The 71,547-nt window shown below is 36.2% G+C and overlaps 10 protein-coding genes across 16 annotated transcripts in view; 4 read left to right on the plus strand and 6 right to left on the minus strand.

Annotated features, from left to right (window-relative positions):
- Positions 1 to 2,130: 2,130 nt before the first annotated feature.
- On the minus strand, positions 2,131 to 17,049 carry LOC100371189 (uncharacterized). 6 transcript variants are annotated; one of them, XR_013418966.2, is made up of 10 exons: positions 16,915 to 17,049; positions 14,692 to 14,958; positions 12,994 to 13,011; positions 10,784 to 10,994; positions 10,396 to 10,596; positions 9,597 to 9,866; positions 8,528 to 8,668; positions 8,293 to 8,410; positions 3,377 to 3,464; positions 2,131 to 2,280 (listed from the first exon to the last, which is right to left on the minus strand). XR_013418966.2 is itself a non-coding variant. In XM_006825296.2 (9 exons), exons 1-8 carry the CDS (start codon positions 16,921 to 16,923, stop codon positions 8,313 to 8,315), a joined length of 1,215 nt encoding a protein of 404 aa, XP_006825359.1. In that variant the 5' UTR covers positions 16,924 to 17,049; the 3' UTR covers positions 6,958 to 7,520; positions 8,293 to 8,312. The 6 variants fall into 6 exon arrangements, 2 of the variants coding, with proteins under 2 accessions (XP_006825359.1, XP_006825357.1); XR_013418964.2 differs by having other exon boundaries at positions 9,567 to 9,866; XR_013418967.2 differs by lacking the exon at positions 12,994 to 13,011.
- Positions 17,050 to 18,342: 1,293 nt separating this feature from the next.
- On the minus strand, positions 18,343 to 18,790 carry LOC100370333 (histone H2B). The gene has a single exon (XM_078006011.2). The coding sequence runs from the start codon at positions 18,764 to 18,766 to the stop codon at positions 18,392 to 18,394; it is 375 nt and encodes a 124-aa protein (XP_077862137.2). The 5' UTR covers positions 18,767 to 18,790; the 3' UTR covers positions 18,343 to 18,391.
- A 285-nt stretch (positions 18,791 to 19,075) lies between these two features.
- LOC102802259 (histone H2A-like) lies at positions 19,076 to 19,781 on the plus strand. Its single transcript, XM_006825293.2, has one exon. The coding sequence runs from the start codon at positions 19,105 to 19,107 to the stop codon at positions 19,480 to 19,482; it is 378 nt and encodes a 125-aa protein (XP_006825356.1). The 5' UTR covers positions 19,076 to 19,104; the 3' UTR covers positions 19,483 to 19,781.
- Positions 19,782 to 20,225: 444 nt separating this feature from the next.
- LOC102802139 (histone H4) lies at positions 20,226 to 20,537 on the minus strand. Its single transcript, XM_006825292.3, has one exon. The coding sequence runs from the start codon at positions 20,535 to 20,537 to the stop codon at positions 20,226 to 20,228; it is 312 nt and encodes a 103-aa protein (XP_006825355.1).
- Positions 20,538 to 26,652: 6,115 nt separating this feature from the next.
- Positions 26,653 to 27,380, minus strand: LOC102802007 (histone H2A-like). The gene has a single exon (XM_006825291.2). It carries the CDS (start codon positions 27,349 to 27,351, stop codon positions 26,974 to 26,976), a length of 378 nt encoding a protein of 125 aa, XP_006825354.1. The 5' UTR covers positions 27,352 to 27,380; the 3' UTR covers positions 26,653 to 26,973.
- A 277-nt stretch (positions 27,381 to 27,657) lies between these two features.
- On the plus strand, positions 27,658 to 28,568 carry LOC100370484 (histone H2B.3-like). The gene has a single exon (XM_006825289.2). The coding sequence runs from the start codon at positions 27,694 to 27,696 to the stop codon at positions 28,066 to 28,068; it is 375 nt and encodes a 124-aa protein (XP_006825352.1). The 5' UTR covers positions 27,658 to 27,693; the 3' UTR covers positions 28,069 to 28,568.
- Positions 28,569 to 30,803: 2,235 nt separating this feature from the next.
- Positions 30,804 to 31,115, minus strand: LOC100370633 (histone H4). Its single transcript, XM_006825290.3, has one exon. The coding sequence runs from the start codon at positions 31,113 to 31,115 to the stop codon at positions 30,804 to 30,806; it is 312 nt and encodes a 103-aa protein (XP_006825353.1).
- A 1,349-nt stretch (positions 31,116 to 32,464) lies between these two features.
- LOC100370184 (histone H3) lies at positions 32,465 to 33,132 on the plus strand. Its single transcript, XM_002741780.4, has one exon. It carries the CDS (start codon positions 32,496 to 32,498, stop codon positions 32,904 to 32,906), a length of 411 nt encoding a protein of 136 aa, XP_002741826.1. The 5' UTR covers positions 32,465 to 32,495; the 3' UTR covers positions 32,907 to 33,132.
- Positions 33,133 to 39,050: 5,918 nt separating this feature from the next.
- Positions 39,051 to 54,627, minus strand: LOC100371039 (cyclin-dependent kinase 6-like). 2 transcript variants are annotated; one of them, XM_085494666.1, is made up of 10 exons: positions 54,566 to 54,627; positions 54,217 to 54,298; positions 51,841 to 52,153; positions 51,204 to 51,339; positions 49,146 to 49,313; positions 47,905 to 48,014; positions 42,695 to 42,745; positions 42,312 to 42,447; positions 40,600 to 40,695; positions 39,051 to 39,076 (listed from the first exon to the last, which is right to left on the minus strand). In XM_085494666.1, exons 3-9 carry the CDS (start codon positions 52,071 to 52,073, stop codon positions 40,600 to 40,602), a joined length of 930 nt encoding a protein of 309 aa, XP_085350792.1. In that variant the 5' UTR covers positions 52,074 to 52,153; positions 54,217 to 54,298; positions 54,566 to 54,627; the 3' UTR covers positions 39,051 to 39,076. The 2 variants fall into 2 exon arrangements, with proteins under 2 accessions (XP_085350792.1, XP_002741831.1); XM_002741785.3 differs by lacking the exon at positions 39,051 to 39,076 and having other exon boundaries at positions 40,398 to 40,695.
- A 6,516-nt stretch (positions 54,628 to 61,143) lies between these two features.
- Positions 61,144 to 71,547, plus strand: part of LOC102803439 (uncharacterized) — a 25,085-nt gene continuing 14,681 nt past the window's right edge. The window contains exons 1-5 of the mRNA XM_085494432.1: positions 61,144 to 61,168; positions 62,457 to 62,585; positions 65,836 to 65,896; positions 67,129 to 67,253; positions 70,666 to 70,833. Of these exons, the coding sequence (XP_085350558.1) occupies positions 61,144 to 61,168; positions 62,457 to 62,585; positions 65,836 to 65,896; positions 67,129 to 67,253; positions 70,666 to 70,833 (508 nt within the window). The remainder of the gene's footprint in view (positions 61,169 to 62,456; positions 62,586 to 65,835; positions 65,897 to 67,128; positions 67,254 to 70,665; positions 70,834 to 71,547) is intronic.

Here is a 71,547-nt window from a genome sequence, read left to right on the forward strand (position 1 = left end):
GTGCCAGGATGTGCAACCTTTAGGGGCTTCCTCAAGTGCCAGAATGTGCGACCTTAAGGGGCTTCCTCAAGTGCCAAGATGTGCGACCTTAAGAGGCTTCCTCAAGTGCCAAGATGTGCGACCTTAAGGGGCTTCCTCAAGTGCCAAGATGTGCGACCTTAAGGGGCTTCCTCAAGTGCCAGGATGTGTGACCTTAAGGGGCTTCCTCAAATGCCAGGATGTGCGACCTTAAGGGGCTTCCTCAAGTGCCAGGATGTGCGACCTTAAGGGGCTTCCTCAAGTGCCAAGATGTGTAACCTTAAGGGGCTTCCTCAAGTGCCAAGATGTGTAACCTTAAGGGGCTTCCTCAAATGCTAGGATGTGCGACCTTAAGGGGCTTCCTCAAGTGCCAAGATGTGCAACCTTAAGGGGCTTCAAGTGCCAGGATGTGCGACCTTAAGGGGCTTCCTCAAGTGCCAGGATGTGCGACCTTAAGGGGCTTCCTCAAGTGCCAGGATGTGTGACCTTTATTTACTTCATATACAAGGGCTTTACACATGATTATCAGACGCCAGAGAAACCCTGAATATTATTTTTCAATCAATAGTAATCCAGTCACTCAAATCGCTAAAGTCGGGGAGGGTTCTCAATAGCCTGGGTACAGTATTGCGGAAAGTAGTCTGTTACCTTCCTTTCATTTTGTGGGTTTTCATTCATCTTCCATCTCCATGATGGTCTGCACATATCTAGATCCCAATTACAGTCGGTAGATGACTGATTAGGATTGGCTGGTAAATATAGTGTCATAACAATCTGAATACTGTGAAATACTTTATTTTCGCTGAAAAGGCTTTTTGGTTGTTTTGTATGGATTTTATTTTCACTGATTTTTGAAATATAGGAAAAAAGTATATTCGCTGAATTTTATTTTCACGGAATCATTCTTTCAGCGAAAATAAATTCCGAGCGAAAATAAAGTATACTACAGTATGCTAATTTTTTAATCAAAGGACGACAGTTGTGTTCCTTGCACTTGCTCCATTAGCCAACAGTTGCACAGCTCAAACACCCAATTCTTAGTGATGTTGGAATACTGTGGAATACTATATTTTCGCTGAAAAGGCATTTTGTATGTTATTTGTTTTCACTGATTTTTGATGAGTATAACGTGAAATATAGGAAAAACGTATATTCGCTGGATTTTATTTTCACGGAATTATTATTCAGCAAAAATAAATTACAAGCGAAAATAAAGTATTCCACAGTAAATAAAATTTAGACTTCGTGGAGGGGGAGTTGAAAGACTCATAAGAGGAAGGTAACCAGGCTACTTTTCACAACACTTAATTGAATCAACACCTGTCATCTGTTTATAGTTTTTGAACTTCACTGATGGAAACGCGTCTTTCTTGATGTTGCAAGTTTATTGATGCATGGTTGAAGGCAAAAAAGTAGAAATTCCAGTCCAGCGTCGAATACACCACAAAAACTCCAAAATTCCGGCCGCCTCCAAGTGTTTTTTTGGTGGGAGGGGGGGAACAGTCTGGTTTTTTTAATACAAAATGTAAAAATTCAATATATATACAAGTTGCACCGCAATGACAAACAAAATTATACACACTTTCCAGCGTCAAAATAGAAATCCACATACATGACTTAAATTTTGGAAGTAAAAATAAGGAAGCAAACTCCGACAAGGTCAAAATTTTGGAGGTCAACAAAATTACTAAAATCAGCCAAGTAATTAGGTGGTTGAATTTAAGAGTTTCTACGGTGGGTACCAGTAACAACTTCAACATCGTGGAGAAAATTGTCCTGATAATTTCCATATTACAATCCTACTGTAAAAGAATTTTTTTTCACTGACATTTAATTTCAATCTATTGAGCATATTCACTGTTTTAATTTCAAGAAAAGATCGAGGAAACGACTAGTTTTCCTGGTTGCTTTACGTGTTTGGTGGTTTTGATTTAGAGGATTTAAATTAGAATTAGTGGAATGAAATACCAGTAAACAATAAATGCATTTACAGTAAGAGCTGTACAGGGAATAATACAAAAAAAAAAAATTCAATTTACATACAACGTATTATCTTTTCATGTCTCTTGACAACTCTTATTCACCCAAACATTCATAATACAAACACAAACATAGGGAAATATATTTTATTAAATTCAAGCAGATAAAAGTTGGCAGTGCTTGTGTCAGTTTCTTACGCACTGGGATGGGAATCTCCATGGTTACAAAAATAGAAATCTTCAGCTTACGTAAAACACTCGTCGTCATGACATTTTGTAGATTCTGAAAAATACAAATTAAGATGCAAGTTAGAGCAAAATATTTCAGAAGAGTCAATAAAATTGAATACTGTAGAATACTTTATTTTCGCTTGGAATTTATTTTCGCTGAAGGGATGATTCCGTGAAAATAAAATTCAGCAAATATACTCTGCTGATCTGCACTGGCTCGGAAGATGAATTCTGATTGGCTAAAAAAAACAAAAAAACTTGTGGCGTTGAATGCACGTTCATTGTCAGTATTGTTATGCAAATTCAAACTAGCTAATCATTTACAACCTTCCGAGCCAGTGCAGATTAGCCCAATATACTTTTTTTCCTATATTTTACATTAAACTCATCAAAAATCAGTGAAAATAAATTCCAGACAAAATGCCCGAAAAGCCTTTTCAGCGAAAATTAATTCCAGCGAAAATAAAGTATTCCACAGTACTTTATTTTAGCCGGAATTCATTTTCACTGAATAGACTTTTTGCGTGATTTTTGAGTTTGAATGTAAAATATAGGCAAAAAGGTATATACGCTGGATTTTATTTCTACTGAATCATTCCTTCAGCAAAAATCAATTCCAAGTGAAAATAAAGTATTTTACAGTACACCAAGTTTCCATTTGCAAACATGTATTTAATTATAGCAGATTTCTAACAAAATTGAATTCAAAAGAATAAATAATGCAATCAAAAAATAAAATACTGTAAAACATGTTGAAAAAGTGACAAACTATTTTAGCGAATTGTGGTTAAATGACGTAATAGAGAAATGTTGATTTAGTGAATCTCTTGTCTTTGTTGATTTCCTGTTTTCACAATACTTGTCTGTCGCCTGCTAAAACTAATGCGCAGTTATCACCTCCATAAAAACAAAGAAAAACTGTCAAGTGTAATAAGGAAGCGCTCCAGATTATTGTTTTCTGTGTTTACAAAGTGTGTGTGGAAAAAAAGATTTTGTATGGCCACCATTTTGAATTTATAATGAAGTCATTAGCGACATCTTAAATTAGCGAATTAGTTCTCTCACTAAATTCGCTAAAGAGACATGCTCACAAAAAAGACATGTTTTAAAGTACTTAACATTGTTCCCTTGCAGAAACTATAACTTACCTCCAAAAACTGGACTGAAGCAACATTGGAATGACATCAGTCATCTTGCGTTAAGATCAGAACTAATAAATATGCAGAATACCCACATCTACAAAAGAAAAAATAACAAATAACACATGGCAAAAACAAAACATGTTTTTCCTGCATGCTTAAAACTCCCCTTACTGCTAATTCTCACGAGTTCCTCTGTTCTAATTTAAACTGATGATAAAGTAACCTTACAAATACAACAAAATAAAGACTAAGTTAATTCATACTCACTATCGTTGCACTATACCTGTGTAATACTACACACAATAGCTGGTCTATTGCATCGCATGGTATATTGTCTATGCTGTCTATCTTGTGGCATACCATTGGTCTACTCTCGTCTACCTGCTATAGTATATACCACAAGTCTATAGTCTACACTGCTGCTGCCGCTATTCTGTCTACATGAGTGTTTTGTTTATGTCTAGACGTCCTCGCAGCTTGTTGTCTACCATGTTAACCGTCCAGGCTTTCTTGGTAGCTATACTGATAATGCCCTCCATCCAGTGCAGTAGCTAGGACTATATTGGCTAATAATGCCCTCCATCTCCTCCAGTAATAAGTCTACACGACTAATTGCTCTTCAGTGCCAGTAGCTAGGACTATATACGTTAATACTGTTCACAAATCCTCTGGGTTTGACTAACTTTCTTTGCAGAGTAACGTAGTTAGGATCATTTGTCTAACGCCTTTTACTTCCGGTACGTCTATACGACTAACTTTGCTGCTTGGTGGATGTAGCTAGCACTATATACATGCTAAAGCTCACGACTTGTCCAGTCTCAACTATAATGATCTTCACTGCAAGTAGCTAGGACTATATTGGCTAAAATGCCCTCCACTTCTTCAGTAATAGGTATATATACACAGGTATATATACAGGTATATAACTAAATTAAAGCTCTTCAGTGCTATTAGCTAGCACTATATAATATGCTACAAGTCCATCACTTCATCCAGTATTGACTATAAATTCTCTTCACTGCAAAGAGCTAGGACTATAATGCATCAATACTGTTCACAACTTGTCTTGTATCAACTATATAACGATCTCTTCACTGCAAGTAGCTGAACTATTGGCTAATAACGCCCTCCCACTGCCTCTCCAGTAATAGGTATATACGATTAAATTAACGCCCTCCACTGCCTCTCCAGTAATAGGTATATACGATTAAATTAACGCCCTTCATTGTAAGGTAACTAGCACTATTACGATATCAGACCACAACTTTATCCAAAACTGTTCATCACAAGTAGTTATGGGCATTTTACATCAAAACTTTTCAACTTGACGAACTGGTACAAAATATCCTCCATCATCAAACGCTCGCTACTTTAATCATGGGCCTTAGATAAGGATGCAAAACTGGCAAATCAAAATGACCCCTATCTAAAATGCATGATATTTTGCATATTGACCATTTTATTGACCTATGTTTTTAACGATCATTAAAACAATTAGGATATAATTAGAATTGATAATTCTAACCCTGTTCGCTCACAAGAAATTTCCTGTTACTGGTACCTTTTATCCCCTTATAGTTTATACACAAAGCTTGAATCGTGCATTTTTTAATCTCTTGTTGATCCATAAATTACATTTTAAGGTAGAGATGCAGTTTACCTGACAGGTATTTTAATTAGTTAATTAGGAAACCGAGATGACCTCCCTTGTCCACAAAACTCTATTTTCGGAAAGCTTATTGTATGAATTTTAAAGTTTTGTTATTTTATTTTTATGGATACTGTAGTTTGAAATGTGCTTTTTTGGTCAAAAGTGATTTTAAAAAAATTAGCTTCTAAAGCATGCTTCTGTTTCCCGTCAAAATTGGTTTATGAGTACATCTGTTTACTATGAAGAAAACGCCGTCTGGAAAACTGTCTACCAGTTGTCAATTTTGTAGGGCAGCAGCTCAAATTTCACTACTTCAAGTTTATGCATAAATTAACACCCAGGCTAGTTGTCTGAATGATTGTTGTAACACTATTCAACAAGAAACAATGCTCCCAGCGTTTTGAAGATAAACACATTGTCAATCATTTGTGAAAATTTCAAAACAAAAGGTTAAAGAGTCTAGGAGCTATTTTTTTTCAAAGTTCTGGAATGTGCACTAAAAAGAAGCCGAGATAATTACTAATTTGCATAACAATTCACTCAGTAAGAAGTTTCCTAATGCTCATAATTAAAATGGTTGTTACAGTTTCAAAGTTAAATGTATTACCGTTTTGTAAAAAGTAAAATACAGTGCGTAATATGGAGATCCCGTCATTTCTTTTTTTCACCATGTTTTTTTTATTATTTTATTATACAGCCTTGCTAAATCTTGCTAAGCATTCAAAAGAGGTAATTTTGCACTTATTATCTATATTTTAAAATCGTTTTTTGAGTATGTTCCATTATTCACAATTCCACAAAATTTCAACAGTCTATAGCTAAGACTTTTTAGATAATAAAAAGCAAAACAAAAAATTGTCACTCCAAAGTGCCCACGAACCTGCATCTCTACCTTAAAATAGTTTTCTAACTAGGATCCCAGAAAAAAGGAGTGTCTAAGATTCTACAAATACTGCACCAATATTTTAGGGGTTATTGCAATGGAGATATATTTTGACCGACAAAGCTCCAAGCAGTTTTTCGAGGAAACTGCCAAATCTAATTTGTATAGTCAGAGATTGAAATAGAATTTTTCCCCTGCATGCACAGTGTGCACGTTGAATTTGAAATTTACCTGCACTAACTTGTTGTGAAATGCATGGCCACCAATTTTAAAGTTTTAATAAAATTTACAGATTCTCGATCATGAAAGAATTTGTATTTTTTGAGTCATCTTACAATATTGGTTGAACTTAATTTAGACTCAGTGAATATAATGAGAAAATGTGTTAATTTCTACATGCACAGCGTGCACATTATATTTTGAGTTTACTTGCACTAGCTAATAATCTGTGCGCATAGTGCAGTGTGCACCAGAGTATTTTGACTCCTGATAGTAAAGCAATGTTTTAATTTATTTGTTCAAAAAATAATCTGAAAGCTTTCAGGGATAAACACTGGTTTCTAGGTAATAACATTTTTTCCAAGCAGTAAATTATCAGGGCCCAGAAATAATGAAAATTTTAGTACAAGAATCACCATTATGCAGCTGTACAAGGTATCCCGCAAGGCTCTAGGGACACAAGGAATCAGCATAGGAATCCCACAATGCATCTGGTCAAGGTAATCTCGCAATGCTGTAGAACGAAATGTATCATCAGCCTGGGAATCCCACAATGCATCTGTGCAAAGTAACCTTGTAATGCTCCACATCAAAATGAATCATCCAGCATAGGAAACTCATGATGCACCTGTGCGATGCACCAAGCAAATTTCCTGCACAGGAGAGCCATGTATAAATGCAGAGGAGTTTCATTTACAAGAGCTACTATTAAATACATACAGGAGAGGGCTATACCTAACAAACTGCATGCTTCTCATACTTATTACACACAATAGGACCAAACGTTAATTGTGCGACGACAATAATAAGCTAGCACAACGCGCAACGAAACAATTTATGATAAAAATTCTGGTTTTTAATAGATATTCTTTGAAATATAAAGACATGTGAATCATAAAGGCGTAATTAATTGCTGGCTTATTAAAGCTAAAAAGACACCTGACCCCTAACTGACTTCGGCATTCGCATTTATTCCTAATAAACTAATATGAAACCTACAAATCCACAGAGTATAAAAACTAAGCTAAGCATGATTATACAAGTAAAACGATACTTTCGATAAATACAACATCTACCAGAAGAAATGTTTTTCTGTGTAGTTGGACAGTAAACCGCCCAAACCCCAAATGAAAATTTATATCATAATTTCCCCTTGAATAAACATTTTTATACAAATAATGCAGCTAATGCCTTCGCCCGACGATGTCACTGAGAAATCTACTGCTAGCCATCTTGGCTAAGTGTCTCATCGGGTCATAGTTCAACATTTCTGTGTTCAGCAATAATGGGCGTTCTTCAAATCTGTGGACTGGTTCCTGTTTATGGCAATACTGACTATAATAGGGGTATCCTCTGCAAATCTGTCTCACTATGTAAGACCCTTTCTATCGACTGTCCTATAATGCGTGCATAATAAGAGAAATCAATGGTTACCAACAGTCACGGACAGACTAATAAAAAAAAAAGTAACTAACATTAACATTTGAAAAGGCAGTAATAGATAATTAAGTAGAAATTAAAGATTAGATCTGACAAATATTGGATTCTTTGATTTAACAAGTCTGCTGTAATAAATTTATGACTTGATTTGAAGTAGCACTAACGGCATTCATTAATTGAAGACTGCTTAATTACCCCCTGCCTTGTTTTTTATTTGTTCATTTCACATATAACTTCAATACTAGGGAATCCTTGAAATTTAACATTAGAATGCAGTATTGTTTTCTTCACAAACTAGTAAAATTAAAATTGCCTACGAAATGAATGCTTTCCAATTTTGACAGTTGAAATGAATAATGAATAGGAGAAATTGTCTCAGTAGCTGTTGTGTTAAAAAATCTAGTAAATATCTCTGCAAAATCTAATCAGCCAAAATTAAACCAAATAAATCTTCCTCTGAAGAAAAAATTGTAAAAAAATGGGATTCTGTTTCGTTTCAAATCCTCCACAAACAATTATCCAGAACTAGAGGGAATCCAGTAAATTTAAGGTCTTTATGCATTTTCTGTTAAAAAAATTAAAATCCTGACAAAACATGTCATTTTCGAGCCATAAAGCTTTTATGGCATTCGCCATTTTGGGAACCGTGTTGATCTGATCTATGGCAACTAACTTTTTTTGGTTTTACTACATCTCCAGGACTATGTCATGCCAAGTCTCAAAGCTTACCTTTTGATATCGTAGGGTATTTAATATCTCCTGTTGCCGCCACCGTAGTTGCCGCCGCCACCGCTACCACTACCACCACCACCACCGCCGCTGCTCTGGTTACCACCACCGTAACCACCTAAATTAGAGACATTTGTTTTATTATTTATTATTCATTTTATTTTACAGTCTCTGATTTTATCATTGTATAAATTAGGCGAGAACACAGCAGTGTTGTTAGTTTGTTATCACTTGCCTCCATATGGGCCGCCACTTTGCCTTCCACCACCATAGTTGCCTCCTTTTTGTGGGCCATAGTTCGACTGTCCGCCACCGTAGTTATTCCCGAAGTCGTTGTATCCACCGCCATTACCAGCATTTCCCCCTCCTCCGTAGCCTAAAAAACAATGTAAATAGTTATTAAAGTGAACAACTTCAGAGAAATTTTAAATTCCAGATTCATGAGAGATGCGATGTTAATTCTTCTTGCGCATGTACAACCTACGTAGCAATGGGAGGGATGGGACAACAATTCTAAAAGGTCAAAAGAACAACCCTGGAAATAGACAGCACCATAATTGAAATACTGATAGTTTTTAAAAGTCAGAGCAGAGCGTTTTAAGTGCAGAATGGGATAGCACTTTATTTCAGGGAGTTTGTTCAAGCTGCTAGAAGGAAACGTCGATTCGCACAGCAACTGCGTGCTTGAAATGTTATTGACTTCAAGTATGAATATGTAACACCATCAATTCAGAAATCAGAAATTCAAAACATATCTCAACTGCACAGACTTTTTTTCCCTTTTAGATGTAATGAACTTTGCCTTCTGACCCTTCCACCACTGTATTTAACATAAATTCTGATTGGCTTCTTTTGGTAACTACATTTAACCTTTTTACCACCAGATTTCTAGCTTAAATTTTTTTGCACTTTTCTTATCTAATATTTTTGGAAATAAATTTCAATTTTGGAGCCAGCAGACAAACGTCAATTTTCAATTTTTACCCCAAAAATTTGGCTATTTTTGTCAGTCTTCAGGAGCAAAGTGCTGACTATAGGCTATTTTGTGATGAAAATAGGGAAATGGTGGAGAAAAGGTTAATCTATCACATTTTTTTAAATGAAATGACTTTCAATTGGAGAAAATAGAAAAATAGAATTGATAGGGTGATCCATACCAGAAACCACCGACTCTTGCATGTTTTAAGTTTTTGTTTTGATATGCAACTTTTTACATTATATGAAAACGTTAATGGTGGAAGGGTGTGGAGTCAGTGCTCTAGTAATCAACTTACTACTACTGCTAGTGCTAGAGGTATTACTACCTTGGTTGTAATTTCCGCTGCTGCCGCCACCGTAGTTATCGTAGCCACCTCCGGACCCACCACCATAACCGCCGCCTCCACCACCTTGGTTGTAGTTGCCATAACCACCGCCGCCGCCTCCACCACCTTGGTTGCCATAGTTATTATATCCACCACCAGTATTACCGCCGCCATAGTTTCCGCCTCCATAGTTATCATTTCCCCAGTTGCCACCACGGTTTCCATAGTTACCACCGCCTCCGCCGCCGCCACCACCGCCTTGGTTGTAGTCTGCAAATGAACAAAATAAAATTAATTTTGAGAACTGCACTAAATAGTACCAATAACTCCCATTTACATTTGTTCATATCGATAGCCTGTTTTGCTAAAAATAATTTATGAAGTGAATTCAAATTTTTGGAATAATTGTGTGTTGTGCTTGGTTCTTGTGAAGTGACAACATTTTCAACACCATGAGGAAGGTTATAAACAAAATATAGAAAATGCCCGTTTAAAAAACTATAAAAACAAAAAAAACAGTTGCTAGTCTACAGTCATTGACTTACTATTTCAATTTTTTTTTTGATTATTCATGGTTATTTTGTAATTTACTGGTAATTTTCAATCAAAACTGAACATGGCTGTCGAAATTTTGCCTGTCAGGTGAAGTTTTGTACAGGTTACAGCTGGATGGTTAAAAGCCTGACTGCGACCCTCAACTGAACAATGTTTCGGTTTTCACTGATGTGATTAACAAGATATGCACATGCAAAGCCATCAAATCAACTTATAAATCGTAAAAAAGCTACATTCAACTTACCATTTCTGTCAAACATTCGGCCACCACGGTAGTTACCACCACCGCTGCCGCCTCCACCGCCACGCATACCACCCCCTCGACCACCACCACCTCCTTGTCGGCCACCATCTCTGTTTTGGAATTGTAACCTCTGTAGTTCTTGTTTTGGGACAGCTTTTTTCACTTCACTTTTGTGGTCGTTGATCGTGTGGTACTTCAAACCTGTTAAGAGAAAATGCACAAATTGAGAAGTAGTACTAAGTTTTTTAATTCAGCAAAATTTAACTTATCAGTGAATAGTGAAATTAAAATGCTTTTACTCTGCCAAAGTTTTTTTAACAGTAGAAAAAATATTTGGTGGCATGTTTTTTTTTTTGTCGTGTTAAAATCACTATAAAAGCTGACCTACCGACTATCTTGTCAACTGGGTCATGGTCATCGAACGTCACAAACGCGAAACCTCTTTTCTTTCCCGTGTCTTTGTCGGAAATAACATCAACTGACTCTATGGAGCCGTATTTACTGAAGTAGTCTCGAAGATGGTCTTCACTCGTATCTTCTTTGATTCCACCGACGAATATCTTTTTTACCAGCATGTGCGCGAGAGGATTACCAGATTCCTAAAATGGAAGCAATTAGTTTTGTTAGATTGACATCATTATTGTATTTGGTCAATTTAAGTAACATGTGATCACATAATACACAAGTCATTTTAGTCATCTCTCGTACAATAAATAAATTCATCAGTTAACATTTTTACCACCAGACTTTCTTGCCCAAATTGTTTTCTCGTATCTTACAATATTTCTGAAAAATGAGCCCTAATTGGAGTCAATTTGTGTTTTTTTTGTCTTAATCTTCTTAATAAACAGGACTATTTTGTTAATTTGATACGATGAAAAAATGGTGGTAAAAAGGATAATGTCAATTGCATATGGCATCCCGCCTTATTACATTTGTTCAATCATCAGATTAATGAGCTAGCTTGATGTGCTTTTACATGGACATTGACCAGACAAGAGTCGAGTGCTATTCTATCAAGATAAGCTAGTACAGCAAATACCATAGAGAAGGCAGTAATTAGCCGATTCATATGTAGTGTAATAACTAGTTTTTAAACATTCATCAGCGTGTTTAGTTGCCTACAGGTTTTAAAACACTAGTTGTCGTCAAATTTCATGTTATACACATGTTGCATATGTCACAATGGGTTCCATATTGAACACATGACAACCAACATTTTAAAATACATGAAATTTGACTGCCTACTTTTTTGCAACCTCTTTCCATAAATATTTTAAAAGAACCTTCCTCTGCATTATAAATTGGCTGATTAACATGCATCCTTATAAAAATAAAAGTACTGTACTATTTATAACTAGTCTTTTGACCAATGTGTTTGAAGAATGGATACCAATGTGTTTGAAGGATAGATACTAATAAGATGGGATAAGCCATGACCACAACTACAGTAAAAGTCGGTGCTCAATGCATAGCTGTGACGCGAATTAACTCCTGAAAACCAATATCTACAAAAGGCGAGTGAAAAGGTGTCTCAATCAGCTACAATATTTGCTCTATCAATAGTGCACGAGTAAATCTAAATTGTGTCTATAGCCAAAAGAATGGTCTAGCATACAATAGTTCACAAGCGTTACTATTGGAGATGCGCTCTTTAGAAAGAGTTACTTTTCTCTAGGGAAAAGTGAATTATTCAAGACAGAAGAAAGCTATTTTATTCAACGCTAAGTGGTGGTACTACAACTGACCGTACCAGAAATCAATTACAATCTAATTTCAATGAAAGTGTATTAAGGTTAATTCTTTCATAACATTCTTGGACTAACAGTATAGACTGGAGCGAGTCTTTAGAATACTCAGCGTCGACATGAAATTACAATTATCGGTCTGTTCCACCCTCTACAGTTATCACGTTTTTAGGATGATGAATATGTTAATTGGTAACATGAACTGTTCATCAACCAATAAGAATAGCAGCTTTCGAGCGGATCTGTTCTACACAACTATAACACACATGGTCGTAAAATCTAACAAAAGTGCGCATCTTCTACTGGGTTTCATGACATTGCATATCATGAATAATTAATAGCAACAGACACGCCTCTAAATAGACCACTTAGGGTATTAGGGTAATTTCATATCAGACAAAGGTTTGAAAAATGACTTGGCCAGTTTAGACATCCAGTTAAAAAAGCTGGTTCCCCTGTGGTTATATTTGTTAGACTTTCTTGGTTTTGCAAACAAAAAATGTTGTACGAAACATTGAATAAAATTGAGCAAAATAAATAAAATATCTTCAGAAAAATGACACTTTGCACCCTTTTCCCACAAAAATTGTATATCATTCAATACATTTTCATGATCTTTGCAATACTTTGAATTTGTCAAAACGGAATTGGTCTGAAACAAGTAATTTTTTAACAAGTCGTAATAGAATAGAACTGAATGTGTCACATTTTTCAATGTGTCAAAATGTAATAAAACCGGGAATATGACGAAACGAGTTACAATTTTGAAATGTAAAACTTGAATAGGACTGAAACATGTCACAATTTTGAACTATAAAATATGGTGGTCTAAGTCACCATTTATACTTGCCCTTGAGTTACCGCTCTTCTTCACGATATGAAAAGTAAAATACCAGTAGTAGTTAGTCTAGGGTTTCCATAGCAACACATGAACTACAATTATTGCTTAAAAAACTTGCATAATTTATAAAATAAGTAACAATAAAATGTAACGAAGTGCCGGGTTAGTATGAAACATGATTTTTTGATTATCATTATAAAAATACGAACTTTGCATGCAATAGTACAGGTATTTTTTATTAGGACAATATTGATTGATCTAATGACCCTGAATCCAATATGAAATTAGGATAGAGTGATGTAGAATGTATGCACAATGTACTAGCAAGGGCACAACAGGCGTACGTAGCTTTGTCGCTAAAAATTTATTTTAGGTCTAGCACTACAAGACTGTTGCTAACTTTCGCTTTGAACTCGTAATACAGCACAGAAAGTACAGAGAAAAAACAGTATACAGTAAATACTATATTGTAACATCGTCTGATGATCCCCCCCCCTCCCATTCACTGTGGAGATTTGCAGCCAGCGATGTGATAATCCGCGGTTAAAGTACTACACTGAGCCACTTGCACTAATTATTACTTGTGGCAACTAAGCTAGCGCGTTTTTTAGCATTGCCATAAATTCAAGATGCTCCAAGGGAAGAAAATTCATCTCTTGGATATGCAAATTTGCCACGACAATTGCATTCTGGTACATAGTTTTCAGCATTGTTAGCAGTTTTGACTACCCACAACTTCTACATCACTCTATTTTCTTTGGTTTTTGTATGAAGGGCAAACTGACTACTAATTAGACTAAAAACTCGTCGGTCTTTTAACATCTTTACGATGTAACTGCTAGCATGGATTACAAATACAGATTGTGTTTTTAAAAATAGCTGCAAGATCACGATAATTGCAGTTCGCTAAACTAAGTCTATCTAAGATGCGATGACTTCGCACCAATAATGTAGTTCATGTCGCTTTCTATACCTAGTAACACTAAGGAAACCCCAGACCAGCTGGTATTCTACACAACAAATAGAAATTATAGATCACATCACATGACTTGTCAGGTGGTCATGTCATGTGATAGTCACTGAATGGAATTTCAAATCGGATCTGGGATAATGCGTTAGATTTGCTTATATATTGAAATAACTAGTTCAAACAGGATGGCAAGACATGTTTAGGTAAAAGATTTTTATAACAGCCAAATTTAACTTTGAGAAAAGTAGTGTTCTTCCCAGAAAAATAGCATTGTATTGTTGTTATGCTAAATTTGCTTTATTGTTTATCCAAAATTAAGCCCTGCTCAATAATGCTCTGGGAAGAATCTTGCTATAAATAAAATTTCCCAAAAGTAATGCATATTCATGCCATCCTGCCAAAAAACATGAATTTAACAGAACAGCCCTTCTTCCAGATACCAGTCATGCCCTCAAAGCTTTCAGAGTGAAAGAATTTGAGGGTAGACTCTGTATTTGGAGAGAGAACATTATAAATAACCTGAAAAGTAATTTAAATCATTGGTGGTGGTGTAATTTACTGTTCTGATTAAACATGTATACAATACTATTGATTATGTATTACGTTTGTGCTTTAAAAAGCTCTAATATCTTCAAAATCTATTTTATTACTGGAACCAAAACGAAAATAACTGCAGAATATACACAACCACCACTTTTTTCAAAAACAATTACCAGAACAAGAATGAGAATATTTACCTCTCTAGCGACGGCTCTCTTTGGTTCAACCTCTCGTCCGTCAATTTTGTGTGGTCGGCTCCTCATTGCATCATCGACCATAGAGGCTCGCTTGTATGTAATAAAACCAAAGCCTCTTGATTTTTTTGTGTTTGGATCTTTCATGACAACGCAGTCGACAATTTCACCCCACTCACTGAAATGACCTTTGAGCGAGTCATCTGTCGTTTCATAATTCAACCCTCCAATGAACAGCTTACGCAACTGCTCAGGTTCGTTTATAGATTCCTGTGAAGACACGACATTATAATTTATTTAACAGCAAGCAACCTTTTTTTTCTAAATGGAAATTATTTTTAATTTCGTATTTAACCATTACAGAGTTATGTTTTCGACAAATCCTCTGATAAACTTCTCCGGTAAAAATAGTGGTAGACAAATTCCCAATTAGGATTTTTCTCTTGTTTAAATAGCTACAGGTAAATGTCATATATACAGCCCCCTCAACAACTTGCACATGTAATTCACTTAAGGATGCTGTACACCTTTTTTTGCTTTGAAACCCAAAATTCTACTTTTTTGTATTTTTCAATGCTCGACTACAAGGAGCAAACACTCAGTAGGAAAAAAAAGTGAATTGAATGTTTTTATAGGGTGTAAAAATCATTTTTTGTTAATTCACTTAATATTGTCACACATTCATCCATAGATCTGGAGAATTAATTTTAGAATTAGTATTTTGACACAACCGACACAGAACAGGCTTTTTGAACTAAATCTTCAACTCAGAATTATTACATGCCTAGAAAAGCAGTAACAAGCAGGAAAGGGTTTTAAAATTAAGAGTGAATATTCAACTGTTTTATAGGGCATCAATTGCATGTACAATTAAGGTATTCTCTAAGACAAGCCTATGTCACAAACTGGTCAAAATTCCCCAAATATTGCCAGCAAACAATCACAGACTAGCTTAAACAATAGCTTTCCCTGACGATAATACTTAGCAACGTTATTTCCCCCACGCTAACTTGAAAAATCTGTTGTTTTTGTCTCGTTTCAGTTTCCTAGAATCTAGAACATACAGTCCCAGTAAGAGACAACTGCAAAATTAAGCTAGTATAAATCAGCTCAATTCAAACAAATCAGCGACAGCAGGAGAATTTCAGTTCCTAAATACAAATTAAAATATAGGGATAGCTAACCACTACCATTTTCCCCCAGAGACTGATGAACTAGTGTGGACTTTAGAAGAGCCAAGCTTGAACTTGAAAGTATCATCAAAGAGTGAGTTTTTAAAGCCCAGATACAACAAAAGAAGCAATATGGAAAAAGGAAGTGAGAAACATGTGATAATGTCATTGGACGTGATTCGCATTTTTTGTCTATTGTGGCAGAGCTGAAACAATGGAAATTATCAGACAATTGTGCAAAAACGTCATCTTCAGCTTGGGTCAAAGACAAAGCAGGCAAAACAAAGAAGATCAACATATTTTACTGGTTGTAATTTGAAGCCAAACAAAGCCAACGGAAATGCACAACATGGTAATCTATCGCACCGACTCGTGCTAGTTTTCCTTTTTATAAATACCACCCAACAGATTTATAATATATTTCTTCGTTGTACGTTTTTTTTTTTTGGTAGTGACACTAGTAGTCAGCGTCAACCAATCGAATGTCGCCACGCATGTGTTATTGAAGGAAAATCAATAATTCAGAATCGAAACAAAACGAAACGAATGTTGATATACCCCTAAAACAAAGCACTATATGAAATGTACATCCAGGAAAACATTCTATATCACAAAATACAGAAGAAATTAGAAAACTGTTTCGTGTGGCTCGTTCGCAAATATTATTTTCACCCACTGACGCAAAATGTAGAAAATTGATCAATTTTTCCGAATCGCATGAACAAGCACTGAACAGCTTTGCAACACAAGGAAAAAACTACTGCGACTTGTAACAACAATTATAAACAATTTTGTTTTTGTTTTTTCGCAATCGGAAGTTATTTGCGTGGAAAATATGCAGATAATGTTGAAAAAAAAGCAATTTTAAACAGCTCCAAAATGACAGACATCGACGCCACCTGCAAACAAAGCCAATAATGAAAACGGCGTGCATTTTTCAGACAACACTGTAAACCGATTTTTGCCCCCCAAAAAAGCATGCAAATGCTACTAGCCACTACTATGGTTTGGTAATGACTTGAGAATACCAACTTCGAGTATGAAATATACTTACATCTGTCATTTTTTCTGTCTTTTGACGAAGTACTCTTTGTTAGGTGTAAAGACACGCCACTGAAAATGCTATGCAGAAGCTGTTAAATTAATCACGTGGTCACCCGAATTACTTCGACGGTTTCCGATGATGTCCGAACGTGTTTGTAAACAATCGTTGGTGGCGTAGTTTTAAATAGAGCTTGCAAGGATGTGGACAAGTATACGTACTACCTAAACAAAAAAACACGTATTTTATGCATATTTATAAATTTCAATGGCAATTGAACCTTGGTGCTGAAGAAATAAATCTTCTATGTATATTCAGGGGCGGTGGCACAACATTTTGCATTATGGGGCGAGATTTGTTGAAATCTAGGCCCTCGGAAACACTATTTCCTGCATTTTGAGGAAAACATTTGATGGGGGGGGGGGGCTCCAACATTTTTTTCGGCTGGGAGACCGCAACCTCTGCCCCCCCCCCATGCCGCCACCCTGATACATTGTATTATAATAGCAAGACAACAGTGCTAACTGACTATACTCATAGACTATACTAGAGGTAAACAATGTCTTGTCACATTATGTCACGTGATACCATGGAAAGGAAATGTAGAGACTGTGATTTCATAAAGCATGAATGTGAACAAAATCTGTTATGTTTGATCTAAAAATAGAACCATATCCTGACCACAACTTTACCTTTTATTGTTCGCGTCTCTCACCCCACCTCCAAGATGATATTCATTTAATAACAAATAACGGAAATAAAGGAAATAACTGGTTTCGTTTTAGCGGATCTGAGGTTCCTGAAAAAAAATCACCGGGTTTTGAGTTAATCAGAAACAGTACGGTTGTTTAATTTTAATTTTCGCTGTTTTTTTGTTTGTTTGTTTTTTGCGCATATAATTGACAGCGAAACCCTTCGGATATTTGAACCCGATACACAATAATGTGGCCAACCCCTCATTGTAGTCATTGTCCAATCAGAAGACTGCTCTTATAACCTTCGGCCATGTTTTGCCTCGACTTCGTCGAGAATCAGATACGTAGCTCCTCTTTTCGTGGTGGTGGCACGTAAACGATTGTCTGAAATCGTTTATTATTCGGCAAAATTACGTGTAGCAATGCAGTTGCATTTATCATTGAACTGAAAACACGGACTAAGTTTATATGCATGTTTGTTAGCATAATGCAACGAATATGTTCACTGGATAATGGGTTCAATTATTAAAAAACATCTACTAGTAATTTCCATCATGGTTACCACTTTTTTAGTAACCGTATTGCTATGAACGAACGATGCATTAAAATAAACATCTACACACATTGTAATCATTTTTTTTAATTGTGGAGGTTCACGAAAATGAACACCAGTGCTCCTTCATACCCCCCTCCCCCGCACACACAAACACACAATTAGTAACGGTAGTTCTCTTTTTGGAGGATGTGGTGGCCCTGAAAAGGGCCATTTGGTTCGTGTATGCATAGCATACGATTTATTTTGAACTGGTGTACTTGGTGACGGCTTTGGTGCCTTCACTGACGGCGTGCTTGGCAAGCTCACCGGGCAACAAGAGACGGACAGCGGTCTGGATCTCTCTGCTTGTGATGGTCCTACGTTTGTTGTAGTGAGCCAAACGGGAAGCTTCTGATGCGATACGCTCGAAGATATCGTTGACGAAGCTGTTCATGATTGACATGGCTTTTGAAGAGACACCGGTGTCTGGGTGAACTTGCTTCAACACCTTGTAGATGTAGATACCGTAGGATTCCTTCCTTCCCCTCCTTCTCTTCTTCTTGTCACCACCACGAGCGGCGGCCTTAGCCTTACCGCCTTTCTTTGCTGCTTTACCGCTTGTTTTGGGAGGCATGTTGAACTTTAATGTAATGCTCAGAATGACGTGAACAGTCAAAGGGCTCGATATTTATAGTGAGCGATATGTAAATGAAGGATTCTGCGCGTTTGCCAACAACCAGAACGAACGCAATAGAAAACACATTTTAAGCATACTTAAATATATTGCCTATCTAATGTCGACCTTATAAAACCCGTTACCAAGGTCATTGATCGTGATTGGTCGGTTATGATTCACTCTGATTTGATTGGTTGAAGCAACTAGCAGTCAGAATCCGGGCAATCCATATAAATAGCACGACCAAACCGCCATTACGGCATTGTTGACTTGTCTAGCAAAACTGGTAATTCAATATGTCTGGTCGTGGTAAAGGAGGCAAAGCAAAGGGAAAGTCCAAGACTCGGTCCAACCGTGCTGGTCTTCAGTTTCCAGTTGGTCGTGTACATCGTTTTCTGAGAAAGGGCAACTACGCAGAGCGTGTCGGTGCCGGTGCTCCAGTCTACTTGGCTGCCGTACTCGAGTACTTAGCCGCTGAAATCCTCGAATTGGCCGGTAACGCCGCCCGTGACAACAAGAAGTCGAGAATTATCCCCCGTCACTTGCAGTTGGCTGTTCGTAATGATGAGGAATTGAACAAACTGATGTCTGGTGTGACCATCGCACAAGGTGGTGTACTGCCTAACATCCAGGCTGTACTTCTGCCCAAGAAATCCCACGCCAAATCCAAGTAAATCGTATGCCTAGCGTACACAAATCAAACGGCCCTTTTTAGGGCCACCACATCCTCCAAAAAGAGAACTACCGTTACTAGTAAATGTTGTGTGTATATTGGGTTTTTGGCGGGAGTGTAAATAATATTAAAAATATAAATTAAAAAAATGGTAGTTACACACGATGTCAATTTATTTGTGTTCGTGAAAGACTAAATTCTATTCAATAATCGATGGACGGTTAACAAAAAAAAGCTCGTGATATAGGTCAACATGATGTTCTGATAATATTCTAGAAATAAACATCACGTTGGGATGAAGCTTTTTCTAATGTCTTTGGATAAGGTAATAATTGTATGGTGCGCTTAATTATATTAATAATCACCATAGAGGGCGCAGTAATTGACTATTAATATAAACTGGGGGAGGGGGTAACCTGTAACTGACCACCTCAACTCAAATTAGATGCTTTTGCAATTTTTCACGAATAATTGTTATATTTATTTAAATTCTGCTTTGAATGAATAAAACTTCTCGTGTATTTCTTGAAATATGAAAAGACCCCATTGCGAATTTACAGTTTTTAATAATCGATACAAGTCGTTTTTTCATTACATATATTTGTGACGTCTCGTTCATGAAACGTTTCATACGATTCTCTCACACTCACACAACACAATGAAACATGGTAACGGTAGTTCTCTTTTTGGAGGATGTGGTGGCCCTGAAAAGGGCCGTTTGGTTTTGTTTGAGTTTATATCCATCTAACCACCAAAACCGTACAGAGTACGGCCCTGGCGTTTCAAGGCATAGACGACATCCATGGCGGTGACGGTCTTTCTCTTGGCGTGCTCGGTGTAGGTGACGGCATCACGGATGACGTTCTCCAAGAACACCTTCAACACACCACGGGTTTCTTCATAAATGAGACCAGAGATACGCTTCACACCACCACGACGTGCAAGACGACGGATAGCTGGCTTGGTGATACCTTGGATATTATCACGAAGAACTTTACGATGACGCTTGGCGCCTCCTTTTCCTAGACCTTTCCCTCCTTTACCACGACCAGACATGACTACAGTATTTGAATCAAATTCAAGCAATACCTTTGAGCAAACGGCTCGTCACATTTATACATTGGTTGCGAACGTGAGAGAGACCACATATTCAGCCTTGAAAATTAGAGTGCCGATGACGTAGGCATTTATTTAAATATCAAACAGTCTGATAGCGCATGTGCACAATCAATAGGTCGACAAACTTTCCAAAGGCCGCGCCATACACAGTTTATATGTGTATTTTCCCGCCTAATTTGGGGAACATATGCGAGTTTTTTTGTTTTTGTTTTTTTAAAATAATTGTATTATTTATATTAGTATTAGTATTAGGGTCTTACCCAAGATATGAAGTGAAAACAAAACATACAGATAAAAGTGACCATTTGAAGATCGTTTTTTTTTGTGTCATTTTACCAAAGTAAAACACCGTAATTTGTTGATAAAGACATGCAGCTAAAGGGAAATTTACATTTGAATCAAAATAGATGATAAATACACATGTACAGAAAAAAAAAACACGATCAAGTATTCTCTGTCATAATGTTGCCCCTTCTGCAAAAGGCGTGGCCGAAATGTCAGCAGTAGAAAATTGTGGCCGAAACTTGTCCCCTTCCTATCGCTGGGAAAAAAACTTTGCAGATTCGACTCTCGGGTGTGTTAATCTTTGGAACTGTGAATTGCAACTCAATGTAAAATTAGTAACAATGTAACAATACGACTGTAAGTGTGAATACGGTTACTAAAGCCGTGGTGTGAAGCGTTAGTGACGATTTACAAAGCGTCCATCGTCTGATAATAGAACTATTGCTACCGTCTCAAACCACTATAGAATATCGTAGTCTGAGCCACCGTTTCCCGCGCATTGTAAGCAAAACCTTTGTTCACACAGCGGGTATGTCTTAGCATAATACATATTCACTCTATAGAGGTATATGTGCATAATGAGAAGCATTTTTGTCTCAGCATAACAATACACCCACACATTTTTTTTTAATTCGATACGCTATCTGAATGGCATAATCATTTGCAAATTATATGCAAATTCATCTATACTGACCAGTGTACCAGTAGTCTCGTGGAAATCGAGTCCAGGATAACAATTGTCGCAATAAACATTCTAACGCACTCCCCGACGAAAATATCCCCGGTCAAAGTGCACAAGACAAACTCATTTTTGACGTATTGGCAGTAAAAAAGACCTGGCCGAAAAGTACGGAGTGGTTGAAACTTTAGTTCACCTAGTGTGGAATGATTCCAGAGAGTGCCACCCGCTGGGGATAAATTTGGCAACTCATGAAATAAGGTTTATTGATTGTAGAATATTTTACTTTACTTTAACTTCGACTATATTTGAGAATATACACTATTCCTTCTTGAATTGGCTAAATTAGTTGTAATGTCATGAATTTGTTTTTGCGTATCTGTTGACCGACTTAATTAGCTGATTATTAGCTGAATTGCTGTGTTATGTCTGTCATCGTTTAGGTCTATTTGAAGTTTTGGACGGAACTTGGCTCAGTGGTTTGGAACTAATTACAAGATACCGTCGCTATTCTGACATCTGTAGTTATTAATGTAGTGAACGATTAATCAAAAGATATGACGTATTCAGTACTTAGTTTGATTGGCTTTATGATTGAAGGTTACGCCCTAGAGTCTTTTACTGCTTTGTAATTGGTTAGAGTTGTGAAAATGAATAAAGAGAGTTTGAGTTGGTCTTGACGAGCACAGCACGATAGACGCAGAAGAGAGAGAGTGCAGTCCTGAGCAGTCGAGAGTCCAGTCCAGGGGCGAGCCTTGAGAGAGTCCAGTCTTGGGCGAGTCTTGGTTCAGCCTTGCGAGAGTCTTGGGGATTTTTTCCCCAGGGAGCTGTGTCTTATAGAGTGCTCGATTGACCGACTAAGACGAGAGCTGAAACGTATTTCGTTGTGTGTGTCTTATTTGACTGTAAAGTTAAAGTGACTTTCCTGACCCCGTACCTCAAGGGGACGAGATAGAGAGACGAGACGAGTTTCCCCCCTGACAAGTGTGAAGGACCCCGAGAGAAGGAGGATTTCCCCCTGATAGTAATAACATTCCAACTAAAAAAAAAAACATGATAATTGGGCGACTCGAACGATTAACTGTGGTTGTGGTCGGAGTAATTTAAACAGGAATTTTAATACTGGCAACAAGGTGTGAATTTAATAATTCCAGGGTGAGTTATTTTTTGGATGTGTGAATTACAGACCAACGTAAATTCACACCAACTAACTTGTAAATACGGTTATTAAAACCGCGTTTTGAGGCGTTAGTGACGACTCATTCACGGGAAGAGTTCCGGGATTCGGCATAAAGAGCCCATCGTCTGATCACAGAACTACTAAGTATTGACACCGTTTCCCGCGCATTGTAGGCAAAACCTTCATTTGTTCGCAGCGGCGTACGTCTTAGCATAATAAGGGGTACTAGTATTTGGAACTTTCCGCATAACAATACCCCCTCCCAACATTTTGCGAATTCGTACGCTATCTAAATAGCATATTCATATGCAAATAATATGCAAATTGATCTATACTGACCCCTGTACCAGTAGTCTCCTGTAAGAGGATCAGCAACTACATACGCTCTGGACAGACTGGAAATCGAGTCTAGGATATAAATTGTCGCAATAAAAAATCTAACGCACTCCCTGAAAAATATTCTCGGTGAAATTGCACCAGACAAACACATATGTATTTGACCTCTTAGCCCGTGCTAAGGAGCTGTGCGTGAACGCTACTAATAAAGTGTGAATTTAATAACTCCAGAGCGCGTTATTTTTTAGATGTGTGAATTGCAGGCCGGCGTAAATTCACATCAACCAACTTGGTGTGAATACGGTTACTAAAACCGTGGTGCGAAGCGTCAGTGTCGATTAAGTCATAGAAGGCCTCAATCCTATGATAATGGAATTATTGTCACTGTTTCCCGCGCATCGCAGGAAAAACGGCGGGGCGGGGTACGTCTTGTCACGTACGTCCATGGTCTTAGCCTAATAAGAGGTGTCTGAATCTATCAACATAACTATACACCCCATTGTATCATATTCATATGCATATTATATGCAAATTCATCTTTTCTGACCCGGGTATTAGATTACAGACATGTCTTGATAGTTTGGCATTGTATGCTAAAACGTGGAAGCTCTCTGTCAACACTGACAAAACCAAAATTTTAATTTTCAATAAATCAAACAGACGTTTGAATAATGATACATTTTTTCTTGGAGGTATCGAACTTGATACAGTTAAATCGTATAACTATCTGGGACTAGTCATTAGTGCCAATGGTAAATTTAAGGATGGCCTAAAAAACCTTAAACGTAAGGCTCAAAAAGCTCTGTTTTCAATGAAAGCAAAGCTTGGCTCAATACAAAACATAAGTATAAAAGTTTCAATTTCCCTTTTTGACAAACTCATCAGACCTATCCTCATTTATGGTTGTGATGTTTGGGGTGATGAGTTCTCCACTAAATCACCTATTGAAGACGTTCAATTAAGTTATTGTCGGTATCTACTAGGGGTGTCACAACACACACCAATTATGGCCATGTATAGCGAGTTAGGCAGATACCCCCTAGACGTATTTATAAAAAAACAAATAATTAAATATTACAGTCGGGCCATGAATTCTAATAATGCGTTACTCAAGGAAGCTTTTGTGGTTAACCAAAGCATTAAAAGTAAATGGTATCTAGAAGTGACATCATTATTAAACAATATCCAACTATATCATTCAGTTAACAACTGTGATAAATTAACCTCGGCACAAATGAAACAAATTGATTTGGGCATCAAGGATTTATTTCTAACAAAATGGAAAGGTGAGGTCCATAATGATAACCCCACCAAAGCAAATGAGAAAAACAAACTAAGAACATATCGGCTAATCAAATCAGATTTAAAACTTGAGCCATATTTAGTCAAGCTAAAAAACTTTGAACTGCGTAGTGTGCTTGCCAAATTTCGTCTTAGTGACCATAGTCTCAAAATTGAAATGGGTCGTCATAAAAAAATCTCATTAAACAACAGGGTTTGTGACATGTGTAACAAAGGTCTAATTGAGGATGAAATGCATTTTCTGCTGGAATGCAACAAATATAATGAGTTGCGTGCCAAACTGTTCAATAATATAATCCCAGCATTTGAAAATAAACCTGCAGAGAAAAAATTCATGGAATTGTTACAGAATGAAAACATTATTATTCCAGTAGCACAGTTCATAAGTAAAAGCTTTGAAGTCAGGAAGCAGGGTCTTACTTGACATCTTAATGCCTGCTGTCAATTTTGTAATTTTATATTAGATTGTATTTTAGAGATTTTGTATTTTTTAGTAATTTAGTGATTGTATTTGTTATTTAGTATATTGTGTTTTTGTTTTTGTTTTATATATATATATTTCTCCTTGTACTTTGTGACCATTTTCTTTCCCTCCGGGGATTGTGTAAGAGTCAATGAGTAAATAAATAAATAAATAAATAAATAGTAGTGTATTGTACTACTTTACGGTGTATGAGTTTCTGACTTCAGATCTCTGAAAATTATTTCTTCTACATCAGACGCAATTGTGAGCAATACTTTCATCAATTTGTACTACATTGTGTAGTAGTTTGACAATTAGGGACGACGTCAAAAGATCGATGTCGGATAAAAAACTTAATTCCTTTAGTTTTTTTCCAAACCCCCCTACCCCCACTGAAACTTAATTGATAAATATTGGTCATGGCGTCAGACTACATTTACCATTAAATACCAATTGATAATCGGACAGTAGTATTGCATAGACGTTGGTTGTCGGGTGGGTGTAAAAAGATTTTACAAATGCCCCTCATTTGACGCACAGATTTACACTCGAACCAAACCATTTTTCTGTTTTTTCCCTTTTCGGTTATTTTTGTCCATGATTGGATAGAATAAAAACGAACTACAAATACTCCAAGATTTTTTTGACTTCATTAAAAAATAAAATCGTTTTTGTAGGATGAACACTTTTTGAGGTTAAAACCCCCCACCCCCAAACTAAAGGAAATACGTTTTTTATCTGACATCGATCTTTTGACGTCGTCCCTTAAACAGTAATCTACTTTCGACGAAGCGTCGTAGATCCGAAATAAACAGAAATTTATAAATAACAAAGCCCAATTTGAGCAGAGCTAGCACATTCATCCCATTGTTATACTAAATCACTTTTGATATGCAAATTAATTCATACTGACCCGGGTGTCAGCAGTCGTGGATTTTGCAGAGGTCACGTGTTACCTGGTAAATAAATGGAATATATAGCGAGGAGTGTACTGTATCTTGTATAGTGAAACTTGCTATTTTCAAACTCTTGAATTTAGGTAAAAAAATTAAAAAATCACAAGGTATTGTCCTCAAACCAGGATATCAATATGGAGTCTCTCAGATTTTTTGTATCAAGTATCCACAAAAATCACTGTGTTCTGTAGTTATTCTATGTCTGTTACGGAAGTGACGTACATTCTAGCCTGATGACGATACTGGCGACGAGACAGAATTACTGCAAAACATGATTTTTTTTTATTTGATAACACTCAGTGACACTTGGTTTTAGTTTAATCGTGGGTCCCTTTTAGCTTCATGGTTTGGCGGATATTGAGTTTACAGTATTCGCAGGACAATTCCAATCTTTTGCCGACGATAAATACTGTGATTCTGCTATGTCACAGTGTATATCGTTGAGGGCAGTATAACGAAAAAATGCGGCAAGTAACCAGTACTGTAAAATACTAGTACGTTATTTTAGCCATGGAAGGTACTAACGTTAGTTTTAGCTAACCAGTAATCTCACCAACCTAGTTGTCCCTAATTTAAAAGCATGTATATTCTCACAATAAGAATGTTGGCACCTTAGCTGAATGGAGAGTCTGCATTGAGCCAAACACGCTAAAATAGTATACATAGCTTTTTCATGATTCGACGGAGACTGGAATTCGAGTGTAATTCGTCATTTCCTTCATTGCAATAGCATCTGAATACAACTGACCAATGCCGAACAGAGTGCAATTGGCGTTCCGATACTATTGGTACATGTGAAAACCTCTAGTTTCCAATTGAATTGCGAAATTTATGAATATTTATAAAAAGAAAGAGACTACCTTTATTGCAACGAGAATACAAACACATACACACTTTATTTTTTTTTCAAAATGGGATTATTTTGTCCATGTTTATTTTATTTATGCACGGAATGTGTGATAACAATATACAAATTGTAGTTTTAATAATATAGCAGGAAAAAAAACGTTAAAAAAACATAATATTATTTCTGCTATATTGTAAACACTGTGTTATATTATTACACATTCTGTGCATGTTTTCACACATACACATTGTACGGTAGTTCTCTTTTTGGAGGATGTGGTGGCCCTAAAAAGGGCCGTTTGGTTTGTGTATGCTTAGCACACGATTTACTTGGATTTGGCGTGGGATTTCTTGGGCAGAAGTACAGCCTGGATGTTAGGCAGTACACCACCTTGTGCGATGGTCACACCGGACATCAGTTTGTTCAATTCCTCATCGTTACGGACAGCCAACTGCAAGTGACGGGGAATGATTCTCGACTTCTTGTTGTCACGGGCGGCGTTACCGGCCAATTCGAGGATTTCAGCGGCTAAGTACTCGAGTACGGCAGCCAAGTAGACTGGAGCACCGGCACCGACACGCTCTGCGTAGTTGCCCTTTCTCAGAAAACGATGTACACGACCAACTGGAAACTGAAGACCAGCACGGTTGGACCGAGTCTTGGACTTTCCCTTTGCTTTGCCTCCTTTACCACGACCAGACATATTGAATTATCAGTTTTGCTAGACAAGTCAACAATGCCGTTATGGCGGTTTAGTCGTGCTATTTATACGGATTGCCCGGATTCTGACTGCCAGCTGTTTAAACCAATTAAAATAGAGTGAGTCATAACCGACCAATCACGATCAATGACCTTGTAACGGAATTCAGAAGGTCGACATTAGATAGGCAATATATTTAAGTATACTTAAAAAATGTGTTTTCTATTGCGTTCGTTCTGCTGCTCGCTAAAACGTGCAGAATCCTTCATTTACATATCGCTCACTATAAATACTTAACTCTTTAAGTAGTCACGTAATTCTTAACTTTGATTTCTCACGTTCAACATGCCTCCCAAAACAAGCGGTAAAGCAGCAAAGAAAGGCGGTAAGGCTAAAGCCGCCGCTCGTGGTGGTGACAAGAAGAATAGACGGAGGGGAAGAAAGGAATCCTACGGTATCTACATCTACAAGGTGTTGAAGCAAGTTCACCCAGACACCGGTGTCTCTTCAAAAGCCATGTCAATCATGAACAGCTTCGTAAACGATATCTTCGAGCGTATCGCATCAGAAGCTTCCCGTTTGGCTCACTACAACAAGCGTAGAACCATCACGAGCAGAGAGATCCAGACTGCCGTCCGTCTCTTGTTGCCCGGTGAGCTTGCCAAGCACGCCGTCAGTGAAGGCACCAAAGCCGTCACCAAGTACACCAGTTCAAAATAAATCGTATGCTATGCATGCACGAACCTAATGGCCTTTCTCAGGGCCACCACATCCTCCAAAAAGAGAAATGCCGTATCGGGAATGTGAGCGCTCAAATGTGTGTTAATTACATGTACAGTGAACTCAATAATTATTATTCATTTTCGATGTTAGACCAATGACGCGCTAGGCACACTGCGTATAGAGAAGAACCATGTAATGGACTTATCACCACATCTTATTCGAAATAGAACAATCGAGAAATTACTCATTCTGTTGATTCAGATATTAATTTAACATATTTTATTATATATATTTATATATTTCACTTATCATATAATGTGATTTCTGTATACCCAAGACTTGTTTCCAGTTGCAGTTTAAATGTTTGTTCAATATTTATGTTTTATTGGGGTGATACCGTTGGCATTTAGTCTTATCGCTGACATTAATTAATTGTTAATCAGATACGACCTGCTAATTATGAATAAACCACCGATTGTCGTATTTCCAAAGTGAAACCTGACTGTCGTGTATAAATTTAGGCGCGTGAAGTAAATGTTCGGTTGTCGTCTGAGTATGAGGCTGTGTCATATTGGATTGAATTCCATGCACATGTCTGCATTCTATCATGGACGTATCTCCAGTACGTCCATGATTCTATATAGTGTAAAGACGTACGTGCACACAGTTCGTCTGAATATGGCGCCACTTCCTGTTTTCAGGCTGGATAGATTAATATAATTTATTTGGAATGTACGCACTACAACATTACATTAACTAGAATAAATAATTGAAATGACCTATATTTATGAAAAAAAAAATTGCTTAAATCCGTTCAAATTTTCTGTATATTAGTTATGGGTTATCTCACAGTCCCTGATAGAGGGACTGTGGTTATCTATATTGTCAACCGATCTATCTTGGCATGAAACCTACAACAACACGGACTTTGTATCTTTCAATGTGCATGCCATGTTTAAATTATCGATTGAGACGTCAGACGAAACAAACATGGGTTCGTGTGTGTGTTGGGAACATATCTCGGCTCTCATGCAAAATATCGTGCCACCGCCTCTGCACTAAGAGTATAAATGGCTGCAATGACAGGCTCTTTTCAATTTAGAACACGAATTGAGAAAGGGTAGACCAAGAATAGGGTTCAAGAGTGTGGCTCCTGTGAAGTTCAAGTCCCGACTTGTGTGTGTGTTCATGGTATTATAACGCTGGACATTGTCCAAGTTAACTTATTATTACACTAAATTAATAAACACAAATAGAAACATGAATGCACGTTTTATTATGGTTGGAGGAAACAATAACAAACAAACGTCCGCGTAAACGTTACGTTGAAACACTATTTGAATTGTTCAGGATTGCCTACCATTCTTACTATGAACAATCGCCGCCAACAAACGCCCAATTAGCTTCGATTCAGCTACCACGTAAAGACAATAAAACTATTGTGGCAATTTCCCGCGTTTTTCTGAGCTATTGATAAAAAGTCCAGTAAGACGAGTGGGTACCACAGAATCCTTTATTTAGAGTCAGTATCTTGGTAGCCATACAGTTTATATAATAAATCATCGAAATAAAAAATGCACAAAATATATTCTCAAATGAAATGCCCTAAATGTAAATGCATTGGACATAAATTACCCGATTATTTCAAAATTCAACATATTGTAAAAACCAATATAATTCAAAATATAGGTCATTTATTTGTGCTGATGACATCACTGCTAGTAATCATACAGACCAGTGTGGGTTGGGGGGAAGTGAACACGGAAATGGTTACATAATACTTTCATTAGATAAGAACTAAACCGAAGACATCTTTACTAATCATGTTGTGTGCTATATTGTCTCAGAGACTTTGATTAGACAAACGGTCACCAGAAACTGAACACTTCCCTTCCACCCCAAAACTACGTAACATCTTGATGTGGGACAAGATTCAAACTAGTCGCCACCGATGTGGGTTGTGTACGTTCCTGGCCACTGAAGGCAGCGTACACCAAACTGGGAGGTATAAATTGGGGAGGGGGGGGGTTATAAATGGACACACGCCGAGAAAAACGAGTTTATCAGATTGTAAATTTTTTTCCACTTGGATTGATGGGAAGATTCAGCGAATAACCCTTTCATCCCATACGTTCAACTAATCAAAAAAAATATCCTGGAATAAACTACAAGCCAAACACCCAATATAACGCTATCCTCGGGCCGAGTTAGGCCACAAGACGCGAACCACTGCACTATGCATTTCTATGGGCTCTTTGCGCGCTGCTGTGGAACGCCGGTGAAAATTCGAGAAAAAACAAACTCAACTTTGAAGTCGTTGTGAACAGAAATGATGCATGTCACACAGGCAGGGATAATCTTGTTACACTGTTCAGGGGAGTCCAACCATCCCACAGTACCATTTGGGAGTTTTCAGTGAAAATGCCTGTGGACTTGCTTATGACAATGGTAATTATAAAAAAAAATTGTAAGTTCGTGATAAAAACATACATGGCAGTTATTTTTAGTGTTTTTTCAACACTCCTGGTTACATATTCCGAACAAATAAACACCAACAAAATAGTATAGTGAAATGACTGTATTTTGGGTCATAAACATGTAGCATACATACATACACACACACACACACACACACACACACACACAGTCACGCATAGTAACGGTAGTTCTCTTTTTGGAGGATGTGGTGGCCCTGAAAAGGGCCGTTTTGTATGGTTTGAGTTTGTAGAAATCTAACCACCAAAACCGTACAGAGTACGGCCTTGGCGTTTCAAGGCATAGACGACATCCATGGCGGTGACTGTCTTTCTCTTGGCATGCTCGGTGTAGGTGACGGCATCACGGATGACGTTCTCCAAGAACACCTTCAACACACCACGGGTTTCTTCATAAATAAGACCGGAGATACGCTTCACACCACCACGACGTGCTAGACGACGGATAGCTGGCTTAGTGATACCTTGGATATTATCACGAAGAACTTTTCGATGACGCTTGGCGCCTCCTTTTCCTAGACCTTTGCCTCCTTTACCACGACCAGACATTATTGCTGAATTTGAATCAAAGTCAACTGATACCAGTGAACACATTTTAGTCCTATTTATACATCGATTGCGAACGTGAGAGAAACCACTACATATAACCTTGAAACCTTCGCTCTTTTACTGACCTCGTTACTGATTGGGTATTTGCTGACACGTTTCATCCAATGATTGCATGAATAATGAGGTCAAACCCCGGTCAGCAGAATTGCCTTTATTTTGCGCCCACTTCAACATTTTTATGAACTGAACTGTACTTCAAAACGCGGTAAAATAAACTTCCATTTTCTTGTCACCCCAGAGTATCAGTTACGTTATTCTGTACTGGACTTTGCCTGAGTTTGCTTTAGATAAGCAAACATGACGGTTTTTGCACCGCGTCACTAATATTTGTTTTTTTGAACAATTTTCTTTTAAATAACAAAATTTGTACACTGTTAGTGAGGTTTCACATAAAATTCATATATTGACCATTGACAAATGAACCACCAAACATTAGTAAAGCTGAAATAGTTAGACATTGACAGCACATGGTTGTTGATCGGTCGGCGTCCATCTTGAGTTACTTCCCGCGTATTCTGTAACAAAGGAATCCCCATTTTGAAAACTGGGCTGGAGGATTTTATAAAAATAAACATTGTCGGAAGTGAAGCACAGCAAAAAATTTGGTTCAAACTGGGTGTATGCTGTAGCAGAAAAATTGGGAAAATATGAATGAAAATTTATAGTCGGGCGGAAACATCTTCTGTTCTCGTCCCATGTTTTCAAATGGGTGACCTTCACAGTCGACGACGGCCTTCACAAGGAGGCTCAAAACACATACATCTATTGTTGCTTTCCCGCGTTGCATTATTCAACGGTCACAACAGACTTTGTACGTTTCGGCGCAAAACGAGCCTGGAGTAGCAAAATAGCGTTATTCAAAAATACCTTTCATACGTATCAAAATAGAAACGTATATAAATAAGCGCATAAAGAACTTTAAAAAAATTAGACAAGCGTTCATATTTTAATTTCGATGCGTTATCACCGATTTAAAAAAAATCATACGTGTCATGATAAAATACAGTCGGTCTGAATTTTTTAACAGCTATTAAATACGAGAAATACGTGTTGTGACGCTATAAATGTCAATACAAACTTTAAAAATTCTGAATGTTGAAATTTGTAAGAGCTTGAGTACAAATTCGGATTCTGCTGATTCAATTTTGACCAATAGGAACGAGTTAATTTCGACCAATCACCGATGACGTTTATTGGCCAATCACATTTTATTATTTTTAGAATTGTGGCCAATAAGAACACGTTCCTTGCAGTATAAATAGGCCGCGCCAAGATTCGAAATCATATCATTTCCTCTGTTCCAGAAGAAGTATATTCAATATGGCACGTACAAAGCAGACCGCACGTAAATCTACTGGTGGTAAAGCACCACGTAAGCAGTTGGCTACCAAAGCCGCCCGAAAGAGCGCTCCAGCCACCGGAGGAGTAAAGAAACCACATCGTTACAGGCCAGGTACCGTCGCTCTTCGTGAGATCCGTCGTTACCAGAAAAGCACCGAGCTCTTGATCCGCAAGCTCCCATTCCAGCGTCTGGTCCGTGAAATCGCACAAGATTTCAAGACAGATCTTCGTTTCCAGAGCTCAGCCGTCATGGCCCTGCAAGAAGCAAGCGAAGCCTACCTCGTCGGTCTTTTCGAAGACACCAACTTGTGCGCCATCCATGCCAAGCGTGTCACAATCATGCCCAAAGACATCCAACTTGCCCGCCGTATTCGTGGTGAGCGTGCTTAATTAGTATGCTTTGCATACACTAAACAAACGGCCCTTTTCAGGGCCACCACATCCTCTAAAAAGAGAACTACCGTACTTATTCACATGCACAGATTTGTCGAAACTACTTTTTAGTATTGGGTTGTACAAATATGGCCACATTTTGAGTAGTGTCGTGCTATTGACAACTTGGGTACTGTTAAGGTTCATAACGGCCCTGGTACAAATAAAGCCGTACATTCCCTGTGTGCCGTGTTGAATGTCGTTTATGCGAGAGCTGATAAATCATGGTTAACTCTCCTGACACAATTTTTTTAAATTTATAATTCTTCAAAACGGTAAAAGGGGCATTTCTTTGCTAAATTGTGTTGCCTATGACAGTTTCCAATACGTACAAACAATGAATTTCCCGCCATAATTTTTTCCCGCCCAAATTTTATCCTGCATTTTGATCTTGTATTTTTCAATATTTCTGGAAATGAATTTATTTTTGTCCCAAACGGAACTATTTTGTAAATTTGTGATGAAAAGTGAGAACTGGTGGTGAAAAGGGGATAACCTCTTCGCCATGTTAAACTACAATGAGGGAAGGGAAAAGCTGCATTAAAATGCCTTTTACTACTACTAAGCACGTTTTCACCCTCTGCTATCAAGATAATTTTGAAATAATTTCACCATAGAAACCAGTGCAAAACTATAGACTGTTTCTTGATTGTATTTTTTTTTTCATTCATGTACATGTATCATATATTCAATGACAATGAAAGCATGAAAAAAAAAATCACAGCGATGTTAAAGCAGCAATATCGGAAAATTTTAAATAAAAGTTTTAAATATAATCACATAAAGATGACCAAATCATACCAAAATGTTTTTTGCATGGGCAAAGTCACTGTGCAAGAGGCTAAACCTAAAAACTAAGGGTTGAGTTGTTGCCATTGGTCACATGATGGACCCATACAAAATTATGATGCATGACATGCACCATTATTGGCCTCTGGTAAGTTAGTCCTCCAGAGGTTAGCTTCACAAAACTGGATTTTAATAGATGGGGCCCTCTAGAGACCTGGAAATAACCTTGTAGCCATCATTTTTAATTTAATGCACTACAGTGGTATAGAACATGTATGCTATGTTTTCAATGTCAATTCGGTGATGGCTGTTAAAAATTAATAACAGGAAATGTTGAAAATCAATTTTTTTTTAGATAATTACAGCTATTGTTTTAAAGAAATGTTTACTCATTCACAAAAATATAGCGGCAACAATTAAAAATTTAATGTAATTTAGTAATTCTAAGTGCCAGGATGTGTGACCTTTAGAGGTCATCCACAAAACCTACATACATGTATTTATTGTCAGTCAACAGTGTAGAACTCACCAATTTTTCAAACTAGATTTGTGTAATTAGTGTCAATGTCTTTTTGGATAAACTATCTTCACACTCATATACGGACATGTGTATCGACATTCCTATGTAAATAGGTCTTGTAAAACCTAAAAGGTCACACATCCTGGTACTTGTTCATGACCCCAAAAGGTCACACATCCTGGTACTTACCTGGAAGTAAAATTCATTCTTGTGTGTGAATTTCCCACTTAAGAATGCAAGCACCAGTTATTGATGTACCAAAAAAAAATCTTTTGATGGTAAAATGGAAAATAATTATGGAAATTTTGAAGAAAGATAAATTCTAGGCGGACCACAACATTTCAGTCGCATAACTGTAGTACCAGTATGTTCACTGATCATGAATCAATGCCTTTGGTTTACTCAGCATAATGTAGGTGCTTGTTCTTAACGGTAGATTCTGTTTCTTTCAATTGTGTTGATCACCCCCCCCTTCCAAAAAAAAAACACACACACCATAATTGTTCACTCTGAAAATTGAATGCCAAATCCATTTTATCACCTTTAACCTTTTGACCACCAGTTCTCTCTTTTCATCACAAATTCACAAAATAGTCCCGTTTATAGTCTGCACTTTCCTTCTGAAGATTGGGACAAATAGAGCCAAATTTTTTTAGTAAAAACTGAACATTTACACAAATTTTGTCTATTCGCTCCAAAATTAGGGTTCATTCACAGAAATATTAAAGAAATAATAGTGCAGAGAAATTTGGGTGAGAAAGTCTGGTGGTGAAAAGGTTAACATGTATACCCATAATTTGTCTCATACTGTAGAATACTTTATTTTAGCTGGATTTAATTTTCGCTGAAAAGACTGGGTGTTTTTGTATGAAATTTATTTTCAGTGATTTTTGACAAGTTGAATGTAAAATATGGGAAAAAAGGGGTATATTTGCTGGACTTTATTTGCACTGAATCATTCCATCAGCAAAAATAGCGAAAATTAATAATTCCAAGCGAAAATAAAATGTATTACAGTATATCGTTGAATATTTTCTCTATTGCTGTAAAATCTGTATTAGAAGCCATAGCTTCTATTAAAATGTTACAATGCTGCTTTTACATATCAGAAGGGATGTGACTTCTATCACAGCATATGAGAAATGATGAATTTTGATTGTCAATTTTTCAAATTCAGTTGGTTCTGTTAGGAATACAGCTTCTAATACAGATTTTACAGTTGTAGCACATGCACTCTCATGTATATAACAGAGGTACAAGTTGCATTTTAATAATCCAGTATACAATTTTGATTGAAGTGCTACTGTATTTGCACTATTGGATGCACATGTGCTTACATATTTCTATGATCAAAATAGGTACAATAATTAATAATTAACCTGTGATTCCGACATTTTCCAAACTACTAAGCAAGCTAATATGACAATCTATATATAGATGAATACATTACCATAGCAATTGCTCCTGACCTTTTTTTCACTATTCCAACTAATGAAAACCCCATTTTTTACAGCCGTTCTGAGAATTATTCGGACAGTCAGTTAGCAATATATGTTGGAACTTTGCAAAACACTTGGGTCTTTTCCAATCTAGACTTGATGGCGTCGTTGTATTGGCACGCCCACAATTGGAATCATTCCATTATCTTGCAAGATGCGGGTAAAACGCTGTTTTCAAAACGACACGCGTTGGTTACCATATATTAACAGGTTATATGTTGTATATGCATTCAAAGTGTTATAACCATCTGAGTCCACCTGACATCGAATCACTTTTTCAACTGCAGTTATTTTAAAATATGTTTTTGAGCCAGGCGACAGTTCTGGACATTTAATGTCCCTGTGTCTCTCCTGACTTTTATCCGTATGTGCAAATTACAAGTGCTAGTGCTGACACATAGTGCATTTGTGCCACATTAGCCATATTCACGTTTGGGACTACATGACAGAGTTGTGTGGCCATCTCTATCAAATGGCAACGGGGTATAATGACCGTTATTATATTTAGTCCATTTTTGTAACAGGTACAATTGATTTTTGATTTCCAAAATTACTGAAAATAATTACAATATAATTATAAAAAATAAAGAATGGTTGCTGTAAACGCACACTAGATAATACTTACAATTCACCAAGCTGACAACCCCTACGAAATAGTAATCCCAAACCACGCGCCCGTCACTCAAGTGGCGCCGACAAGTCTAGATTGGGCAAAGACCAAAGTGTTTTGCAAAGTTGCGAGTCATTTTGCTAACTGACTGTCCGAATAATTCTCAGAACGGCTGTAACACTTTCAAGTCATGCATATGATTGTACAGGACGTTAGTAACACTGTAAGCCAGACAGTATTTTTTTTCAATACTGTGGAATACTTTATTTTCGCTGAAAAGGCTTTTTGGACGTTTTGTATGGAATTTATTTTCACTGATTTTTGATGAGTTTAATGTGAAATATAGGAAAAAAAGGATATTCGCTGGATTTTATTTTCACGGAATCATCCCTTCAGCGAAAATAAATTATTCTACAGTATACAAATAATGTGAGTTTTGGCTTGTTTGTGCTTTTAATAGAACTAATACAATACTGTCCATTAGGCATGAAATTACCAAATGTATGACATTCAAGAGATAACAAAAAAAAAAGTCGCAAAGTTGGTATCTGAAATAAAAACAAACTAATCTTATGTTGTTTTTAATATTTATTATCGATATAAAGATTTTGTAATACAACAAATTACAGAAAAATAGATTTTACATGTTATGCTTAGTTATGAAAATTGTAATATAACAAAATTAATAATGCACCTATTTTGCTTGAAAGTTACATGAATAAACAATTTACATAGAATACCTGATTACAAATTTATGGTCCAATATATACCACGATTTTCTTGTAATGGACACTACATTGTAAATCAATGTGAAAGGATGGAGTGTGAAAAAGATTGTATAGAGGACATACGAAAAAACGCATCATAGTATGTGCTATAGAGTAAGTGTTTTTATCACGTATCTCTCCAGTGCCCCTGGACGAAAGTTCGACAAATGCAACTTACAATGTACTGGTAAAATGTGACAACACCTTTGACTCAAATTGCCACCGAGAGTGAGAGCGATTTAACAATTGTTTTACCACTTGCAGTGTTTCATTCTTTCCAGTTTGGTCTCCGTCGTTATGGTTACACAGGTCAGAAAAGAGAACACTACTTGGGAGGGGGTAAAACTTATTGTCGGTTCTCTCTATCCCAGCAGCCGGTAACAAAATTCCATGCCATGTTCGTTTTGATCAATTTTTGGTACAAACAGACAAAAACGCTCTCAACATACAATGTGTGCTTATAATACACACGAAATCACGGTTTAGAAAAATATAACATTAGTCTCTAATTTACAAGAATAAAATACATTTCTGAATATGGCAGTACATATTTGACAGTTTTAAAATTGAACACGATACAATGAAGCAACGCGAGTTTCAGTTCTAATATGTTTCACTCGAAAAGGTCACATGCTGGTATTTTCGCTATCTCACAGAGAATGGAAAATTGTCGTTTTAACTTTAATGATGGGATTATCCATTGACAGCGAATATGACATGAATTTTGTGGACAAGTACCAGAATGTGCGACCTTTCGGGTCATGGTGGAAGGGTACATTACGAAGGACACAGATTTGCTAGAACATACTAAATTCCATTGCATTTTTCACCAGTATGGCAGTGAAGACAATGCCAAGCTACTTGCAAGATTGTGTCTGATTGGCTACCCAACCCTAACATTTAACAATCGGACCAATCAGAGAGCAGCTTGTTTGTCGTGTGTCTATGTATCAACTAAATTGTGGCAGTGAGGGAGAGGCAGTTTTTTTTTTTTTTGGAATGTAACTGGTCGAGCGAAAAATATTTGAAAAAAGTCATTTTGAACAGTGTCAAACTTTTGACTTTTTAAAAGACTTTGCATATATTTTTCAGAATTTTGGCAGAAAAATGTCGCAGATATAACTTGACTGATGTCGCTACAATTCAAGCCAATCAGAAAGCAGATTGTTTGTTGAATGTTTTTTTTTTAACCAATCAAATCATGTCTTGTATTCCAAGTGCTGTTAATTTTGAGTAAAATAAACAATTTGACTTTACTGGCCATTTTAGGAATTGAAAAAAAATTACAAATTATTAAATTTTCTATTATACATAATCATTTAAAAAAATAAATTGAAAAAGCTCAACTGGCAGGAATTATTGTTTTTGTATTTGTTTGGCAGCAAATTGGCTATTTATAGATTAAACAAAAATATAATTGTCAAAAATATTTTTTCTGTATATATATATATATAAAATGTAACTACATAAAAATACAGCACAATGACAAACTATTATGGTTAATAATTTTTTGTGATTTCAATTTTTAAAGTTGTGAAAATTTCAGTTTGAGTACTTGAGTTAAAAAATATGTACCGGAACTACATGTATTGTACTTTATGGCAGAAACAAAAAAATGTTTATCTTTTGGTTGCTAGGTGATGGATTTTCACAGTACTTTTAATTGCAGTTGTCTGATTCATCTTGGAAATGATTAACATGATTAATAAATTTGGGAAGCTTTAATACTGTAAAGGCATCAATTTTTCACTGGGTTTTCATTTTATGATTCTCACAATTGGTGTGAATTCTTCAATTCTCGTGAGATCTTCATGGCATATCACATTACTTGCAGACCCTTAATCTTATAAACCCTTGACACGCAGACTTTTGTTCACGTCTTACTACAAATTTGTTCTTTATAAGATGCAAAAGTCATGTCAAACTTTTCCCATGATGCAATACTAAAACAGGAAGAAAATAGTGCATTATCATATGTGCAACTTTTTCCATGAAGTAATGTACAAAACAATTGTAATGTGTCCACTTTTTCCCATGATGCAATGCACATACTTGTATGCGCAACCTTATCCCATGATGCAATGCATGAAATATCAAAAAGGTCACATGCTTAAGATACTGAGTTAGCCAAGTCACCAACCTTCAGAACATTGGAGGGAAAAATATGGAAAACTGTTTACATACAATTTAAAAAAAAAACTATTTAAAAATATTAAAATACAAAACAATACAAAACTCTAATGACACAAAATACAAAAAATTCAATTCAGAATAAAAATTATTTGGACATAATTATTTTGAAAAAAGTAGTTTTAATAAATGTGAGAGTACTTGACCTTTGACACTACATTGGTGACGACTCTCAAAGAATGAGTTATATTTCAGACCAATGTTGTATTAGAAATTGTCTTCATGGACTCCATACCAATATTTCAGGATATTTTCAAAAATAAAATACAAAACTAATTTGCCTTCTTTGTGAAGTTACACAAAGCGTAGCAGTCACTGCACAGTGTCATGCTCGATGTGAGTCCCATGCTACATCGGAAGTGGTAGGTGGCAGCACCACGTTACTGATTGTGTAAGAGGAAATTATTCATCGAGTTTAAAGGGTGGAGGTTATAGCAAATTTTATGTAAAGCAAATAATGTACATTTTACACTTGTTGTGTACATTGCTGCGAGTCCCATATAGAGAATGACACGGTGTGACGACTATCGCCACTTTAATTTTAGTGAATTTGATTTTGCAAAAATATTCACTAGATTTCAAATTCACACGTTTATAACAGGAAATAATGCAAACTATTGTTTAATCATAATTGTTTAATGCCTATACATGTACAATGTTTAGCAGGGATTTTTTTAAACAAAGGAACAGGGGCGCAGCGCCCTCATGCCATGACCATGCGCCTCCTAACCCTGAGGAGCAGATCCTCTGGCAACCATAAAATTCTGATTGACTAGGGATCACATGTGGCCACAGTCTTCAACTATGACCTGTCTGATAGTAATTTTGGCCCCAAGGAAGCCATAGAATGCTCCATTTTAACTTAGAATTATCAAAAACTCCACACCCTGGTTGGGAGAACCCCATCTCCCCCACTTGGTGGCTCCGCTGAATTTCAGTGCTCCCTCTTGCAGTTTTTTTTCTCGAAAAACCCCTGTTTAGAATTAACGCTATGAACGAAATAAATAAAACCCAGCTAATAAAGCCTTACACAGTACATTTGGTCAAAGATCAACTACAGAATTTTCCTGAAACTTTTACGATCCCTAATAGACACGAGTACCCTGAATGGCACTTATAAAATGACAGTCATTTTGAAAGAGTCTAACATTAAACACTTTACATAGCATAAATTGCATAAATTATAATCTAATTTGCATAGTTGATGAATTCAGAACTCTGATTGGACACTCTTACATTACATGATTACCACCAATTGCCTTCCACTATTGTTCACCTATATGACTGACTGTCCGTCTTCTGTTTTAAAGTACCCATGTGACAGTGTGTCCTGAGCACTGCTCCGCTGAGATGGGTCAAAGGTCAACAAATTCTGATGATGAAGAAAAAATAATTATCATGTAAGTCATTGTTTTCTCTTCGTAATTATCACATTTACTAACACTCAAATATGTTAAGAGAACCCATTTGATGTATCGATTAGACAACACGACTATATGATCAGCGTAAACTGGTGGCACAATTCAATTACACTAAATCGTGATAATGACGAATTTAATGTTAACAACGACGACAACGATCAGTTGGTCATTTAACAGGACTGATTTTGTGGGGATCTTCAAAATCAAGTCAATTTGTATGCGACTGTTTTGGTCCTTTCCTTTTTATATTTATTTAGCTCATATTTTACTATATTGGAAATACTGCAAAGGGGGTAATTATTCACTGGGTTTTAATTTAGCTTATTTCGCTGACTGGAAAATGTGCTAAATTAAAACCCAGTGATTATGTAAAATTTAGTATAGAACACATTATCTAAATGACGAAACTGTGAATTTAAAACCCACTGAATATGCCTGAAATGGTAAATCAGTGAAATTTAAACCCAGTAAAAATTAGTCATTTTACAGTACACCTAATTAACATGCACAGGACGCGATTGCTTTTATGTCATTTATTATTATTAATATTTTTTATTTTAAAATATGTTTTTGAGCCAGGCGACAGTTCTGGACATTTAATGTCCCTGTATCTCTCCTGACTTTTATCCGTATGTGCAAATTACAAGTGCTAGTGCTGACACATAGTGCATTTGTGCCACAGTAGCCATATTCACGTTTGGGACTACATGACATAGTTGTGTGGCCATCTCTATCAGATGGCAATTTAATGCACTATCTGTGGCACACTCACCCAGGGTAGAGGTAGACCATTTTTGATGTACAGCCTAAGGTACGATTCAAACTTGGGTCCTGAGTCTGTTGCGACAACCACCATGCTACCAGTGACCGGTTCATCTATTATTATTATTATTGCAAAGTAGCGTACCCTTATTCTATAAACCTCTGTATAGAGGCAATTGTTTGTAAATATACCTGTAGTACAATATGATGTTTTTCACTATATAAATTTGTGAGTTTTTTTTATTAAAACATTTTGTTTTGTTTTTGGAACAATTATTTACTGATGGGTCACAGAAAATCTTTGTGTGTCAGTGGTGTGTTATATCGTCGTAGAGGGCGCACTGATAAAAATGATCAGCAAACAAGCCCTTTCCAGTTGACAACTAAATATGCCCTGTGCATGACCCCCTAAAGGTCACTCATCCTGGTACTTTACATGACCCCTAAAGGTCACTCATTCTGGTACTTTACATGACCCCTAAAGGTCACTCATCCTGGTACTTTACATGACCCCTAAAGGTCACACATCCTGATACTTTCTGAAGATATTGTTGTCCCATAACAGCAATAATTTCTAAACGTATACCCTACATTTTGACCACGTTTTTTAACTTGAAATGACAACTTTCTTTTGTAATTTTATTTTTAAAGAATTCTTCATTATTAGTGAACCCCCCCCCCCTCTCCACTGAAAGTACCAGAACTTTAAAACCTTGTGTAACTTTTAGAGGTCATACATTAGTGGTTTGAAGTTCAATAAATCTGTCATCTTAATGGCTAACTCATAAAAGTCCCCATAACTTACCTGCAATAAATCTGCACTGTCTTCACATAACTCAGGAATGATTTTTTTCAATGACCTAGGGGGTGAGGGTCTGAACGCATTCCATGGTACAGATACACTATCAGGCCACTCAGCTTTGGCAGGAAGACCAATTATACTGAAAATAATTATGTAAAATAATAAATGTCAAAATTATACTCTATAAATATTCATCAATCTAGTTAGAAAAAAAAGCAATTTCATGAAGCAGATACATCACCATGTAGTGTGAATTGCATTTTGAAAACTGGCCGCCATCTTTTTTCTTCTTCTATACCCAGAGCTAAGGTGTAATCACACACATTTCTCGTAAATGAAATGTAATAGACACAGAAAGATGATGTATGAATTAATATCTTACTTACTCAAATATCTTGTGCAGTTGGTCAATGTCAGAAGTACCACGAAACAATGGTCTGAAACCGAACAATAGTGATTCATAATTACAAGTTGCAGTAATACTTAAGGTAGAAGCCTAGTCGTAATGTTTGATAAAATTGGTCATAAATCGCATGACAATGTTCATTAGTTTATTATGTACAATAATGAAGCTAATGTCTCATGGTACAATGAAATAGCATTATTTTGTGTGTTACAGTTAAGCTTTTTGAGAAACGTGTCCTAATATTTCTTGAGAATTGCTACAATTCCATAGAACACAATGATAAAGAAAAATTGCATTTTTTGACACTTTTTAAAATCCAGATTTCTTAAATAATTCAGAACAATAAAACATACTCCATCATTAATAATATATGATTTTTTCAGCCTATGTCACCAGGCTAGATTTTGAGATATTGCATAATATATTTGCCATAGTAACCTGTGGTAAAAGTGTTATAATAGTGTCAAAATGGTGATTTTTCGCTAAAATACAACCATTCATTTCTCGAAAAAAAGGCTGGTGACCCCAAACTTTTTTTAGGTCAATATTCTTATATTGCCTTGGAGTACAATTTATTGCAAAATGAATAAATTCTGGGTATTTTAAGTACTCACAATCTGGTAAATAACTCTGCTATTATACACCCCACACTCCACATATCGACTGGTGTAGCATATCTACCCTGTAATAATACCTAACAAGTACTCACAATCTGGTAAATAACTCTGCTATTATACACCCCACACTCCACATATCGACTGGTGTAGCATATCTACCCTGTAATAATACTTTAACAAGTACTCACAATCTGGTAAATAACTCTGCTATTATACACCCCACACTCCACATATCGACTGGTGTAGCATATCTACCCTGTAATAATACCTAACAAATACTCACAATCTGGTAAATAACTCTGCTATTATACACCCCACACTCCACATATCGACTGGTGTAGCATATCTACCCTGTAATAATACCTAACAAATACTCACAATCTGGTAAATAACTCTGCTATTATACACCCCACACTCCACATATCGACTGGTGTAGCGTATCTACCCTGTAATAATACCTAACAAGTACTCACAATCTGGTAAATAACTCTGCTATTATACACCCCACACTCCACATATCGACTGGTGTAGCGTATCTACCCTGTAATAATACCTAACAAGTACTCACAATCTGGTAAATAACTCTGCTATTATACACCCTACACTCCACATATCGACTGGTGTAGCATATCTACCCTGTAATAATACCCAACAAGTACTCACAATCTGGTAAATAACTCTGCTATTATACACCCCACACTCCACATATCTACTGGTGTAGCGTATCTACCCTGTAATAATACCTTAACAAATACTCACAATCTGGTAAATACCGTAAAAACCCTCAAATAAGAGCCACTTTGTAACACTTTCATTTCTGGGTGGTGCTTATTTGAGGTAACATGTTGACAACTTTGTAGCCAGTGGCTCTTAAACCAGGGTGATCAAACTTTTTCATTGTGAATGGGGAAGGGATAGGCAAACACACACACAACCAAAACAGACAAATAATTATTAATGATGTATCATTGCAATTAATTTATTCTGTAAATATACTGTTATGGGAATAACAAATGTCAAATAAATAAGAACGGCTGCTCGCTGACCGTGCTGCTTAGCGTACACGACGATTCGATGTTTCACCGACAATGTGTAGCGATGCCTGAAGTCATGTTTCACTGACAATCCGTAGCGATGCCTGAAGTCGGATTTGGTAGCACTCTCAGGGTCTGACCCACACTTGTACTTCCGTTGTACAATTGTTTACCAAGTCTGGTACGGCAAACTCCAATTTTTTTTCTTGAAAACTGGGAATAACTTGCGTGGCTGTGGCTGGTGTGGTGGTTGATTTGGTTGACCACAGTCCCTCTGTAGGTTGACGATATAAAATAGTTTCGATAGAATTTATTTGACCAGCAGCGACAGGAGCATGGAACGAATGAAACAAATTATGCCCAATCATTTGTATTTATGGCAAAAACAATAAAGAAAAACACGTTTTTCTATAGATTTTTACAGCTTGGGTACTTGGGCATTGTTTTAATTGCGCTAGACGTCTGAGAGTACAGCTTTGGTTTATATATTTCCTGTTTCAAAATCAAGCCAGCTTATAATGATATGTTAATGATATTCACATACTTCACGGTCCAGGCAAACGGGGTCAAACTATAGCCCCACCCCTATATAACCAAATACGAAACGATACCGAGAAAGTAACGATTACATGTATTAAAAATAATTTCCTGTGACCAATCGGAGAGACTATATCATTTACGAAAGCCCAGGCCTGTTACAAGGCATTTTCTAATTGGTACAAGTCCAGATTATTTTCAATTCTCACAAATAGCTAATTTAAATATTTAGGTCAGGCGGGTCACGTCGACTTCGCTTTGCTTTAAGACAAGTTGATCGCGCAAGTTTGTGGAACTAATCCATTTGACTTCAATTTTGATTTTTTTCGGCAAGAGAGTCCTCTCCAAATTAATGCCAGTTATTTTGTCACTTCCCTGAACATTTTGTCTCGAATCACCCCAAAACGAACGTCTTAAATGAAATGCCAAAAATAACCCAAAATCACGATCAGCGAGAGTGGGCTGCGTAATCATTACATTCTCACAGTCTGAGCTAAGTCACGATCCCTCAAACGTTGCCAGGACTAGATTAACACCTCTGTTTCCCCCCACGCTAACCAAATTTCTCCCACGCTAAGGAAAAAATCTTTTGTTGTCTATTGACTTCCTGTTCCGGTCCGTCTGTGAGAAAGTATTTTCGATACCTCCGATTTTCCGATAAAGGCGTTCTAAAATCGTGACGTTTTTTACTTGGGTTATAAAGACAACATTGGCAATGAATATCTCAACGTGTCCTTCGGTGTTTCGGCAAAAAACATAGTTACTACTAAATAGTTTGTGAATTGGTCGATTGTGTGTCAGAAATTTAAAATAGACAAGTTGACAGTCACATTCACGCTCTCAGTGCATTTCTTTCGTCTGTCATTCTTCCGTTCTCAATTACATAGGACATCAGGCAAGTTATGGGGATACTCTTTATTTGTCTCACACCTTCTGTGGGGCAATAAACAATGCAGGGTGGAAGTGAGGCACGAGACGCTTGTGTCTGCCTTATTGTAAACAACCGGGCGGCTGGCGCTTATTTCTGGTTTCTTATTGACAAAACCACTCAACTCTTGGTGGCTCTTAATGGAGGGTCAAATGTAACAAATTTTCACTGAGTGGCTTTTAATTGAGGGTGGCGCTTATTTGCGGATTTTTACGGTAACTCTGCTATTATACACCCCACACTCCACATATCGACTGGTGTAGCATATCTACCCTGTAATAATACCTAACAAGTACTCACAATCTGGTAAATAACTCTGCTATTATACACCCCACACTCCACATATCGACTGGTGTAGCATATCTACCCTGTAATAATACCTAACAAGTACTCACAATCTGGTAAATAACTCTGCTATTATACACCCCACACTCCACATATCGACTGGTGTAGCATATCTACCCTGTAATAATACCTAACAAGTACTCACAATCTGGTAAATAACTCTGCTATTATACATCCCAGGGTTCTCCCCAGAAAAAATGCATAGCGCCGGGGCTAATTTGCATAATAATTTGCATATCATTTACATATCTTTCCTTCATTGATTAACAGAACTTATTTACAATTATGAATATTAGTGAGCTCAGTCATAGGGCAAATATTTTTTTAATGGAATCAACACATTATGCTTCACAATTTAGAAGAGTTTGAAACATTCTCGAAATACAAATGCTGCAGACTAAAAACAAACACAAATACATTATTGTTGCAATTTAATTGTTTTGTAAAACGTTGAAGGAAACGCATTCAAAACGTTAAGCCAGATTTATGTTCACGAATCTCATAATTTTACTCACTCCAAAAACATTCTCCTTCAAAAAATCGATCACGTAATTGACGTATTGTTGTAATTTATTATTCATACCATCAACTTCTAAAACGTTTACAATTACAGTAATGAGCGAACAAATAAAGCTTCAAAACGATCATCAAAGTTACGACGTGACATAACTTACTTGGCCATGTTATACACCAGTTATAGCAATAATTCCTCAACAAATGTTACTTCTTTTTTTTTTTTGATATGAAATGTAAGTAAAATCCGACTTATTTTTATCGGGAGCGATTTTTTTTGATCACTTGATCGCTTCGGTAAAAAAAAACAGACCCACCATGATGTTTGTGAAACATTAGCATGTGTCCTTTGACCCGATGGGTCAAGAATTCCATTAACCAATCAAAATGCCGCATGGTAATGCCGGTAGAACCCGAAGTTTTTCGAATGGTAGTAATCATAAAAATTACATTGCGGAAGTAAAGCGATGTCGTAGCACGATGTGTTGGCATCGATTTCAATTGAAAACTGCATGACAGCTTTCGAAAGAGGTGATTTGCAATTTTTAAAAGGTAAATTAGATCTTGAAAGAAGAGTTTTTACATGATTCGCAATGATAACAGTTCAAATGTATTTTACCAAATCACGCAATAAACACGTTGTTTTTTTCTTGAGTAGCGTGAACTGATCGTGAACTCCGATTTGACCATGTTATATCGAGGTGGAATTGATTTTGAAATAATTTTAGCTTTCAATCTAAAGACTGTGTCTATCGCAGAAAGTATTTACTTACAAACAAAGAGGTGCTAATTCCACAAATTTGACTAGCCGCTACGTATCGTGCGATCTAGTAGGTACGTATCGTATCGTATCGTAGGTCTATTGTTTATAAATTATAATCCACGACTGGCAGGACGCGTGTCGGTCGGTACGTAATTATACCAACAATCAGACAATAGTCCTCGTCGGAAGCATTTCCTTGGTGGTCACTAATTTTGAGTGACCGGCGTGGCGAACAAAGCTTTTTCACATCTGATATTGGCATGTCAAATATGAAATCAAGCGCCGAGGTGGGAACACATAGCGCCGAGGTCCCAAGTGAAGCGCCGAGATTCACAGGTATAGCGCCGCGGACCTCGGCGCTAAAAAGTCCTGGGGAGAACCCTGCACCCCACACTCCACATATCGACTGGTGTAGCATATCTCCCCTGTAATAATACCTTAACAAGTACTCACAATCTGGTAAATAACTCTGCTATTATACACCCCACACTCCACATATCGACTGGTGTAGCATATCTACCCTGTAATAATACCTCAGGTGCTCGATACCATAACGTAACAACCTATTGAAAACAAGAACAAAATATGAAGACACGGTAACCTGATTTTCGTCAATTTTTTATATTTAACATTTTCCCTGTTTTTATGAACTTGTAATAAACTTGACCAAACTGACATAATCTATTGGCTACAAGGTCATGATCAAAATTTTGGGGAAAAATAATTAAAAAAAATAATGTTATCGATAGTTTTGTTTTGTGAATGGTAGAACAAGTTGAATTTGGCGCTCAAAATGTTTGTGGAATGCCCCAACAAATACTGTAGAGTACTTTACTTTCGCTTGGAATTTATTTTCGCTATTTTTGCTGAAGGGATGATTCCGTGAAAATAAAATCCAGCGAATATACTTTTTTTCCTATACTTCACATTAATCTCATCAAAAATCAGTGAAAATAAATTCCAAGCAAAAGGCCCAAAAAGCCTTTTCAGCGAAAATTAATTCCAGCGAAAATAAAATATTCCACAGTATGTTTTTTTTTGTGTTGCCCTGATATAGACAAAAAAATATAAATTAAATAACAAATATATATTCAAGATGAAAGTTGACAAAAGTTTTTTCAACAGGTTGGAGAGTCACAAGTAGTTTACATTATTTACTTTTAATGGTTTCACAGCTCACCCTAATTATTCTGCATGTTTTTGTTAAATTCTTCAATTTTCTGGAAATGAATTCTAATTTTGGAGCCAACAGACAAAATTTGTGTAAATTTTCAGTTTTTACTCAACAAATTTGGCTATTTTTGTCCTAATCTTCTGAAGGAAAGTGCAGACTATAAACGGGACTATTTTGTGAATTTGTGATGAAAATAGAGAACTGATGGTGAAAAGGTTAAATACCACTCACCAGGAGTTTTTCTAAAATACTCTCGGCTGGCGCCCTCTTACCAAATTGCCGATTGAACTTTCAAGTCATAAATATATTTCTTGATGTGCACACTTCCGTGCTGCCGTACAACATGAAATCTATCTCAAATATATTATTCTCCGGGAAAACTTCCAGGCAACACCAGCTGACAATGTGTCTGGACACGAATTACTCTAAAATTATTCCAAAAAATATGGCGATAGATACATCATTCAAATGGCACATAATCCCTCTTGTTCATTTTTTCTAAAAAAAAACCCTGACTCACCACAGATGTTAATGCCATTTGAAAGCCATAAACCCTCGCCAACCCAAAGTCAGCCAGTTTCACCTCTCCTCGTCCAGTTATTAGGATATTCTGTGGTTTCAAATCACGGTGTAGAATTCGATGAGAATGTAAAAAATCCACTCCACAGACAAGCTGACGAGATAGGTCCTATGAAGTAGACAAGGTGACAATTATAAGTATGGTAAGAGTATTTTGGAGTATCGGGTAATGTATTTTTTTTTCAAAATTCAGGATAATCATCAAAAACAACCCACCATCAGGAGGTAGATGTGGACACCCTAACCTCATATCCATGCCTTATGAGTACTCCACAGGTTGGTAGATATTGCTCAAAACATTAAAATACTGTAAAATACTTTATTTTCACTATTTTCGCTGAAAGCATGATTCAGTGAAAATACAATTCATCGAATATACTTTTTTTCCTATATTTTACATTCAACTTGACAAAAATAAGTGAAAATAAATTCTGTACAAACCACCCAAAAAGTCTTTTTAAGCGAAACTTAATTCCAGCTAAAATAAAGTATTTAACAGTAGTGAAATTAAATGCCAGTGAAAATAAATGGTTTTACAGTATTTCTATTCATAGGGTTAAACCTGATCTGTTTCCATATTTAAGTTTGAATTCTTGAGTTGATTTCTATTCATGCTCTACCCACCGTGGTGGGGTCACGTTGTTTTAACTCAGAGACCTTGTTCTATCTTAGGGTTAAACACAGAACTCTTAAGTGGAGACAAGCATTTGTACTTTAAGCTGAACTAGCTCAAGTTGACACCGGATTAAACTTTTTAAAGTTTTTCAACAGTGGGTTAAAACTAACTCAAAACCAATGTTTCGGTAACGTGTGGAACTCTTTCCCAACATATGAACACAAGAATACACAAGAATACACTTTGATTTACTGGTGTGAAACCTTCTGTGCTAAAAATGGAGGTCTCACTTGACTGAATACGTGTAGGTCCGTAATTACAAAGTGGTTAATTCAATCTTTTCAACAAGTTGAATTAAAACTCAACTACCGTACTGCATTTTGATTAACGTGTGAACCCTGAAACATTCGCCCAATCTTTTTCAAATGTGCAAGCATACACTTTGATTTACTGGTGTGAAACCTTCAATAAGTGCTAAAAATGGAGGTCTCACTCGACTGAATATGCTTCAGGGTGTAATTACTAAGTATTGACAAAATTTAATGATATACAGATTTTACAGTTAACGTACAAAAAAGGTGCAAGTACAGCTGACCCAAGTCTTCAATATATGATATAATCTTGTTCGTTCCCACGGTAACTCACAGTGTCTGTTTCTCAGGATTTCTATCGTACTGTAATCCTTCTACTATGGCTGGATTACACAATCAGATTTATTCAGATTCATTCTATGAAACTCAATCTGACTGATCCAATAGCTAAATGGGTACTGTAGAATACTTTATTTTAGCTTGAATTTATTTTCACTGAATAGACTTTTTGAGTGTTTTGTATGGAATTTATTTTCACTGAATAGACTTTTTGAGTGTTTTGTATGGAATTAATTTTCACTGAATAGACTTTTTGAGTGTTTTGTATGGAATTTATTTTCACTGATTTTTGACGAGTTGAATATAAAATATAGGAAAAAAGGATTTGCACAATCAGTCCATCAGTGAAAATTAATTTCAAGTGAAAATAAAGAATTCCACAGTATTTTATAGGATCAGATTTATCTCATTACCGGTAGATTAAATCTTAAGACATCAGATTTTTAAAAACTCTGATCATATTACATGATCAAAAGTTCAAATACATCCAAATCTGATAAAAATCCACATTTTTTGGAGAATCTGAGACAAAATTGTTGACTGTTGGAATCAGTACTTCAAAAAAAAAACCCATATGCAACGGTATAGGTTATTTGAGGCACAATCAAAAATGGTGTGACCCCTGGCTTCTTTAATTTTTTTTTTATTTATAAAATATGAATTTTTCTTTACCAAATTTACAAATTCTGTAACAAGTAAGATGATAATTACATCATTACGGTGACAAACTTACCCGTATTTTTTCTGGTCCCAATCCTGGTGATGGACATTTCTCTAAATACGTTGATAAGTCCTGGTCGATATGCTCAAATACTAACGTCAATCGAGTTTCCAGATCTGTGCGGCCACCATGGTAGACATCCAACAATCTAGAAACAGCAAAATATTAATTTCCCGGTTTTCGGAATGCGTCCAGGCAGAATGTACTCTAGTGTACACTGTCTAGTGAGCAATCAGCTGAGAGATCAAACCCAAAACTAAGTACATGTACTGTAGAATACTTTATTTTCCCTTGGAATTATTGTACGCTGAAGGAATGATTCAGTGAAAATAAAATCCAGCAAATATACCTTTTTTCTTATATTTTACATTAAAATTTTCAAAAATCAGTGGAATTATTTTACGCTGAAGGAATGATTCAGTGAAAATAAAATCCAGCAAATATACCTTTTTTCTTATATTTTACATTAAAATTTTCAAAAATCAGTGAAAATAAACTCCTCACAAAACACCCAAAAAGTCTTTTCAGCGAAGATTAATTCCAACTAAAATAAAGAATTTTACAGTATATAGATGTCCTCATGATTGGTCTCTTTCTGATGAACAACACCCAATCAACCAATCAGCAAGTGTGTTACAAAACAACTCACCTGACAACATTAGGATGTTCAAATTTCTCCAATTGTTTCAGCATGGCAATTTCACGTATCGTTGACAACGGCATTCCATCCTCACCCGTCTGCACACGTACTTTCTTCAATGCTACATATCGTCCCGTTTCAAGATCTCGTGCTTTGTAAACGGTTCCGTAAGCACCTGTTCCAATCTCGGCGACTTCTTCGTACTGTTTTTTAGCATCATACAATTGGTTGAAGATACTCATCTTTGAAGTTTTATTTAAATCTCTTTACGGCATGTTAAAGTTCTCAAATCATAAGATCTAAATGTACTTGGTAGTTTATTCTAATGGAAAAAAAAAAAAAAAAGTTGCAGCAATTTTATTAAACTTTTTGCATGGCAAAGTCAACTTCAGGTATCAATCACAAAATACTGTAAAATGACTAATTTTCACTGGGTTTAAATTTCACTGATTTACCATTTCAGGCATATTCAGTGGGTTTTAAATTCACGGTTTCGTCATTTAGATAATGTGTTCTATGCTAAATTTTACATATTCACTGGGTTTTAATTTAGCGCATTTTCCAGTCAGCGAAATAAGCTAAATTAAAACCCAGTGAATAATTACCCCCTTTACAGTATTTTACATTTGTAGCCTGCTTTTTCCAAAGAGAATGTTGATGAAAATTTTAAAATTAAAATTGAATTTAGTGAAAGTAACAGAAAATCTTAACAAATTTACCTCAATTTGAAAAAAAAAAAAAAAAATATGAGGAAAAATATGACACTTAAGGGTTGAGTGATCTAACCTCTAAAAACTTCTGCATTGAGAGAATGTTTACCAATTTGGATATGGACGAAAAAGACGAAGAAAAAAAGATCCCATGGGGAAAAGAAACAGGAAACAAAAAGACGCAAGACCATACTAATTAATTTGAATATTGTATTATTTGAAATTTATTGAAATTTCTCATTAGTAATTTTGTTTTATGTTTTGTTCAATTTCAAGTAATGAATTGTAATTAATTGAAATGCCAATCATATACATGTATATGTATCAACCTCTCTGACTGAGATTTGTAACCATGGAAACCTGTACCAGTTCGCCATTTCCTGTGACTTTTTTACCCTGACTGTTATACTGCAACTTTTTATGGTAGTTTAGAATTTAAAAGCAACTGCAATTATCAAAAATTTCTGCAATTTTTTACAACTTTGATAAAGTAGAGTTAAACTGGCTTTAACTGAACAGAATTCCACATCGAATTGACAGACGTCTGGTTTTGCATAAAGTTACTGTATAACTATACAATGTGTTTTGTAAACATGCAGGAGCGAATGATGTTTACACTGGTGTTTGCGTGTATGAACACGCACGACTTCCTCAACAACAACACAAAAAGAATTTCTGATTACTGTAAAATACTTTATTTTAACTGCAATTAATTTTCGCTTAAAAAACTTTTTGGGTGTTTTGTATGAAATTTATTTTCACTGATTTGTGACTGAGTTGAATGTAAAATATGGGAAAAAAGGTATATTCGCTGGATTTTATTTTCACTGAATCATTTCTTCAGCGAAAATTAATTTAAGTATTTTACAGTATAGAATATATCATGAGCTTAGATCACTGACTTTGACAATTATAATAAAAAATCAATTTGCATATTTATTCACAATTTTTTTTTTTACACTGTGTTTCTAAACGACCTGCAATTCAGTATTTGTTCTATTAGAAGCGCATCTCCAATAGAAATGCAAATAAACTAAAAATCACATTTGTTGTATATAGAAAAAAATACTAAATGTTTTATTAATGTAAACAATAAAATACGGATTAATCTTTTTTTTCTATAATATTATAAAAGTTATAAGTAATATTGTTTATGATATCACAGACAGTTGAAAATTACAAGTTCTATTTTTTTCTGATTTGAATTTGTTATTTTCCTCTCTTAGTCCTTCTCTCTGTGTGTATACATGTCTTTTTTAGTAACTGTCGTGTATAGAGTGTTGACAATAAAAAATCACAGTAAGGATAAGAAAACATTTTTATTCAACCACAACCAATATGCGCATACGTCTTTAACTGTCACTAAAAAAAATTGCTTTTATTTTTGTATTCGTGATACTGAAACAGAAAATAAATCTAATATTAACAAGTTACGACCTCAAGTGCATATGCACATTTTCACGATGAAATATATCACGGATGAGCATGAGAAAAATTAGCTGTAAACATTGATAACAGCCAACAAACAGGTCAGACTTATTTCAAAGCAACTATAAAAATCTCTCTTTGAATGGATCGCTACTTGGTCGATTAATGGAATAATGGCCGACTGAATCACATGTAAAGAAATGTGCATTGTTATGAAATAGTTGTACACCAATACTTATTGACGTACCTCGTACCCAAGCTCTGAACTCTGTCGTTACATACCAATTAATCTTCGACAAAAGCTGTTACGCATTCAGTGACTACAAAATCTGAAGAAATAAGAGATCATGGTTAGGAAAGTTCCGGCTTTTGTTTAATTGCCAGCGCCCTGATAACTTGACTACTGAATGGGGTCACTCATGGAACGTTTGCGGTGTGAGCCCACGCTTCATTTTAAAGTTGGACATGTCAACGTTGGCTCAAAGCGGAACACACACACTATAACGAGAAATCAGCACAATTGTTGGCACATTATCGTTTTTCCGAATCACTTCAAATGTAACAGAAAGACGCAAATATGGTTAAAAATAACTTACTGTTTTCTTGGCACAGCTTTTTTGTTTATTTCTTCTCAAGTTTTTGAATCGTGCGCCCTCAGCGATACACATATTTCCAGGGTTGATAACGGAAACTTTTTGTTATTTTAAATAATTACTTCGGACTACAGTCACAAAATTCTACTTTCAATGTTTTGATCATGGTAGATATTATATTATTAATTTTTTTCAATTTTTACTATTAGTTTCAAAACAAGCCACAAGCCGTCGCAAGGGACGCCGGGAGCATTGAACACCGCCCTCACTTGGCGCGAGTTTTGCATCGTTTATGTGTTCGCACAGATCTTTAATTTTTCTCATATTATAGTTAATTTAGGAAACGACCTGTCTAAATTTACCAACCAAATCGCCTGGCATTGATAGCTAATGCCAACAGATACACAATCGTCGTGGAAATATGCATACCTTTTAGAGAATATATTTTAGTTTCTGTTCGAGAAGTCACAACACTCTCTGAATACTCTGTTGATCGGTAAGTTTTCCACAATTGTCGTCGTTCAAAAAAGAAAGATTGCTGTTTACTAACAATTTCTGACATTTCATTTAGTAACTTCATGAATAATCTGCTGTTGAACGAAGTCGAAAATTAATATTTTGTTTTTCGCTAAAATTTTGTTTTTATTGTGACGGTGTCGTCTGCTGAACCGGTGGTGTGGGCCCGGTAGTGTGTACCCGGGACCCTGCTACACGCAGTACAACCCCGCCCACTTACCAGTGACACGATTTTGGCCATGAGTACAAAAAAACAGTCGCAAAATATTTCTCCTATCGAGAGACACGTTAAAAATGATCACACGCTAGACCCGTACACCAATCAGAATCCTAGATTTGCAGTCTGAAGCAGTCATTACCACAGAGAGCCCAGGAACTACTAGTATAATCAACTGTACGCAGTCTCTACGAGCGCGGGGGAGGGGGGGGGGGGGTCGGCTGGTATCTAGTGTAAGAAATATACAAATCTATCTATAAAAAATACTTGAAAAAAATAGCTTGAAGAATATTAGTTGCTCTTTTAAATTTCGCTAAAGCCTTACCTATATTTTACCAATTTCTGCAGAATAAATCAAGAAAACTACACAAATTGACTACATTTACGAATATTCTAACAGTCAGCGGAATGCCATGCACAGTCGGAGGCGTGGCCTATTCAGAATGTGTCAAGAACCAATCACAAGACTGGTTACGAACCACTGCAAGTTCACAACAGTTTGAAATTATGTTTCAAATAATATATTTAAATCTTGCCAGGCTATACTTACATTACTACATGTATACATGTACTTACTTAAATTAGCAAATATCATCAAACAGCTTATCGATAGAACTAAGAAGTCATTCAATTATTTACTTCCGCAAAGACCTGATCAACTCGTATCTTTGTAAACAAGATACAGTGAAGGACTTGTCATGTCAGGATTTGAGTGTTTATTTATCTATTTGACAATTTTAATGTTCTCAGTGTGAGAACACAAATGTAGAATAAGCACCACAACGAAGTTGTGGAATAAAGTTATTCACCATAACTTGGTATGAGTGGTGACAAACAAAACAGAAAACAAAACAGACCTATGCTTTGCATGTATACTGCTGCCTCATTTCTCAGGCACTTACGATGACATAGCAAGTTTTTTGCTCTAAAAATCAGGTGTCAAACCTGTTTTGTTGAGTAAATAAGACAAGTGGAAGTGATGACGGGGTGAAACAAAAAATAGAGAAGGCTTGATGCAAAAGATATAAATCTGGATTATCATCATTCATATGATAGCACTGTATAACAGTATGGATGCTTTTAAGATGCCACCAAGGCAATTGACCGTGTCAGCCCAGCTTTGAAAGTTGATTGGCTGGGGTCTAGCTGGTTATGTTATTCTCATTTTATATTGTTTTGTACCATACTCATAATTTCTACTTGTACTTTATTTCCTGTTACTTTTCAGTGTCTATATTCATGACTGGCCTTTTGTGCTAACACGTGTTGTTCAAAGTTTTGCTTTCAACATAATTGCAAAAGTAATAATAATTTCATTTGACACTTTTAAAAATAATGATAATTATCATTTATGTGCAGTGATCTTCATCTGTTTCCTGGACTTTCACTTGACACAAAACTGTTAATACTAGCTCTGTCTTGCATCTTAGGGTGTCATCAAGTCACAAAATCGCACCTTAACTTTTAAACTCACTTGCTGAATTGTATGTCACTGGATATAGTTCGGCCACACCGACTTAATTTTATGGATGACATCCGTGCGCGCATTAGCAAAAAATCTCTGACGACAAGTCTCCACAGATCGGTTTTCTGTCCGGAACTTGCCGACTCATATTGTTGTAAAGCACCGGCTTGTCGTAAAACTCGTTTTGGACTACCTCAAAACATGCCAATTTTGTCGTAAATGATCTTCTGCACATGCGTATTGCACTGCCGCGAGGAAAAACGGAGGGATTGTTGTAGACTGGTACGCAATTGACGTCGGCCAGGGAGATGTGACGTTTACACAGCTATACGAGAGATTGGTAGCGGCAAGCAAGTTTCGTCCAGACAACTTTAAGGACATATATTGTCCAGAGTGGCTGTCCCGCGTTTCTTCTGCAACGATGAGAGAAATAGGAGAGGAGTGGAGGTGTATGGTGGCCTAAAAGTCGTTCAGGCGACAAGTCAGTTCGGTTGCTTTGTCTGCATTGAAGTCGACAAAACTGCAACCAAAGCAGCGGAAGTTCCTCAGTGTCAGCATCTTTTATGCTTTTGTCATATTACCTCAAACCCTGCAAATAGAAGTGTGCATGGAATCAAGGGAAGAAACGGTGTGTATTGTGATAACTGTCATAAAGGTGATTGACAAGTCATACTTGTTTTCAACTCTGGAAGGACAGTGGGTTCTACCAGGTGTGCTTGTAATTTACATAACAAAGGGTGTTTACAACTTTGGAAGGAGAATTGGAAACTACCAGGTGTGCTGTTATTTGAATAACAAAGGATGTTTATGATCTACGAGTTGCCTACGTGACACAGCTGCTAGCAAGATTACATTCTGATTGGCTCATGTGGGAACCCAGGTAGTGTCACTGCCTATAAATTGGACAGACTCAGGACAGTTTGTGTCGATCATTTCAACTTGGTATCCATCACTTCAACTTGCTTTCCTGTGTGTTCTGCTACGATATTGTTTGGCATGTGGTACAGGCTACAACCATCATTCTGTGAGACTTGTATGAACTGCTCTGCGATCTCCTGCTTTCAGCGGTGCCCTCCAGAATACCAGCGTTCCTCTGCAAGCAAGACTCCTGTATTTCTTCGTTGTTTTGTTGCAGAAGCCATTGACTGTCGTCCATTAATACATCCTGGAACTGTGAGTTATCACCAATGCACACTTCCCTAAGCAATCTCCTATTTTAGTGACTTTATTCATTGTATTTTTCTGTGCTTTATTTCTTGTAATTATTTTGAGAGGTATTAAAGCCAGAAGCTTTAACTCAATATTTTGGTGTATGTGTATTTCATTTCCAGTACTATCGTCTTGTCTACCCCATACTAGCAGTGAAAGAACCCCCTGTCCAGTGTGAATTCTGTGGGTGGCCCTCTCAATTGCGATAAGCAGGCCTTACACTGTGACACTCGGCCAAAGAACGCTTTCGAGGTGAAAACAAGTTGTTTTTTTGTTTTTTTCATTTTCTGATTCGGATAATTTGCTTGCACACACAGTGCAATGTTTTGTTAGTTATAGTAGTGATAGGTACATTCCGCCTTGACTTGTACTGAAAATGGTGTTCATGCTGTACCTTGAATGCAGTGTTTCTGACTGAAGGTACTTCATCATGACTACATGTACTAGAGCTTGTCTGAAATGGTTATACCTGTGAGAGTAATACAGTACGAGATGTGTACATCAACACAAATAAAGACTTGTTGTTGTTTTTTTGATACACTGTGTTCTGTGGTTCAATTCGTAATACCAGCTCCGTAGTCCTGTGGTTTTTGCAGCATTACCCGGTATTTTTTTTTTGAAGGACTTTTTTTTCTCCGCCCTCTTGCATTAGTTTTGGGGTCTCCAGAGGATGTCATCCATAAAATTAAATCAGTGTGGCCTTATGATAGTTTGCAAATAGATTTTTAGGTGGTTTGTAAAAGCAAGTGAGTCACTTGTCCTGGGCTAGGACTACACTATCTTACCTGAACCCATGAAATCAAGGGCTGGACAATACATAATTACCTCATTTATTATATGTTTTATATCTTGCAGTATTCTCTTGTTAAACCAGTTATATACATTAATGTATAGTTATGATGTCTGTGGGCAAGTTACCTAACAGTAAGTACTACTAACAGTATTTTTGATTATTAAAAGCACACAAAAAATGGCTTGAAAAGCATCAATAAAAATTGCACCCAAGCCAACATAAGCACATGCACTCCTCATAAACCAAATATGGTACATAGAATAATATAATTGTTAGCGTTGTCTACCCGGCATCAGAGAGATTGTTGGTTCAACTCTATGGTCTGCTTCACATCCCAACCATGGGAGTCTAACCAACAATGGAAAAAAAATACATTCTGCCACTTGCTTTAAGTTCACAGCATTCATACTTGGGAGAATGGCATCTTATTCAGAAAACAATGCTGTTTATTCTGTTATGTTCTTATCCATAGTGCATGTAAAAGATTCAGTTCTTCTTGTTGTAAGAAATAATAGTTTCTACAGAACAACTAACATTTTTCTTCCAATTTACTCGCTTTTGAGTAGGTAAATAAGCTCTAGACAAAATAAATACTTGATAAATGAACGACTGACTTACGTTTCCTTAACTAACTGAAATAGTAAAGGAAAAAGGAATGTTTTGATGGGCGAAAACATTGTCATAGAGTAGAGCACAACAATATTGAAAAACATTTTTGTGCCCGTAGGCCAAACTAGCTAAATATGATGATTCACTTTCAGCTGTCATCAAAATTTATGTAAGTAGAGGGAAAACTTTCAAAAAACTAAATATCTTTGCTTGACATATATTGTTTTTGACTTGTTTTATTTTTTTTAGAAAAGTTTTTATTTTTTGTTTTCTTTTTTAGATTGTAGTTTTTTTTTTTAATTTCTTTCTGTAAGACCCTTTTTATCCTTTCCTAAGGATTTTATGCGTCTAATAAAAAAAAAAATATAGTTTAATAAATTAGATTTATTGATTTCTTATTTCATGATTCTGCTTTTTGTTTTTTTCAGGTATTAAGACTGATTTGAGGTTGTTATTAGAATGTTTAAAATGTAACATGAACCAGCCTCAATCTCTGAAAGATGCTTTGGTTACAATAGCAGAAATATGTTCAGATAGTGGTAAGTTTGACTTGTTCGGACAATGAAGATAACATAATGCAGGGTTAATGCATAACGTTGGGAAAAAAATCCTTTGAAAGTCTGAATTTTTTGAGATCTGGAAGGTCTTTGAGTTGTCTTTAAATTACTTGAAAAATAAAAAGATCTTTAAATATCTTCATAGTTATTAATTCATTTTGGAAAGGCCTGTTTACTCTATACACATATGACCTGCTATTTTGAACTTTGATGAGCTTTGGTGGTGATGGTGTTGGCCTGAATCAAGGGTCAAAATGCCTGGGAAAAATGCAAGAAAGTTTGGGAAAAAGTCTGGAAAAGTCTTGGAAATCATTTGGCTCTTGGTGCTATGGACCATGTAATGCAAAGTTTGTGTTGATGCAAAATAGGCATCCAGGATGCAACAATTATTGTAATAATATAGCTGCATCTCGCATATTTTGTTTATACGCCTGTACCAGTGAAGTGCACCCCAGGTACAAGTAAAAAGGGGAAATTCTGTTTCACAAGGTATTCTGTTTATCCTAGTCAGCGTTTTTTATAGAAAAAATGAACAAGAGGAAGTACATACAGGTGAGGGAGCGGAGCGGCCAAGTGGGGGGCGGGGGTACTAGGTGTGGAAGGTATCCGAAGGTTTCTGCATCGTTTTAACGATGTATCTATCGCCATTGAAATATTTTTGGAGTAATTGTAGTGTATTTGGTATCCAGACACATTGTCAGCTGGTGTTGCTGGGAAGTTTTCACAGAGAAAAATATATTTGAGAAAGATTTCATGAAGCGGCCAAGTGGGGGGCGAGGGTACTAGGTGTGGAAGGTATCCGAAGGTTTCTGCATCGTTTTAACGATGTATCTATCGCCATTGAAATATTTTTGGAGTACTTGTAGTGTATTTGGTATCCAGACACATTGTCAGCTGGTTTTGCTGGGAAGTTTTCACAGAGAAAAATATATTTGAGAAAGATTTCATGTTGTATGGCAGCAGGGAAGTGCGCGGCTCAAAAAATATATTATGACATGAAATTTGGCAATTCGGTAAGAGGGTGCCAGCGGAGAGTATCAGGGCGCTGCGCCTCTGTTCTCTGGTTTCGAAAAAACCCTGCTAATCAACTTTTAATGTATGTATTCGAAAGCATTACTTAACAAAGTTAAACCTTGAACATAAATCTTGTTGTGGTAATGAAAATAAACATTAAAACTTCATCACTGCATTGTTTCAATTCAATGGGTAAACAACATGCTCTCAGATGAGCTCTACATATGTGAGAGAATGCAATTTATTCTGTAGATATTCAACTTTTCAATAGTATTATGTACATTGTAGTCCATTATTATGATTATCCAGCAATGAATTGTGGGTAAAGTGTGACATTATATCCACTGAAAAAACAAACAAACTGTAAATTGCATTTGTCTACATTTGTAAGGCTCTTTCATCTGAGTACATTTTCCTTTAAATAAGTGTAAAAAACTGAAGGGAATATAGCAAAGAAGTTTGCTTGTGGTCTGCATGTCCTGGAAAATGGTTGTCTGCCTGTCTAGGTGGTGGTCATCTGCCTGTAGAATGGACTCAAAACTGTTAATTATGGAAGCATTTTTTCTAAAAATTTATGAAAACTAAGCAAAAAATTTGATAGTGAATTTTATTGAATTCTGCCTAAAGAAATACCGCAGATAGTCAACCACTGTGGGTTTCACCATGACCTCTAAAAGTAAAAAGTAAAGGGTGTACTCATTTTTTTTCTTGAAAAATACTGTTCAAAACATGTTGAATGTTTCTCTATGAAAGATTTGACTGACTATTCACGAATTTGGGCGAGAAAGTCTGAAATTAAATTTACAATTTATGCTAGAACTTTTGACTTAAGTTTAAAGGTGAAGTGCAGGCAAACAGATGTATGAGAATGCAATTTACACTTTTTGTATATCATTTTCATTTTATAGATATTCATCTTTTCGTAAGTATTATGTAGTCCACCATCTTGATTCTCCAGCAAAGGCTTGTGGGTAAAATGTGACATCGTATTCACTGTTGTGAAAAATTGAAGTAAATAAAAACTATAAATTGCATTTTTCTACATTTGTAAGGCTCTTTCATCTGAGTACATTTTCCTTTAAATGAGTGTAAAAAACTGAAGGGAATATAGCAAAGAAGTTTGCTTGTGGTCTGCATGTCCTGGAAGATGGTTGTCTGCCTGTCTAGGTGGTGGTCATCTGCCTGTAGAATGGACTTAAAACTGTTAATTTACGGGAGTATTTTTTCTAAAAATTTATGAAAACTAAGCAAAAAATTTGATAGTGAATTTTATTGAATTCTGCCTAAAAAGATACCACAGATAGTCAACCACTGTGGGTTTCACCGTGACCTCTAAAAGTAAAAAGTGAAGAATATAGACATTCGTTTCATGTACTCAGAGTCATTTTTTTCCCCCTGAAAAATACTGTTCAAAACATGTTGAATGTTTCTCTGAAAAATGTGATTGACTATTCACGAATTCGGGCGAGAAAGTCTTAAAAAAGGTTAACATGAGATGATTTGTTTACTTGTAGATGAAGGTAAAGAATGCTTATTGGACTGTGGTGGCATACTATTTATTCAATCTTTGCTCACATCAACTAAACACACTGATGTCAAAGAAGCAGCCTTATATACACTATCATGTGTCGTAGACAGAAATAGTAAGTATAACCTTTTCATTTGCTCACTGAGATCAAAATATTGATGGCCTAGAGGGCCTGCAAGTTGAAAAATATTGATGGCCTAGAGGGCCTGCAAGTTGAAAAATATAGTATTAACGTAGTAACTTTGATTGTCGAATACTATTCTGAGAAAACAAATGAAATATTGATGGCCAAGAGGGCCTGCAAGTTGAAAAATATAGTATTAACGTAGTAACTTTGATTGTCGAATACTATTCTGAGAAAATAAATGAAATATTGATGGCCAAGAGGGCCTGCAAGTTGAAAAATATAGTATTAACGTAGTAACTTTGATTGTCGAATACTATTCTGAGAAAACAAATGAAATATTGATGGCCAAGAGGGCCTGCAAGTTGAAAAATATAGTATTAACGTAGTAACTTTGATTGTCGAATACTATTCTGAGAAAACAAATGAAATATTGATGGCCAAGAGGGCCTGCAAGTTGAAAAATATTGTAATAACATAGTAACTTTGATGATGTTATTCATTTTAAATAGAACATTGTCGAATGCTATTCTGAAAAAACAAATGAAATATTGATTTAAAAAAAGGAAATGTTACATACAACTGTACTGTAAAATACTTAATTATTTGTTGGTTTTACTTTCGCTAACTTTGCCTCATCGTCTAACAAATTGAACTTTGTGTCTGAGGTTTGCATTGACTTAAATAAATTGACTCTATTTCTGCTTCATATATGAATACAAAATAAAATGGAAAGATGATGACCCACAGAGAAATTTGTATTTATTAAATTCATCAAAAGACCTAAGGAGCACGTATGTTGTAAACTTCTAGGCCTCAGACCCAGTTGTCTGCCTTCAGTTTGAACACTGCTCACATGTGCTTTTTGGGGATTCATAGCTCATATAGCAAATACTGTAAGTGCTTTGAATTGTTGCTTTCTGGTCAATAATGTGCAGCTCGATTTTTTTTGAAGCCTGTTCAAGATATTTTAACAATTTAATACCTTAACAGGGGCCGAAATTAAGGCCTGTCTACCTTTCCCAGATGGGCAGATTTCAGCTAGGATAGGTAAATGTAGAAATTGCCTGTCTCAAATTACTAATATTCAAAAAATTTTCTTCATTGATTGTATGATTTATGAAATGATGATGTACCAAATACGGAAATGTTATTTCAAACATGTCTTAACCTTTTCACCATCAGACTTTCTCTCCCAAATTGTATCTCTTAATATTTCTGGAAATGAACCCTAATTTTGGAGCCAACAGATGAAAGTTGAGTCAATTTTCAGTTTTTACTCAAAAAAATTTGGCTATTTTTGTCCCAGTCTTCTGAAGGAAAGTGCAGACTATAAACGGAACTATTTTGTGAATTTATGGTGAAGGGAGTTTGAAAATGAATTTATTTGTGAAGGAATGAAGTGACCAGTTGAAGTTGATGAATAAATCACCGCAAGTATAATACAATACTGTATGAAAGCAATTTAAAAACTAGTCAACATATGTTTAGATGCAGTACCATATTTACCTGAATTCTAGGTTGTTAGTTTTGATGCCTTCAATTGCCCTTTTTTTCTGTCTTTTTCACGGAATTCATTATTTGGACAAAACAGACATAATGTCACATTGTTTCTAGTTTTTGATCAAAGATAATTTTGAAATTTTCACAACATTTCATGTGGGAAAGGGCTGACTATAAATTAATTTATTTTGTGGATGGTGCCTGAAGTTGTCTTAAAGCAGGAGGGATATCACCTGTGCACGTGCGGGAATTGAGTCCCAAGCAACGATAACAACACACGCTAAAAACGCAAAGGCTCATGGGTTGACACTTGTTTGTAAACAATGACATGCTATGGACATCTGAAGCATGCGCAGGTGACTACTCCCCCGCTTTATTTAGAACTCGAAAGGTTAATTCTAAATACTTTTTTTTTTGCAGTATTTTGTCAGAAGCAATTGACAAATATGAGTTTGTTCCAGTATTTACATGATGAGTTGATAAATATGAATGGAACTTTGAAATTAAAGAAAATTGTTGTCTACTTTCTGTCTTGCATGGTCTCTAATAATAGTAAGTGATTGAAATGATAACATAGTTTATTGTCAGTTATAAAAGACAACATATGCAGGGATGGGAATTTTCCGTGAATCCGCGGATTTCTAAGCCCCAGGGTTCGAATACAAATCTTGTTTATTCACTGGAAGTAAACACGCTGTCGGGTCATTGTTGTCGGCTGCAAGAAGTCTGTACCAGTGTATGGTCGAAGGGGGAAAACTCGCGGTGTCTCAAATGCTGCATGTTCGCGACTCTTTTCAGTGCAATCGTAAAATCCGAAGTGGTTTTCAAGTGTTCGAAGTAATATGTAACCATTAACACGATTGGCTGGGTTTGCTCTGAGTGAGCTGCCCTGTTGCTCAGCAGAACCTATGACTTGGACGTAGACTCAGAAGTCGTTAATGATGTCAGCTTGGACTCCGGCTACTTTACTTTCAGCTGAAAATTTAAATTCTCATTCTCATCCCTGCATATGCCTACTCATATAAAAGATGCATGTTACTAGCTTGTCCAGATTGTGTATGGTACAGACTGGCATGACTTACAAGCTGGCTATTAACTGCCTTTTCATAAATTCATAATTTTGAAAAAGATTGTTATTGATTGTATCATTATTATCAATAATTTCAAATTTTTTTTGTAGTATTTACTAATAATATGAGATGGTGTTTCAACATTAAAAAAAAATTCAAGTTCAAAATCAAATCATTCCATCTTTGAGAAAAATGCAATGATTTGGTTTGAGTTGAGTAAATTGCACTTGGGAGGGCCACCCATATGAAATTTACAAGACTGTGGATTTATGTCCGTAAACACACATTTCAAGTAAGTCTTGCTGACTTATACCACAAAATTTAAAAACTGAAAAAATTAAACGATTTAACAATCATGCATATGCATAGCAACGTGTGCAGCACTGAACATAGTTTAATTTATATCACTATAAATTTTGTTTATGTTGTATATGCTTTGTCATTTGCTTTTAGATAAATTAGGAAAATTGCCTATTGAACAATAGCTACTGTTATGTATATAAACCCAGAAACTCCAGATAACTTTCTGGTAGTACATATACAGTGAAAAATTCAGTATTCAGTGTACAACTATGGTAATACAGCATGGAAAAAATGCATATCACTGTTGTGAAATGCATGTGATTATAGAAATTATTGATGAATAATTATATTTTGCTTATTTTCAGGTGAGTGTCAGAATCTTGCTAGGAAATCCAACTGCCTTCATGTTCTGCTACAGTTATTCAGGTAAAGGGTTGGATCATTTGAAAGTCTGGGGGAGGGAAATTGTTGAATTTGAAAAAAATATATACATGTATTTATGAAAAAATCACATTTTTGAAAGTGAAAAATGCAGTAACAACATCATGAAAAAAAAATGTCAAAATGTGGCTCAAAATTAAATTGAAGGAAAACATAATTTGCTTTGTTCCTCCCCTCAGAGTTTGGATGATAACCTATTTTTCACCATATTGGAAGCATTTGTTGCCAGCGCATTAGAATTTCTTCCATGTTTGGAAAATGTGTGTTTACATTGAAATTACCTTTAATATTGTAAATTACTTTATTTTCGCTTGGAATTAATTTTCAGGAATGATTCAGTGAAAATAAAATATATCTTTTTTTCCTATATTTTACCTTCAACTCATCAAAAATCAGTGAAAATAAATTCTATACAAAACACCCAAAAAGTCTTTTCAGTGAAAATTAATTCCAGCTAAAATAAAGTATTTTACAGTACATTACGATTTTTCTTTCAACTTTCGCAGCAAAAATTTAGCACACTATACTAAAATCACATCAATCAATGCAAACGATTACATGGACATGAAAACTTTTTCTTGGCATTTTGTTATATTCGAGCAACATAAGTTCCCTCTTTTCATCACAACTTCACAAAATAGTCACTTTAATAGTCTGCACTTTCCTTCAGAAGATTGGGACAAAAATAGCCAAATTTTTTGAGTAAAAATTAAAAATTGGCTCAAATTTTGTCTGTTGGCTCCAAAATTAGGATTCATTTTTCTAGAAATATTGAATATAAGAAAAGTTGCAAAAAAAATTTGGTTGTGAATCTTGTGGTGAAAAGGTTAATCTGCCTATGTGCATACTTTGCAGTATCCTCGGGGGCGGACATCCGGGCATTTTCTACCGCCTGGCAACCCTCGCGGTGAAAACAAAGACCAAAAACTCGCAGAAAACGGTACTTTGCGATGGTTGATGAGAGTCCCCTGAACAGTGTAACAAGATTAGCCCTACGTGTGTAACATATATGAATTTGGTTGTTCAGGATTACTTCAAAGTTGAGTTTGTGTTGTTTTCTCGAGTTTTCACCGGCTCCACTGGCGTTCCACAGCAACGCGCACAAAGCCCATAGAAATACGTGGTACAGTGGTGCGCGTCTTAGCAACGTAGAACGTCAGTGACGTAGCTCCGCCCCCGAGGATTCTCATAATAACCTCATATGATTCCCACTGTAGGTCAACAAGCGAGCATCTTGAGAATCGAGGTATGTTTGGTAAGATTGTTGGTGATATGCAGCAGTTTGCAATCTGGTCATCTATACTTGGTGCCCTCTGTGTGCTGGTTAACAATCCATCTAATGGTAAGTCCTTTTTATCGTGATTTGAAACATCTCCATTTATTTAGACTCCTCTAAAGCGTATCTGAGGGAGAGTTGTGCGGGCATGCAAAAGCCACAACACTGTTGTGTGTGTGTCAATCTGCGTGTACATTCTGAGGGCATGCAGATGTCGCTAGTCAAGTCCGCGTGTACTACCAATTCTTTTGTATGTCCTCACTGTAAGATGCTTGTTAAGCTATAATCAGACTACTTCGTAATAGGAAAGGGGAGCCATGTTCATACTTTTCAATGGTACCGTAAAATCTGTATTAGAAGCCGCATCTCTAATAGAAGTCGCAACCATTCTTTTTGAACAATTGAGAAGCAAAAATTCACCATTTCTCATATGTGTACATGCTCTAATAGAAGCCGCATACCCTCTGTTGCATTGTACCATTTTAATAGAAGCCGCTGCTAATAATACAGATTTCACAGTTGATGCTAAAGAAATTCTAAATGGGAATGCACGTTCGGAATTCATTGTGTGAGCTTGGAGTTTGAAATTAGCCTTTGTGGTTTCTTCTTTAATACTTGGCATAGTAAAATTTGTTCAGTAATTCATCTTTGATGTTACATGCTCTATATAGAAATCCCAGGACTGTTTATGAGTTATAGAACAATATATGAGAATATGAGGTTAGTACGAGGATACCGAAAAGTATGGATGAAGACAGTATAGCCTGAGTATCGACCAACATGCATACTTTGTGGTATCCTTGTAATAACCTTATTTATTATATTATACATCTTTTCCTTTCAAGGATACATCATGAGAATGTTGAAATCCTACTTACGTGCCTAATCGTTCCATATTTGGAATTCGCATTTCCTAATATGGTAGGATGCAAATACCCAGTGTAATACTGCAAAATTACGGCACGTTGTAACTTATGGCATTACGGATACAGATGTACAGTAATATATTATTATTAATTATTTTTTCCTTGGCCTGCAGATGAAAACCAAAGGCTGTGTATGTCTTCATTTCCTTTGTTATTGGATTGTTTGAATAAAACCACGAATTCATCTGTTATCAGACCTATCATCTCACTCATTGGACTCACTGTTGCTAATAATGGTTTGTAAACAAATTGTTGTTTATATTTTTAGATGCCTTTTAACATTAGTGCTGGAAAAGGATTGACAAGCTTTGTTATTAGTCCAAGAAAATTGTTCAGCTTGGAATGTGTCTGAATCCCTCATTAGTATGCAAGAATGTAGGAATGTACCAAGAAAATTGTTTTTCTGGAGTAAATTGTAGTATGAAAGGTCAAAAAGTGCATGGAGACTTTATGAAAATGTGTGGATGTTAACAGAATGATGTCGTGTGGTCACAGTTGCACAATAAATGATAGACTATTTTGGGCTTAGCTATAAAATGTGTCACCGAAGTACTCACACGTGTGCATGATTCCAATAGTTTGTGATGTGAAGAAACTCCATCTTCTTGTACGAAACGCACCCGAACCCGGAAATTGACGGCAAATCGGGATGGTCTCGTCACGTAATAACTTACCCCGTTCTTGACCGCAGTACGCTTGGCTATGAACTTCCATATACCCACTCTTATGGGAATAGTGCATCATGGGTATTACTGTATTGATCGAGGTGAAACAAACATGGCTGCCATAATGCCTGTTGTTCGACTTCATCGCTCGTGTTCTCTTCCGGTCTTAGAGTTCTCTGTTTTCTTTGATTTTTTTTTATTTCAATTAAACAGCGATTTGGCTATGACCATGCATTTAGTCATTGTCGACTGTTTTTCTCGAATTGGTTGATTGTCATAATAACATACGCTAAGTACAATTAAAGGTCCGGAGTTGAACAGTAGTCATTTCTAACATATGATTATTTAATTTAGTTTAATTCCTTCGATTAAAAATTGAGTTTCCAAAATAAATAAATAAATAATAATACGTACCCTCATGTATACTTCAAGTTTTCATTAAAACAAACTCAAAGTCTTTGAAATTGCTTTTCTGTCTGTTCGCCAAATCCATTGCTCTAAAACACACCTTTAAATACTCTTATTTTCCCAGCATCAAGATGGCTCTGCCAACTCTTGTTGATTATGTAGGGATCTTGAGTCAAAATTAGTATCTGACATATCAAGTTGGGTCAGATTGTTGAATGCTGGGGAAATAAGTCTTCAAGAAATATGGCTGTAGGTAATTTCTGAAGGCAGTACACATTGAAATTTTATGGACCCTGAATTCCTTCCTAATTACACTTATTTTGTTGTTTATAAATTGTATATTTCATTTTACCATACCACAAATTCATACGTGGCTGTAGGTAATTTCTGAAGGCAGTACACATTGAAATTTTATGGACCCTGATTTCCTTCCTAATTACATTTATTTTGTTGTTTATAAATTGTATATTTCATTTTACCACAAATTTCTTAACTATAGTAAGATATTTTTCAAGATCACTATATCACTGTATGATTTTTCTGTTGCATCAACAACACAGCAGAGAATGAATAAATAGTTGTCACCATATATTTCTTTCAATCAGTGAAATATTTTATCAACTTTAGTACTCACTGTTGTTGTAGTTGACAAAACAGAACTTGTATTAGAACCACAAGATATTAACCCCATTGTTTAGAGTAAATTACACTTGGCAATCATGCAGTTGCACAGCGCCAGCACTAAACATATGTTGATTTACATCCTTATGAAAATCATTTATGTTGTATATACTCATTGTCATTTGTTTAGTGCAACCACATGACAATCAAAATGACCATTTAAGGTGTCCATATTATGAGAACTCATAGGAAGCTGTATTAGCTCAGTTGTTAGTGGCTCTGCCCTATTTTTGAGCGACTTTTTCCCTTGCTGAGGAAGAACTCTTCATCAACTGCAGATGTTGCACCTTGGCTAAAGCTGCACAATGTTTTATATTTGTTAATGTATTAGCCAAGGTGTAAGGTCTGATTTACAAAATACATGTATGTACAGTTATATAGCTAATACAATGGCATTTTACAAATTGTGTACTATTATCTGTAGCTATATACAATGCCAGATTACATTCTGCATATGAATACAAGTATGCCTGGTTTACAATTAGCATAATTACGAGTTGAACAATAGCTAACATGACCCAAAACTGGTATGTTCTCCATCGTCAACTCTACTGAAATCATCTCCAAAACTGGTATGTTCTCCATCGTCAACTCTACTGAAATCATCTCCAAAACTGGTATGTTCTCCATTGTCAACTCTACTTAAATCATCTCCAAAACTGGTATGTTCTCCATCGTCAACTCTACTTAAATCATCTCCAAAACTGCATGTCTTATTGCTTTCATGCTTATATACCAGGTAATTTTATATTCAGCAAGTGCAACGCATTCATACTGAAATATTTTGTCTATATTCAGTGTCCATTCAGGAGAGATTCCGCTTACTTGGTGGATTGAAAACTGTGGTATTAACTTTAGACAAGTTGATAAATGGATTAAATGAGAAATCATCTACGGATCGATTGAATGAATTAGAGTTGGGCATCCATATAGCAAGTACTTTGAACTCCTGTGTTACAGATAACAGTAAGTATTGTAACATCTGTGTAAACTGACCCCTGTGTAAACTGACCCCTTGTGTAAACTGAACTCTGTATAAACTGACCCCTGTGTAAACTGACCGCTGTGTAAACTGAACCCTGTGTAAACTGAACCCTGTGTAAACTGAACTCTGTAAACTGACCCCTGTGCAAACTGAATCCTGTGTAAACTGACCTCTGTAAACTGACCCTTGTGTGAACTGACCCTTGTGTGAACTGAACTCTGTAAACTGACCCCTGTGTAAACTGAACCCTGTGTAAACTGAACCCTGTGTAATCTGAACCCTGTGTAATCTGAACCCTGTGTAATCTGAAACCTGTGTAAACTTACCACTGTGTAAACTGACCCTTGTGTAAACTGGCCTCTGTGTAAACTGACCCCTGTGTAAACTGACCTCTGAGTAAACTGACCTCTGAGTAAACTGGAATCCTGTTCATGATGAACACAAACTGGAATTATATCTCAACTGAAAACCTGTCTAAACTGAACTCCTTGTAACCTGTGTGAAATGTACTCTGTGTATTAAAATTGACAGTCTGTTTACTCTGAATCCTGTGGTAGCTAGAAACCTGTCTAAGCTGAACCCTGTGTGAACTGTACCTTGTGTATTAAATTTGACAATCTGTTTACTCTGAATCCTGTGGAAGCTGGAAACCTGTATAAACTGAAAACCTGTCTAAGCTGAACCCTATGTGAACT

This window comes from Saccoglossus kowalevskii, chromosome 20 (assembly GCF_978046115.1).
Source record: "Saccoglossus kowalevskii chromosome 20, keSacKowa6.1, whole genome shotgun sequence".
NCBI classification, from domain to species: domain Eukaryota; kingdom Metazoa; phylum Hemichordata; class Enteropneusta; family Harrimaniidae; genus Saccoglossus; species Saccoglossus kowalevskii.

Coding starts and splice junctions, on each gene's coding strand:
- LOC100371189 (XM_006825294.2), bottom strand. Junction 9,867..10,395: donor CCGAATGTTTGACAGAAATG/GTAAGTTGAATG, acceptor GTTCATTTGCAG/ACTACAACCAAGGCGGTGGT. Junction 8,411..8,527: donor AAGTGGCGGCCCATATGGAG/GCAAGTGATAAC, acceptor TCTCTAATTTAG/GTGGTTACGGTGGTGGTAAC.
- LOC100370333 (XM_078006011.2), bottom strand. CDS start 18,766: ATGCCTCCCAAAACAAGCGGTAAAGCAGCAAAGAAAGGCGGTAAGGCT.
- LOC102802259 (XM_006825293.2), top strand. CDS start 19,105: ATGTCTGGTCGTGGTAAAGGAGGCAAAGCAAAGGGAAAGTCCAAGACT.
- LOC102802139 (XM_006825292.3), bottom strand. CDS start 20,537: ATGTCTGGTCGTGGTAAAGGAGGGAAAGGTCTAGGAAAAGGAGGCGCC.
- LOC102802007 (XM_006825291.2), bottom strand. CDS start 27,351: ATGTCTGGTCGTGGTAAAGGAGGCAAAGCAAAGGGAAAGTCCAAGACT.
- LOC100370484 (XM_006825289.2), top strand. CDS start 27,694: ATGCCTCCCAAAACAAGCGGTAAAGCAGCAAAGAAAGGCGGTAAGGCT.
- LOC100370633 (XM_006825290.3), bottom strand. CDS start 31,115: ATGTCTGGTCGTGGTAAAGGAGGCAAAGGTCTAGGAAAAGGAGGCGCC.
- LOC100370184 (XM_002741780.4), top strand. CDS start 32,496: ATGGCACGTACAAAGCAGACCGCACGTAAATCTACTGGTGGTAAAGCA.
- LOC100371039 (XM_085494666.1), bottom strand. CDS start 52,073: ATGAGTATCTTCAACCAATTGTATGATGCTAAAAAACAGTACGAAGAA. Junction 49,314..51,203: donor TGGGACCAGAAAAAATACGG/GTAAGTTTGTCA, acceptor TCTACTTCATAG/GACCTATCTCGTCAGCTTGT. Junction 42,448..42,694: donor CAACTGCACAAGATATTTGA/GTAAGTAAGATA, acceptor AATTATTTTCAG/TATAATTGGTCTTCCTGCCA.